The following is a 72089-nucleotide window of genomic DNA, read 5'->3' on the forward strand; positions in this document are numbered from 1 at the left end:
AAAGGCCACATCAACTTAAGTATTAATAATTATATCTTGAATATTTATTTCTGAAAATTGAAGAAAATTTAGAAGTTTTTCAGTAGTGAGTTAGGGAAGAGAAAAATAAATGATTGGTCCATGTTCCAGGAAAGAGAAAAAGTAATATGGTCTTCAAACAAATTGAATGGTGCCTAGGTACAGAAATCATTTTACTTATGGTATACCTGAGGTTATTTGTTATATCATTTTGCATGCAGCTGGCATGAATATTTTTGAATGGTACTTTGTATCAAGAAAGCCCTGAGTATACAGTACTGATTTACATTTCAGGAATACATTCCCTTTCTTCTTGATGTACTTGGTGAAAGCTTGTTTTTCCTACTTCATGTGAAATGATTTCAAAACTACATTTTTCCACATGCAGATATTCTTAATTTGGCGAAAGAATGTATCTTCATGAATTCCAGAGTTAACAAATAAAACATAGGACAGAATGAATAAGTGCAATACAATAAAATGTGTAAATGAATATTTGAATAAATCTCAGCACTTCAAAAAATATAATTTCATGTCTCTTCTAGCCCTGTGGGATTTTTTAAAATTCCTATTTACCTTACTGTTTTTTAAAAATGAGCTGCTTTTTGCAAGAATTCATATAATGCATATTTGTTACTTCAAGAAGCTTATTTTCCCCATTATTGACTGAATTTACTGTTACTTGCCACTCTTTGATCTGTCTTACAATAAATGGCTTACTTGTGTAGTCTTAAGCTTTTATTTTAGCCTAAGTTTGAACAAAGAGATTTTACTGCTGATTGTAAAAGTATATACTTACTTTTCCCAATTGATATAATTTCAGTTTAACTGAGAGTCTTATCTAAGCTTTTTTTTTCAAAAACAATCATATTGGAATTATCCAGGATTCTTCATTAGCTTTCTTATTTCCTAGTGATCTTGTTATACTGTGAAGCCAGTAGAAGAATTGTGTTGTCCTAATAATAAAACAATCGAATCTAAACTCAGGAATTTTTGATATAAACGTACTTATTGAGTAAAGAATTTCCAAGGACATTAATATTAGCAAATATTTTAACATTCACTAATTATACACCAACAAATAGCTTCTAGATCATAGCATGGCCTTGTGATGTCTAGCTGTCTTACCCAGGGAGGAGAAAAAATGATAATGTGCCTGGAGTTTTTTCATGTAACTTTGCTTGAGCCATGCTGATAGATCTGGAAGTATCTACATGGGCTAGCAAAGGCAGTACTGTCTGCAGTACTGTCTTTTTTTTTAGTTCCACATAATTTTGTGATACCTCCATAGCCATATTCCTGCAGGCAAAATATATAAAGGTCTTATCTGAACAAGAAGGGCAATTCTTCTAAAACTGAAATGCAAAAAAATGAATGCTTCTTAATCCTTCACTAACAGAACAAATGCACAATAACAAGGACACTTCACTTCTGAATGCAATGTTACTATGCTACTACTATAACAACCAATAATAACAAAGGGAAATGGAAAAATTGGCAGAAGGAAATCTTCAGGATTACACCACTACACCACACACAGGCATATGTTACAAGGCAGATATCTTAATAAAATTATTTGCACCAAATTACAGTTGAAATGAATCTCCTCTGTAGCTTTTAGAGAATTTATACAATTGGCACTCCCATTTTTTCCTCATCAGAAGAGGCTCAGAACTGTTCAAACTAAGAGATTTGGGAACCAGTGAATCATCAGTGCAAAGTATTTTGAAATTTATGCCTTCTATGGGCTACTGAAGACTTTAAAAAAAGAATTCCACATCGAGGCAAGTATAGAAAGTGCATTACAAATAATACGGCACGGCTGTTCTTTTTTATTTTTATGTTTCAGACACATAGCCATTGTGAAATTGAGACTAACGCTTTTTCCCGTTGTACTACATAAAAGGATGTGAACACTACTTTTAAATTTTGCTTAAAGTGAAGAACTCTGGCGAAGCTTAATATTTGATATGCAAAACTATCCTGAGTCTATGACAGGAGGGAAACCTCTTGTACTCTGTAAGACAAAAAATTAACTTTCAGAATAAGCAAAATATCTGTAGAAAAATACCTAATAGGGTATTGTCAATGTGTAATGGTTTGAGAAAATGTATGAGAGCATAAAAAACCCTGCTGGTTAAGGCCAGACTCATCACACAGTGGTCAGAATGCAGTACTTCAGGCTACTTCTACTGGCTGCCAGCTACCTGAAATTTGGCAGTTCGAGTCTCTTCAGGCTCGAGGTTGACTCAGCCATTCATCCTTCCGAGGTGGGTAAAATGAGGACCCAGATTGTTGGGGGCAATATGCTGACTCTGTTAGAGAGGGCTGTAAAGCATTGTGAAACGGTATAATAATAAGTATTATTACTATTGCTAGTTTGTTTTTTATCAGTGGCCAACCAGATTCCTCTGAGGTGCTTGCAAGAAGGAGAGGGAGGTGTATCTTTCTCTGGTTGCTCCACTGCAGCTAAAATTTTCAAATGTGGTCTCCAATCTGGAAGTGCAGGTAGTCCTCAATTTGGGACCACATTGAGCCCAAGATTTCTGTTGTTATGTGAAACATTTGTTAAGTGAATTTTGCCCCATTTTATTATCTTTCTTGCCTCAGTTGTTAAGTTAATCACTTCAGATGATAAGTAAGTAATCTGATTGTGAAGTGAATCTGGCTTCCCCACTGACTTTGCTTGTCAGAAGAACATAAAAGAGGATCTTATGACCCTGAGACACAGCAAGAGTCATATATACGAACTAGTCACCAAGCATCTAAATTTTGATCACACGATCATGAGGATGCTGAAAAGCTTGTAACTCTGAAAAACAGTCATAAGTCCCTTTTTTCAGTGCCGTAATTTGGAACAGTCACCAAAAGAACGGTTGTAAGTCAAGAACTACCTGTGTTTTAGGTCTTCAAGATTATTAGCCTCTTGATATAACTTTCTTCCAAAAATTTATCCAATCTCCTCTGAAAGTAAATAAGAGTTAATGGTTCTTACCATGCTTTTCTTATAAGAAGGTCCTTCAAGCTTGTGATTCATTTTGGCGGTTTTCCTCTCCTTTCTCCAGTTCTATTATATTTTTCTCAAATGTAACTAGTGATCTATAATAAGAAATTTGCTGTTTCCACAGTTGCTGCACACTCTGTTGACATCTTTATTGAGCTGCTATGATCCCATTATATTTTTCCTGGTTAGCTGGACAGCTCAGATTCCATAAATGTACAGTATATGCAAAGTTAAATCATTTTTGCCTTAAGTCGTTTTATTTAAGCTTACTTAAACTGCATTTATTATTTTGTTAACTTTTCACTCTCTTTAAACAGGCCTTGTGATTATTTTGACTACTGTTGGTGTTCATAAACTTGAATTGAATAGTCCATTTATATAGTCCAGTTCTTACTAGTATATAACCCTTAAGATTAGATAAGATAGATAAGTTAAAAAATATCAGACTCAGTATATATTCCTCAGTAGATTCTAGAAGGCCTTCACTTGTTACTTCCATTGAGAATACTGTTGATTTATTCCTACAATTTTTGTTGTTTTGTTTAATAGCTATAAAAAAAACACGTGCTCTATCATATTGGTTAATCAAGAACATTTGATGAGGAACTTTGAAAAAAAGGCTTTTTCAAAAAAAAAAATCTAAGCTGTACCATTTCAAGAGAGTTATCTCCATCCTTATACCTGTCAGGTCACAAAAGAGGCAGGATTAACCTTTGCTGAATCTATGCTGATTTTCTTTTAGTAAAACTTGTACCTCTACATGCTTAGAAGGAGTTTTATATATATTTTTAAGAATTCATAGTTGGTTGCTATCAGGGCCTTCTAACTTGCTTTTGTATAAATCTCTCAAGATGTCCTAGAATGTCTCTATTGTATTTATTTTTCCCAATTCTTAATTCTTTCCCTTTTCTCTCAGTATAGAAAATATATGTATATAAAAAATTTTCTACCAGAGGGTTTTTTTTCTTCTTCTCTTTGATAGGACATACAAGCCATTCCTATGTTGTGGAACAATTTTCAGGTGAGCTTCAGTTATTGCTGTTTTTAAATGCATTATGAAAAAAATTGGTCTCAGTAATCTTTACTACTTCTCCATCAGCAGGATTCAAATATGTTTGAATCTTCCTGATAATTTCCCATTTGCATATATTCTAAAAGAAATAGCATTATAGTTACTGCTTAGTAATTGGTTCACAATATTTACATCTCTCATTCAATAACAGCCAAAATTTAGGATTAAATTTAATGTTCCCTTTGCTGTGATTGCTTCTAAAACTGACTAATAGATATATTTTATAATGGTTTCGGGAGACTAGTGCTTATCTTTTGAAAGAAAAAAAAGAAAATTTCATTTACATTGATTATGTAAGAGCTAGCTGTATTTTCAGGTAGACTATGTAATATTATTGCCCAGAAGATCTTGTCTGCCTATCTCTGTGGCAATCTAAATACCTCCAACTCAGACATCTTGGTTTCAAGGCAATAGGCTTGCTAACTAAAAGCCTAGAATTCACTGCCCTGAGCAGAAATCCTGAAATATTGTACAACAGGCAGATACTTATTCCTTTCACACACCTAATACACTAGGTACCTGCAGGAATTGTTGGTAACTTGTCTTTCTTCTTTACACAAACATTGAATAGTAATTAAGAATTAATAGATGTCCTCAGTGAAACAGCTTAACAAGTTCTGTACTTGGCCTCATGCTGTTTTAAGACCTAATTTTTGGCTTGAAATAAAAACAAGAAAAAATGAAGACATTCTGAAGAAATGTTTTAAGAAGAATCTTTGAATACTAACCAGATGCTATTCATAGTAACCAAACAAAATCAAATATATATAGCCCCAAAGGAAGGTTAGAAAGAGAAGGTAAGTGTTTTACTCAGGGCTATATTTGATTTACTTTTACTCTTGGTTTGAGCACAGACTAGATTGATGCAGATAAATTAATAAACTGGAGGAGAGAGAAATGCAGTGAAATACAACATTTTGCAAAGCACAACATGTGTGTGTGTCCAAATATGTTCTCATTTAAATATAGGGGCCATCTTTCTGAATACTAACCACCTCATCAATCACATCTCTGGCAAGAAAGCAGGCCCAGAATGCGCACATGGCCCTCTGGGCCTCTATCTCATTGGCAAAGCGCTTGAGGATTGCAGCCCCTTTCAAAAACCCTTTGCCGGTAGGTAGGAACAGAACTTCAGAGAGAGGTGTCTGCCCCTCCCAAGCTCCACTGGTGCCAACAAAGGCTTTTTGCAAAGGGCTGCCAAAGCCTACAGGAACACAATCTCCCTGCAGGCTTTGGCAAAGAAATGGCAAATGGAGGGAAGGCTTGAAGGACCAAAGCCTTCCCTCCATTTCCAGATGTCCAGGCCTCAAATTGCAGAGAATAGAGGCCTAAAGTATGAGATCACACAAGATCAGTAGCACAAGATCTTGTGGTACATTAGGCCTGTGTTCTCTGAATGCACCGATAGCCTGAAGCAATGAAGCAGACAAAGAAACCGCAACAGAGAGGAGATCTTCGCTAGTGGGTCTTCACAGGTGAAGTGCTGTGGAGTACTGTGACCTGCTAGGGTGGGGGGAATAGGTGAGGCAAATGTTGCAGAGCCTTTATGGTCATTGATAAGAGCAAACAACTGCCATGGTGCTGCAATATTCATAATTTCAGGACTTGTTCATAAACATTGGGGGTGCTTATCATGTAACTTTGAACATTCGCTAAGGGAATGTTCTTAACCCAGGGATAACCTGTAATACTTCCAAACCAGACAGTAATGCAATATGACAGGATGCTCTTGATTGTCCCTCAATAGGATAGGATAGAATAGAATAGAATAGAATTCTTTATTGGCCAAGTGTGATTGGACACACAAGGAATTTGTCTTGGTGCAAATGCTTTCAGTGTACATAAAAGAAAATACACATTCGTAAAGAGTCAAGAATCAACACTTAATGATAGTCATAGGGTACAATAAGCAATCAAATCATACTAGGAAACAGTCAATATAAATCATAAGAATACAAGCGACAAAGTTACAGAGTCACAAGTGGGAGGGGATGGGCGATAAGGAGTGATGAGAAGATTAAAGTAATAGTAGTGCAGTAATAGTTGAACAGTGTTGAGGGAATTATTTGTTTAGCAGAGTGATGGCTTTCGGGGGAAAACTTGTGTCTAGTTGTTTTGGTGTGCAGTGCTCTATAGCGTCGTTTTGTGGATAGGAGTTGAAACAGTTTATGTCCTAGATGTGAGAGGTCTGTAAATATTTTCACAGCCCTCTTTTTGACTCGTGCAGTATACAGGTCCTTGATGGAAGGCAGGTTGGTAGTAATTGTTTTCTCTGCAGTCCTAATTACTCTCTGGAGTCTCTGTCTGTTTTGTTGGGTTGCAGAACCAAACCAGACAGTTATAGATGTGCAGATGACAGACTTAATAATTCCTCTGTAGAACTGAATCAGCAGCTCCTTGGGCAGTTTGAGCTTTCTGAGTTGGCGCAGAAAGAACATTCTTTGTTGTGCTTTTTTGATGACGTTTTTAATGTTAGGTTCCATTTTAGGTCTTGTGATATGATAGAACCTAGAAATTTGAAGGTCTCTACTGTTGATACTATGTTGTCTAGTATTGTAAGAGGTGGATAACATAGGACAGGTGATGGAAGAAGCTATCTCAGTTGTGAGTTGAGGATGAAACAAAGGTACTTTCATAGGGACTAAGAAAGAGTTGCCAGGGAGGGTTCATACTGTGGTTACAGGGTTCTGAGAAAATATCCTAATTACTAATAACTAATATACAGCTTTCGGGCCCAGAAAGACACAAAGGTTGAAATGGAGTTAGACATCGATATCCCTACTCATTTTTTATTTCAGAAAGGACAATCGGGAAATGGTTTTGCTATCCTACCCAATCTCATCCTAATAAAGGATTAATTATTGGAAGAAAAATGGCAGCAATTGATGTTGGTCGCTGATCAGGTGGAAGAGTGTGTTTCTTTTGGCAACCATAGGTCACCTGATCTTAAAAAAAAAGTCTGTCAAGCACCATAGATTGTACATCTTGTTGTTGTGGTAGAACTGTAGTAATTTTAATCCAGAAGGTAGAGGTAGAAGGTTGATTAAATTCTGTATTGGGAATTAGTTGCACCCAGCACTATACAGTGTTATACAGCAGCAGGCATATTAAAACTAAAGTAAGCCACAAAGTAGAGAAGGGGCTGTACAGACTGTGAATTTTTCAGTTACTTATCAAAACATCAAAAACAGTTATGCATGTAGTCACCCTGAAGAATGCATATGAAGTACCCAGAATATTTGTTAATCTGAAGCCACACATTGGCTTAGTATCATGAACAAATTTAGCTACATAACTGACACCAAGACAACTCCACAGTTGAAATTCAGGCAGAATCATTGTTAGGAACAGCCAAGTATTATTGGGAATCATAAGGAAAAGGATGGGCTACAATCTGCACAATCCAATCTATATATATAAAAGTGAAATACCACTCAAGCATCATCACAAAATCTCCAGAACCGTAAAGCTTACAAACTTGAAGTTTGGCTCATATGTTCCTCTTGGTTTCTAGGTGCTCATTAAGAAAGGATTTTTTGAAATGACCATCAGAGCATTAGTATTTCGGATATTATTAACACACTCTGATGCTAAGGAGTTCTACTCCCCGACTCCACCTGAAAAGAAATCTGTTCCAAATGCAAAACAAACAGAGGAGTTTCAGTTTTAGTTTCACAGCAGCAACCTACTTTAGTACAGAATAGTCACACAGCAAATACTGTTTCAGTTTCCAAACAGCCCTCAATTCTCACACTGACAGAACGCCAGCCAGATGAATACTGATTGGTGCTGGTAGGCAGAAGCAGATTTCCCGCCCCCCTTATTTTCCTTCCCCAAAACTAAGCCCATAGCAAAGCACAGGTATCCAGCTAGTATTATACTGTATATAGTTTAAATGTAAAGTAGTAGAGCTGCATTTATTAAAGATGCTTCCTTTATGTGCTTACTTCATTTACTTCTATTTACAACTAGACACAAGAAGTTTTTTTTTCCTGAGTGCCATCACTCTGCTAAACAAATAATTCCCTCAACACTGTCCAACTAATTACAAAGTCTGCACTACTATTACTATTAATCTTCTCATCATTCCTTATCACCCATCCCCTCCCACTTGTGACTGTATGACTGTTACCTTGCTTCTTGTATCCTAACGATTTATATTGACTGTTTCCTAGTATGATTTGATTGCTTATTGTACCCTATGACTATTATTAAATGTTGTACGTTATGATTCTCGTCTCTCGACGAATGTACCTTTTCTTTTATGTATGTATACTGAGAGCATTTACAATCAAGACAAATTCCTTGCGTGTCCAATCACACTTGGGCAATAAAAGAATTCTATTCTATTCTATTCTATTCCATTCTATTCTTGATTCTGCGAGAGATATGCGATAAACAACATAGGGCATCTTTTATGTAGTTGGAAAGGAAACCGACATTCAGCTACACCAAGATCTTGTTCGACTTGGGTTTACTAGAGAATTCTTGAAGTTTCTGACGCGAGGCGTTCTGTCAAACTAGATCGCCTCACGTGACGTATATCGCAACGGATTTTTTTTGCCTTTGCGAAGCCGGGATGGGCGTAGCCTGCGCGTGATTCGTCCGGCCCGCGGCCCGCCAATTTGACACCGCTGGTCGTAGGGCGAAAAAGAATCTTCGCGTGCTACAAGTGGGAGCCCAGCCTCCGCCTGTCACGGAAACCCAGAGGTCCTTTCCTGAAGAGGAGGATTAAAGAGCTCGGCCGGCAAAGATCCCGCCCCCGCCGAGAACGGTAAAAGATGCTTGGCTTCGGCTCCGCCCCGCCCTGATCCTGAGGAGCCTATAGAGGGCTGCGCCCTGGGCTGGCGCTGCAGTTGGTTGCGATGGTGGCGGTGGCGCGTCAGCAGCAGGAGCTTAACGTCCGCCCGAGGCAATGGGCGCCCAAGCAGCATCTTGGATGCGCCGCTCGGACGGGGATCCCGGAGCCCAGCCTGGCGCGGCGGCAAGAGAAGTGCAGCAGGGAGCGGGATGGAGGAGAATCCAAGGGAAGTTCTGAAGACGCTTTATGTAGGCGGGAGGATGGTAGTGGTCACGGATCGACCGTGAGTGACCAGCTGATTATTCCTTCGCTTTTTACTCGGGATGGGGTCGGAGGAGTCCCTCCGTGCTCGGTTCCCAGGATCTTTGGGTCCTTGTAGTTTGGAAAAGTTACTCATTGCTCCCTGTCGGATCCCGGTTGTCCTCGTTCCCAAGTAAAAGTTTCAGTGCCGGCGCTGTTGTCCCGCTTGAGGCGAGAAACTCGCCGCTTGCGGCTGAGGCGGAGACCGCGGGTTAGATTAAAGTTTCTCTGTTCGGGATCAAAATAAGCGAGTGTTCCTGGACTCCGCTCAGTCCAGCAGAGGTTAAAAACTCCAGGTGTCTTTTAAAGTCAAAGGAGGGCTTGAAAGCAACGACCACCCCACCCCCGTCCCGTTCTCCATAGCGTTGCTCGTTGCTGAGCCGTTGGAAGTGCTCGAGTGGAGTTTGATTGTGAAGGTTCCATTTCGTTAATGCGGCAAATAGCCGTTAACAATTCGTTACAGGCCGCCCCCCCCCCCGCCTCCCCCTTTCGCCCTTTTGGTTGTGAATCCAATACAATAGGCTTTGGACTGAGGCGATGTAACAAGTTGACTTGCGCTGTCTTTTGCTCCGAGTTTCTTTTGCCCTGGTCCCCAGCTGTTTTCACAATAGGAACATGTAGTACTCGTTTATAACTAGTACTTTAGTACTCTTCCTCTCTAGTTCCTGGCTTGTATGATTGGTTTTAACCTTGAGCGCTGTATCTGTTCAATCCTATTTAGAGATACTCTTACATGTTTGTATGCATTAAAGAGATTAAAATCTAAATGCCATCCATCTATACAGATTGAAGTCTCTGTTCCTTGCTTTTGTGTTAGACATTTGCAGGAACAGTCTTATGTAGAAACATGCTGCAGTAGATTTTGTTCACTTAGATTAACAGTGGGTTGTTAGCAATTACTTAAAGCTTTAAATTGTATATTAATAACTTAAGTATGCATTAAGCCTCTTTTGTTAAAGTATAAAATAGTTTAACTGGAAGGCAAATATCATATTCATTGGAGTTTAGATACGGTAATAAAAGTTATTGCTTAAATATTCTTTAAACATTTTTACTTGATTATTCCTATGAAAAATGCATTAGCTTCTTCAAAAGTTATTTTAAGGTTTATTATTGAGGTTCTTAATATCGAAATCAAGCAAACAAGAAACTTGAACCCTTTCCTATCCTTCTTTTAAAGTTTATCATGGTCTAATTTCTACTACAAGTCTACAAACAAGGTAATGTAAGCCAAGAGATACTGTATTGGGTTGCAATGTATTTAATATCTTTTAATTCCATGGGGCTTCCATTTATAAAGGAATTATCTGCAATTTGTTGATAAGAAAGGGAAGGGATTAGATTTTAATATTTCTTATGTTTGGCAATGATTTTTGCAGTTAGTATTTTTCATTATGCCTCTTTGGAACAGTTTAGTTACTATTGAAAATTACGGTAGTCTGAGGAACAGTAAATAAATCTGAACATAATATTTAGTTTCTAGTAGATGTTATAAAACATCCTGGAAGCACATTGCACAACTTTTAAATAATGCTTTTTTTTTTTTCAAAAAAAAAATGGATGCTTCGTTTTATATCCTATTTAATAAGAGACTCAAATTATCAGATTGCCTTTTAGGACACTCAGAAATAGATGTAGATCATGTAGCCCTTTAATTGTGCAATTCATGCGGAAAATTATCAACATTTCTCAACAAGGACAGTTATGGCTGAATTCATAGTAGAATTCTAATAAGTAATGTGGTTGAACTGATACTAGAATTTATAGAAAAGAATAGAATTCTTTATTGGCCAAGTGTGATGGGACACACAAGGAATTGGTCTTGGTGCAAATGCACTCAGTATGCATAAAAGAAAATATTTTATGAATGAATGTTTATATAAGCAGGCTTTTAAACATGCGTATGTAATTTTATGTTATGTATTATGAAACTTATGTAATAGCTGGTAAACGATACTTATATAATTAATTCACAACTATTGGTTATTTTATTTAAATTACAATGAGATTCAAGTGTGAAGTGATTATTATACTATTTCAGAGCAGCAAATTCTCCTTTTCTAGTATTATGAAATTTTCAGTTAGTTTTCATTATTACATATTTTCATTATTCCCTTTACATTTATTGAATATAGTTTATGGTAGATAATGTTTGGTTTTCTCAAGATTGCTGCTCAGCATCACTCACTATTAGAAATTCTGGTTGAGGTTGTTTGAAGATTAAATTTCCCAATGTATAGAAGAATACAGTTTGCCTATTCCTGGATAAGTGTTTCCAGTTTAGTTTGATAAGATAATGTGATGATATTGAAGAATAGTATTAGGATAGAATAATGCAATGGATTCTTCATCTATATTAACTGACTTAGAGAAAATCCAGAAGCTAGATAGGTTTTTCAAATGATGGTTTAAAATACTTTTCAAGGATTTTAATAGAAAATTCATAATATTTGGTTTACATTAGATATATAAGTTATTTGTTCTAGTCTAATATTCAGAAGATGAGTGGGAAGCTTGAATTTATTAAACAGCAACTAGTTTATTGACTGTGATGAAGAGTACCCCTTGCTCATCTATATGGCATCTTAATAATGAGCATAATAGAAGCCTTTGTGTGTCTAGTGAAAAGTTAGTTACATTGTATGCAGGATCTAAGTCTTTAATAAGTGGCTTAACTTTTAAAATGGTAAACAGTTTGAAATGTGAAAACCCTAAGACAGGGATGCATTGTACTTGTTCTAATGTAGGAGGAAATTATAGGAAGAAAGCTGTATTACTCAACTGTGTATCTGATGAAGTAAACTACAGCTCACAACTTAATGCTTTTTAATAAGATTTGTAGGAAGAGATGTTCTCACACTCTTCCTGCTTTGGGAAGTGGGAATGAAAATGTTAATGGATGGGACAATAACACAGAATGAGAAAAGCAAACTGAATGGGGTAGTGTCGTAGATATGGAGATTTCTTTCCTGGGATGGGCAAATTTATAAGTTCAACAATGTGAATTTGTAAATGTCAGTGATGTAGTTGGAGAAAGTTCTTTTAGCAATGAAAAAAGGCCATAGGAGTGTTAAATATTACCTGTATCTTGATCGTATGTACCTGAGCATTTGGATCATCCTAGTTCACATCTCCTTATTTTCAGTGATAACATTTGGCTTTGGAAATATCCTTCACAAAACGCCATAGTAGAAGAGGTACTAAGGTGTCTGGCAGCTAAACTTCCCCTTTTGCTCTCTCTGTGGCTTGGACTAGAATTGTGGTGATGCCATTGCCAATATTGTTTAGAGTGGTAGAGTTTGAAGACTTAAAATAGACTGAAAAGCCTATCATAAACCAGGGTGTTTGAATATTTGAAACTTTGACTTTAAAAAAGTTGCTCTCTGCTATATGTTATATCTTTCTGTCAGTTTTTTTCAACCAGAAGAATTCATTTTTTTCTTTAAAAGCAAATATGCATGACTGGATGCCTACCTTTGAAAGTTGGTTAACCCAAAAAACAAGGTAGCAATTTTTGTGTATTCTGGATATAAATTTAAACTGTGGATATCTTTTAAACTGTGTTTAAAAACACCCTCTTCAAAAGCAAAGGAAATTAATCTTTTCAACCCTCCATTATAGAGAATAAATATGGTAGAGAAATTATAGTAGGGAAACCTGTATGTTCTTATGTTAAAACAAAAAAAACCCTTGAGTGTATTATAGAGGGATGGATCCGTTTCTGAGCTGACTACTCATCAGTGCTGTAAAGTTATGAAAAATTAAGATTTGCTGTATAGCACATAATGAGGAGGGGGCAGAATGGCTCAGCGGTTTAAAATGCTGAGCTTATCAGCTGGAAAGCTGACGTCCTGGGTTTGATACATGACACCATGCAACAGGGTGAGCTCCCATTGCTTGCTCCAGTTTCTGCCCACCTAGCAATTTGAAAGCATGCAAATTTGAGTAGATAAATGGTGGAAAGGAACAAAGTTCCACGCACCTCATTGTATAGTCATGCTGGCCACATAACTGTGGAAATGTCTTCAGACAATGCTTGGCTCCCTTGGCTAAGAAACAGAGAGCACTTACCCCCTAGAGTCAGACACAACTGGACCTTTACTTTTACATTTACCTATATGGGGATGAAGGAAGTGTTTTATTTGTTCACTTCTGAAACTGTTCCCACTCCCGTGCACACTCTTTAGAAGGCACGCAAGTCTCATTTGAGACAATTTCTGTCTTCTCATTTCTTTTTCTGGTAGTATAGTGTTTTGGGTAAGGAAGAGCTGTTGTAGTCTATCTCTGATTTACTCAGAGGATCAGTTTATACATACAGTGTTAAAACTTGACAGGAATAACTTTGTAGGAACTGATTACACAAGATGGTTTTGGCTTAGGGATACAAATGTCATAATTGTTAACACATTGCTAGTTGATTTTCTCACAGAGGTCAACAAGCTCTCTCTTTTATATATCCTGATCTTGTTGATTTCCTTGCCCTTCCATCTTTTAAGTTCTCTGAGGTTTGTTGGTTATTTTCTTTTTTTTTGCTCTGCATTCCTTACATTTTCAGTCCTGCCATAATGATAAGAAAATGCTTGGTTATTTCTTTACGCCTGCTAATATAGCAGTATCCTTTCTTCACAATCTCAAAGAACTAGTATCCTATTTAAGAAGAGTAGCTTTTATCCTCAAGTAATTACCTGAAGAGTGGGTGGATTATATTCACAGACTAGAGGTAAATAGTTTTGAAAGGATGGTGTCTATGGGGAGGGGCCGCTTTTCTCTTACTGCAGATAAGGACTCTAGAAAAACCATACCAAGTGTATGGTTGGAGAATCTCCTCTGATCCTGGATGTCATTTTTCTGGAGTTCTAACTCAGTGAAACAGAAATGATGGCCATAATTTTGTTTTAAGAATGTGTTGCCATTTGGATTACAAGCTTCGAAGTAGCTTTCAAGTAGCATGTTTGTTCCAGAGCAGTTCCCAACCTTTCTGGCACCAGGGACCTGTTTTGTGGAAGACAATTTTTCCATGGACCTAGGGAAGGGGAATGGTTGTGCACACAACCTAGATCCTGCGCGTACCAGATGAAGCTTTGCTCACTTGCCCAGTGCTTATGTGGCTCAGTTCCTAGCAGGCCATGGACCAGTACTGGGGTTGGGGACCCCTGTTCTAGAACACTCTGCTGTCACCTTTTTAACCCAAATATATTCCTGGATTGCATAGCTATTCTGGCAAGCTCAAAGTGCAGCACATCTTTGGTTTGTCCTCTTTCCCATCACACCACAGTTTTCCTTTACACATGAAGAGCAATTTTCTCCTTTCTTGTTCCACTAACCCTTTCACATTCCTCCCAATTTTATTTTCCCCCTACTATTTTTCTTTCAGTTTCATTTCAACCATCCATTTCCCTGCTCCAATGCAATAAAAGTATCCATCATAATTTTTATTGCACTTATTAATAAAGTTGTGCAGTGCTTTAATTAAAAAATAAAGGCTTCAGAACAACTATCTGCAACTGGCACGGTAGCCCTGAAGTTTCATCTTTTCCAGAGATTCTGAAGATAGAAGAGACAATTTTAAAAGAGTTGCAAATGGATGCCACATCACATGGTCCAATGAATGCAGCTGGCAGGCTTCTCTCCTCCTCCTCCTCCAGTCACCTGTTACAATGACCTTGGTTCCCACAGCAAAACTTTATTTTGACTATAAGCTGGGCTATCTACTTCCCCCCCTCCCCTTCCTTCTCAGGCTTCATGGCAACTTGAAGGCAGCACTAGATGGGTTCAGCCAGGTTTGCTTCAAAGTTGACAAATTATTCCTTACACTTCATCCTTAAAGCCTTAAAAAAAAGTTTTATAGTATAATAATAAATAAGTTTTCTCTGCAAATGTATAGCCTAAAAAGCTGTGATACTGGAGAAAAAACAGGATAGAAAGAATGCAAAGTATTATGTTCTGATTGATAAGCATGTACTTTATCTCCCTCTAGTGTCTGGTTAATATAGGTGCCTTCACAAATCCTTTAGCTCAGTAGTTATTAAATAAATAAAATGTATTGCTGAAATCTTATTCTTAACTTAAACTACAATTATACTGAAGCATTTAATTTGATTTTGAATTTGAAAAAGATTTAAGTGATGTCCACTGTAATTATAGCTACCTGGTTTTGGTATTTCAAAAAAGCAAAACTAAGTGTTTTTGTTTTCTTATTTTTGTTTCTGAAGTTATGGGAATTAGTTTGGATTAAAACTGGAAAAAAGAAAGATGGAACACAATTCAAAAGCAAAGCAACTAAACATAATATTTAAAAAGAAATCAATTAAGCATGTAATTTGATACAATATCTGCTTTTTGTCCTTAATTTAGATTGAAAACAAAATAGAAATGGAACCAAAGATGGAAGTAATAAGGAAAAATATAAAGGGTTTATTTTTGGTGGATCAAAATTGTCTGAAAAAATTTACAATTCCTAAAAAACCTCCTGATAAAGGTACGGTAAACATAGCAACAACAGTTCCATTAATAAACTATATTATGGCATGATGTATCATGATCTGAGTTGGCTAATGTTAAGAAAATTAATTTTTACAGCAGAAATTGTGCCATGTGCAGCCACTACTAGTCCTCATTTAGTGACTGCCTCAGACAGTAACCATTTGCAATTACAATGGTGATGAAAAAGTAACTTCGTCACCAATGCCTTAATTTACAACCTTATTGGCATGTATTTCTAAGTCACATGTTCACCATGACAATCATTTAGTTTTTTTTTCCTCCCCCACACCCATAGAGATGACATAAAGAATCACTCTTTCTTGAGTAGCTTTTTTCTGCAGTACAGGTAGTTCCTTGACTTACATCTATTAGTTTAGTGACTATTTGAAGTTACAATGGTACTGAAAAAAGTGACATGACCATTTTTCACACAACTGTTGCAACATTCCTATGGTCATATGATCAAAATTTGGATGCTGGTTCATTTTTATGATAGTTGCAGTGTCCCAGAGTCATATCCATTTTCGCGACCTTCTGACAAGCTAAGTCAATGGGAAGCTAGATTCACTTAACTCTGCTGCAATGATTCCCTTTACAACTGTGGAAAGAAATGTAGTAAAATGGGGAAAACTCACTTAACAAATGTCTTGCTGAGCAATAGAAATTTTGGGCTCAATTGTAGTTGTAAATTGAGGATTACTTGTATACCATTGTTTCTCTAAAAATTGCTAATCATAAGTTAACAAGCTCAACTCTGTGACCTTACTTCAGGAATGTCAAACTCAAGGCCCGGGGTCTGGATCTGGCCCATGATATGGTTGGATCCGCCCCGTGGGACCATCCTGGTCTACCCAATGCGAAGAGGAAAGATCAGGACAGCATGGCTTCGGCCTGGTCTACCCAATGCGAAGAGGAAACATGCCAGCAGTTTGGGGAGTGGTGTCAAGTTGGCCATGCCCCCCCAGTCACCCCCCCGGCCAACCACAGCCCTGATGTGGCCCTCAATGAAATTGAGTTTGACACCCCTGCCTTACTTAGTCAATTGGCAGCTGCTGCCTATAACTGATAAGACTTTAATCACTTCCACACTAAAGGCTTTGCTTCCTAAGTGATTTATGACTCACAAGCTGATGAGAAGGCAAATCCTACAAACCCTTTTCCCCCACTCCTTCCAAGCACACTTTGCAACAGGTACCTCAGTGCTGAGATAATTAGCAAGAATGTAATTGATGTTTCTGTTTACATTCATTGGAGAGGAAAGGATTATAAAATAGTGAGCAGGCACACAATGGGGAATATACATCAAAATGAATGCAGTGGCACCAGTTAGCGCCAGTTTATTTGGCTAGCCTGATATTGTGCACAAAAGATATGTACCAACCGACACACCGTACAATGGAAAGATGGTTTTGTTTTTTGTTTGTTTGTTTTATGTTTGTTGTTAAAAAAAAAAACCTCAGAAGGATTGAAGGCTGAGTTAACCTTGAACCAGTCAGTATCAAACTCCTGGCAGAGGGCAAAGTTAGCCTGCAATACAAACCGCTGTGCCACCATGGCTCTTATTGATTTTGAAACATTTAAAATTATCTTTGTAGAATTACAGTACTCTCTACCATGGTGAGAATACTTATTTTTTATATATTTTTGTCTCCTTTTCTTTATGTTTAGATTTTTTAACAGAGTGCCTTGCTAATCAGAGGGACTATAATGAGATTAAACAACGTCTGAATGAAAATTGCCTTGATATACAGTGCCATTTGGAATCTTTATGGAAGTTTCATAAAATAGAGATGGTTCATAATAAAGATTTGGAAGAAGAATTCATTGCAAAAAGGTGAATTATTGTAATATTTTTATAGATTTTACAGATCATTAACAATTTTACTGAATGGACTTTTTGTCCATGATTGAGCTTTTCCTCATGCATCTTCACAACAAATTGAGATAGTATCAGCCTGCTTGAATGAGGATTTGAACTGGTATCTCCTCTGGTCTAAATCTGGTGTATTTGTCAGTGTTACATGTTTCTCCTATGAGCTGTTCAGAGCATCCAGTAGTGGGAGGTGCTTCAGTCTCTGCATTTGTAGGCTGGGCTTAATTTGTGGAACGCTCCTCCTCCTCCACAGGACTCCTCTTCAGCATTCCCCAGTTTTTGCTCAACCTCGTGAGAGATAGGCAGTGCTTGTGATTCTTCCTTGACCGAAACAGGAAAAATTCTTTCGTGGCCAGCAGGTTTGATAGTTAATCAGTTTGTCTCTAGCTTTCTATCCCAAATTGATCTCTCAGCCTGACAGGTCTGATTAGGGGAAGCGCCGATTCGTGCTTAGGCCCTGCTCCGTGCCGCCTCTATACAGCCAAAATTCTTTACCCCTGCCAGTTTGATTGCCACAGCGTTTTATCTCGCTTATTCTGTCAGCGGTGTGAGCCTTTCGCTCCAAAATCGAGTCGTATCGCTCTTCCCCCTCTCTGAATGCTGTCTTGAAGTAGAGAACTTGAACTTGTGATAACTTCCACTTTTCTCGCCATTAGCTTAACAGAACAATCTCCGGCGGCCATTCGTTTACTGGGCGGGAAGTTGCCGCTTTGAGGAGCGCGCCAAAACTCTTAATGGCCAGAGGCCATTTTGAGCTGTCAAAACCTCGTGGCTGCGTGCCTGCTTTTTTATTCTCGAGCTGTGTGATGTAGTTCTGCTCGGAGCAGCAGGTTCCCTTCAAGATTCTGGGAACTATTATACCCTCATCTTAGCTTGTGTGCATTCGAGGCTATTTATTACGTTTTAAATCGTTGGCTCAACCCTCACAGCCTAATTACCTCAGCGGCACAACAGTGAGCACCCAGGCCTGTGTCCGCTTGTGCAGGGAAGCTGTTGAAGGCCCCTACAATTATCAACCCGGGCCTGAGGCGTTCGCAATTTGGCTGTTTTGGCTTTACATTATACTGTGCTGCTCAATTTACATTCCTATACTTATTACCATATATATATAAAACTGCTTATAAGAAAAATAATACAAAATAATCATAATCATATTAATAATAATATTAATTAAAAAAAAGAAAAAGGAAAAACTTTTCTTCAGTATAATATTTTAATCTCAATAAAGTATTATTACTGAGATACGACTCATTTTACATAGGTACTATAAAAAGGGGGGGGGTGCAATAAGAATATTATCAGGGCAACCAGTCTTGACTCCGATCAGGTCCCTGGGCGTGCTAACCGCCTTCTCAGTATTTTATATCAAACATACTGTAATTCCAAGTTGAATCGAAATGGCAGATGGTAGAATCTATCAGACCTCATCCTTGAAGGCAAAAGCCAAATCTCAACACAGACCTAAGCAGGCTAAAGAGACTTCTAAAGCCTCAGTAAGGGACGCTATAAGGCTCACAAAGCCTTACAAAAGCAGATAGACAGGCGCACTAGAGGCGCGCACAATGTACCACAGGACTTCTCCTCTTCCAGTCCATCTGTTTATTCACACCCTCCTCCTCTCCTAGATCTCTCCCTCTCATCCAGGCGCAGCTTGGCTCCCCAAGGCCAACAGGCTCAAGTGCCCGGGACACCGGCCACGCGAAGAGCTCCTGAAACCACATTCACTCCGCCAGGGAATCGCAGCGGGCCTTCAACACGCTGTCATGACCAGGGAATATCCTGTGATCACCGATCATGATTCCCAATCGCTGAGGTCATTGACCAGGTCAGAGAAGAACCATACTCAGGTACACTTACAGGGGGGACCCCCCTCCAAGGGCCGATAGAGGAGGAGGAGCAGGAAGTAGAAGTGGATCACATTGATCAAATGGAGGAGACTGAATTGGGATCAATACATGATAGAGAGCCCCTGTCAGAAGCAGACCCCTTAGAAAGGGGAATGTCTGCGGATGAGGGTCTTATTCCTGACCAACTGTTTTTACAGGTTTGTTCCGCCCACAGCCTTTCGGATCTCTCTTGTTTAAGGCAAAAAATATTGCATGCCTAAACAAGTCGACCCCTTCCACCACGTCAGCTCCTGCGGAAGAGGGACCAGAGGATCTGATCTTCAACCAACCAGTAGTTGAAGCAGAGGTGATCCCAGTCCCTCCCATGTTTTTTTTAAAACAAGTTTTATTGTTCTTACCAACAAACAAACAAAACAAAACATCATTAAACATTAAAAACATAAAACCTCTTTCCATTGTAGATCCTTACAAGGCAGGTAACATATTGCTTTATATCACGTACTTATAGTTTATCCCATTTCCATATAAACACGTAAATTCCCTTTACCAAATTCCACATTGTTTCTCTTTAATCATTATTCAATCATATTTCCTTTCTGATTTATCTGCTATCCAGTCATCAACTTTATATTTTCCTCTGGCTTGTTTATAATTATTCTCATCTAGTCTTCTTCCGAGATTTTATTATTTAATTCTTAATTAAACACACACACATAAAACATAGACATAAAAACATAAAACTTTCTTCTAGAAAGTAACTTGGCCCCAGATTACCTCTTTTTGTATGGACTCAATTGTATTCACGCTCTTCTTATATACCATTACCCATCTTATTTACCATTCTATATCTATTATATAACTCCTCTCCCCTTTTGCCTCATCTTAATTCTGTTTTATATATTTAATCTTGCTTTTTTAAAAAAATATTTTTATATCTTTTGTCCATTTCTCCATTTACATCTGTCTCATTTCCAATTTAAGAAAGAATAGTTTCCCCTGGAATCACTAATCGGAGTATGATGCCTTTCTATCATTCCCCTAAGTTAAAATTTAAAATAACACCTAAATCCCAATCAGATTCTGCTTAGTACATTCTACTATTTCAAAAACCAATACTACAATAATAAATCCATAACAATCAACACATTAATCCATTAAGCTCTATATTCAAACTAATATTTTAAACATTCCCTTTAGTATTTTATTAAAACTTATTATCATTCATTATTAAACCTTTTAAAGTTATACCTTGATATTTTAGTCTTTTATTAGATCTTAAAAAGTTCTAATTATCTACTTATAATACAAATACCACTATTACAATACTCATGTGTACTTTGCAGAATCCCTCCCTTTTTTTAAAAAAAACCCATATGTTACCCATTATCCCTGAAAAAAGTTTCCTTATCTCCATCTTGTCTTATATCTTTGTAACTTTTTTCCCCCTTTTCCCTTTCCTTCTTAGCCCGCCTAAACTTTTTACCCCCTTCTCTCCAAACCTCTGCCTTCTTGATTTCCCCTTTCTGTTGCATTCCTCTTTCCTTTTGCTTCCTAGCATTCTGTTGTTTTTGCATCTTCTTTTTCTCTTTCATAAACTTTTTTTTATTTCTTAAGTCCTTCCTTTTCGCTCCTCTTTCTCCTTTCTTTCTTAGTCACACTGTTTAGTTCATTAAAAATGGCTTCTTCTTCCTCGGCTTATTGCAGCTGTTGTTTAATTTGCTGACACATGACAAGCGCCATATCTAGGAAACAAAGGGCTTCTCCCATAACGTCTTTGCCTTCTTTCTTTATTTTTAAATATTGTTTTTTTAGTTCATCAAGAGATAGAGCCATTTTAAACTGTTTCTTCTTCTCTTTCTGTATCCTCTTCTTAAACCAATCAGTTATTTCCAAACTTAAAACAGTTCCCAAAAGTCCCAAAGTCCCACAGTCATCAAACAGTCCAGGCAGAGTACAAGCTTCTTCTTTTTACAATTTGCAGCCCTCTTCTAGGGGTGAAGTCAAATTAGGGAAAGAAAAAACGTCCAATCTGTGCTTTAAGTCTTTCTTAGAATTAATTTCTATTCTCTTTATCTTCAAGGCATCTCCTCCAGCAAAGTCTTAGAGTAAAAATTTGTTTTCCCAAGCCTCTCCCTTCCCACTTATAACAAAGGAGTTTAGGTTTTACCTTCTATCAAAAGGCTAGTTTCCCTTGTCCATTTGTTAATTCCATAAGGGAGGGAAAGTAACTTCCCCTTTTCGTCACTTTTCTTCGTAGCTGAAAACATCAATCGGGAACATTATAGCTTCCAAGTCATTACTTTCCCAGGTGTTAAATATATCCTTAAGGTCCCAGTTCGACCAAGAAAAAACTTTCTTTAAAAAAAAAGAAAACTCCTTCTCCCTCCTGCGCATTCTTTATTATCCAATTGCCGGCTTCTTTATGGTGGCCATAAAAGACCACCACTGCACCGTCTTGAGAGAAGGGGGTTATTGCCGGCTGGGGGGGGTTTGCGACGCTCCTCACCCCCGTCCGGATCCCCCCTATCTTCAGCTGCCCCAACAGGGCAGCCTTAGCCTCCAAATCCGTCAGGATCGGAGGCACCAAGGCGGCTAGCACAGCAGGGATCGCAGAGAAGGCGAATCCCTGCTGTCACCGAAGCCGACAACCAGAAGTGTCCCCCAGTCCCTCCCATGTTTTCGGACCTGGTACGGAAGCAGTGGGCCTCTGCAGCCATGTACACAACCCCCACTGGATATGACAGGAAACATTTCAACTGGGCCCCTGATTTCTAAAAATCATTGAATACTCCCGGGGTAGATCAACCTATAGTGGGATTAGCGTCCTCCCCCATCCCCAGTGATGCACTGGAGGCATTAAAGCCAGGGGGAAAAACGGGCCGAGCTAGCCCTACGCAGAGCCCATCAGTCTGACACGTGGGCCATCAGAGCAGCCACGGCTGCCTCCTTCTTCACGCATTCGTCTATCAGATGGCTCCGCCTCTTACAGGAACATGTCCCTAATTCTAATCCTAGAGCGCACCAAGATATTGCTAAACATATTGCTGCTGCTGAATTCTCCGCTGATGCAACTTATCATGCAGTCAAGTTTTCAGCCAGGGCCATTACTTCACATGTCACAGCGCGTCGCTTGCTATGGTTAAAACATTGGCAAGCCGACTTTAAGCACAAAGGCAAGCTGGTTTCCTCCCCAATTGTGGGAGACAGACTGTTTGGCCCTTCCCTCGATCCGCTACTAATCAAAACCCGTTTTAAAAAGGGGGGGGATTCTTCCTTCCCTTCAGATCCTAGAAACCCCCAGTCCTTTCGGAGGGGATCCTTTTTGACCCCTTTACCAGGGATCCTTTTCACACAGATACCAGAGACCCCCATCATTCAGACCAGGACAGCAGCCAGATAGGTTCGACTTCAGGGATAGGAGCAGAAGGGGTGGTCAATTCAAAAGATCCTTTCGTGGAGCAGGAAACATGTCCTTTCAGTGTCCAAAATAACTCCCGGGACCTAACCCCCGTTGGCGGACGCCTTAAATTATTCGCCGACCAATGGGACTTTTCAACCTCTGATTCTTGGGTCAGAGATACGATCAGATTTAGCCTTGCGCAGAGTTTCAGTTCACTCCCCCAGAATTTTCACATCATGCCCTCTCTCCAGAGAACCGATTAAACGTAATCTCATGGATTCAGCTATCCAACATTTACTGGATATATGAGCCATCCCACCAGTAGCTACCACTCAACGAGGACAAGGTTTCTATTCACATCTTTCCATGGTGCCCAAAAGTTTGGGGGATGGAGAGCGATATTAGACCTGAAACGTCTCAACCGTTTCTTGGTACATCGCAGGTTTTAAATGCATACCCAGCAACCTATCTTACTTGGTATCAGAAAGGGGGACATCATCACGTCCATAGACTTGAAGGAGATGTACCTGCATGTTACTATTAGGCCTTCCCACTATAAATTTCTGAGATTCTGTTATACTAACCACCATTTTGAATATGTGGCCCTTCCTTTTGGACTACCTTCTGCCACTAGGACCTTTACTAAGGTCATCGCAGCGCTAGTTGTTCATCTCAGAGACATCCCTGTACAGATCTAGTGTTATCTCGATGACATCTTGATTTTGTCACCTTCCGTCCATCAAGCAAAGACACTCACTACACATTACAATCCCTACAAAAGCATGGCTCCTTAAGAAATTGGAAGAAATTGGAAGAAGAGTCAACTAACATCATCGACTTGGATAACCCATTTGGGGGCTGTCATAGATACAGTGGAAGGCAAGGTTTACCTATCACCAGATAGACTAAATAGCATTCAGCAATTACTTAAGGTCAGGGGCCTTAAGAGGGTGTCCCTAGCTGAACTATCAAAATTGTTAGACAAGATGATCTCATGTATTTCTATCACCCCTTGGGCCCACCTCCCCGCTACATCCCTCCAGTGGTTCCTGCTCCTGTACCAGTGCTCTGGACAAAGCAACTCCAAACACACTGTCAGGGTACCACCAAAGGTCCTCATATCTCTGTTCGGGTGGACCAGACCAACCATCAACAGGGGCTGCCTTTTCAAGGAGCCACACAGACTTATCGTCACTTTCCATCAGAGCAGAGCACATTTCTGGTCTGTCAAATACACAGGCAGACAGGGTGAGCAGGGCCACCATTGTTCACTCAGAGGGGCATCTCCACCCCTCCCTCTTCTCAAAATGTGGTCAGGACATTTGGCCAGCGGGTGGTGGACCTGTTCGCCCCGCCCTCAACACTCAGCTCCTGAGATTTTTTTTCCAGGTGCCCCAAACAAGGAGCGGAGAACTTCAACACGCTCCGCTGTCGTTGGACCCGGGATTCCTGTATGCATTTACGCCCCTTCCCCTGATTCCCAAGGTCATCCAGGAATTGCTAGACACAAGGGCAGAACTACTTCCAGTAGCTCCTTATTGGCCCAGACAGCCGTGGTTTGCAGACTTCCACAGTCTCCCCGTATCAGCTCCATGGAGAATCCCACCAGCCATGGTTTCGTATCTCAGGGGGCCCCTTCAACACCCGGACCCTCAATAGTTGCAACTGACTGTCTGGAGGTTCAGTGGAGTTGCCTTAAGAGTGAAAAGGTTTTCCAACAGAGTTATTGCCACTGTCCTAGCCACTAGACGCCCCTCAACAACTCGCATTTACAATGCCACATAGTCCAGTTTCTGCAAATGGGGTACCCAGTCTCAGGCTGATCCCACCTCTCTTTCTGTGGCTCAAATTCGAGAGCTCTTGCAAAAGGGACTTGACTAGGGATTATCACCTGATACTTTGAAAAGATAGGTGGTGGCCTTGCCATAAGCTCTCACTTGTGAAGGCTTTTTTTTCCCTTTCCCATCTTCCACGCATGCGGACCTTACGCCCTCCAGCGGTACACCATTATTCCACCTGGGACCTTAACTAGTTCCTTGTCGCACTCACTAAGAGCCCCTTCAAACCATTGAAAGTTGTCAAGTTTACAATTTCTGACGTATAAAGTACTCTTCCTCGTAGTGGTCGCTCCTGCTAGTCATATTTCGGAGATAGAAGCCTTGTCTATCAGACAAGATCTTTGTGTTTACCACGCTGACCGGGTCGTCCTTTGCCTGATCCTACACTTATACCCAAAATTAACTCTGGTTTTCATGCAACACAGGTCCTGATACTCCCTAACTTTTGCCCCAGACCATCCCAAGGGATGGAGCTACAATGGCATAGGCTTGATGTGAGGTGAGCATTGAAATTATATATCAAACACACAGCGCCTCTTAGAAAAATCGGAGGCCTTATTCTTGTCCTGTCAGCCCTACACTGAGGGATGCAATGCAAGGTCTCACCTTCTACAATAGGCTGTTGGATACGGGCCACAATAGCGAAAACGTATCAGACTCAATCCCTGCAGGTGCCTACGGCCTTAACAGCTCATTCAACAAGCAGCGCTGCAATTAGCGGCAGCATGGGCCATACAGGCACCAATAACTGAAATTTGTCGAGCCGCAACTTGGGCTTCCCCATCGCCATTCGTTAGATATTATAAAATTGATGTATTTGCATCTGCTGAGGCTTCCTTTGGCAGAAGAGTTCTGCAACGGGTCCACAGGGACCAGGGGGAGATTCCAGACCAGACGGAGTCCCTCCCGTAGGACAGGCCAAGCTTTGGTATGTCCCACTACTGGATGCTCTGAACAGCTCATAGGAGAAAGGGCATTAGTACTCACCTGACACGCCTGTTCTCTTTGAGCTGTGAAGAGCATCCAGCCCCACCCTTTTTTACCCTCTGGTGGGGTCCTGTTTCGGCCAACAACTTGTTAGGGCAAAGAGAACGAGGGCATTTATTTCTCTTGTCTTTGCCAAAACTGGGGAACGCTGAGGAGTCCCGTGGAGGAGGAGGAGCGTTCCACAAATTAAGCCCAGCCTAGACATGCAGAAACTGAAGCACCTCCCACTACTGGATGCTCTTCACAGCTCAAAGAGAACAGGCGTGTCAGGTAAGTACCAACACCCTTTCTGTGAGGAAAAATGCACATACAACATGTAATCAAGTCCAGCAGAGATCCCAATTAACTAATCCTTCTTCCAGTCACAAACCATACTCTAGACTTCGATCAGTTGCTATTCATCAAGACTCTCATTACTTCAGATAATTTCTCTATTATCTTGGACACTTGGACACGAGTTTGACCAGTTTCAGAGTAAAACCAGACATTAAATTATGTTTGGTAGGCAGTCTAATTTCTACTTGGATCTCTAACCTAGTGTTAAAATCAGTCCTAGTCTCTAAACTCTTTGTACAAATTTATGGGATTCTGTGTTTGTAACACAAATAACTATCACAATAAAATCAAAATTTTATTAGTGGGACGTGCCTTGAAAACATATTTTTTATTGTTAGGACTGAGTTGCGTGAAGAAGGAAAGCAAGATAAAGAACTCTCTAGCTTTTTAGTTGTCTCTAGAGATGAAGTGACACAAATTTGTCAGAATGGCCTATGTACCGGTGATTCCAAAAGAGAAATAAACATTATGAAAGAACTAGGAAATCCTCAACTTGGAGTTTACTTGTTCCGATATGTTGATATTGCTTTGAATTATGCATCCAAATATTCATTTCCAGTAGAAAATATAATTATATTCAGGGTAAGTCTTTATATATCTCTATATTTTAAAACTGTAAAGTAATTACTCTGTAATGTGGGGAATAATTGCTCTGGATCCTGAAGTAGCCTTTCTTCTGTGGAAATCCAAACAGATTTAAAACTTTGAATATAAATTTAAAATGGGCATATATGTGAAAACTGAAAAAGTATAATTACACATTTTTTAAAAAGTGGAAATTGTGGGGAGAGCAAAGGAAGACAAATGATGAAGGATTCACAATGACCTCATGCAAACGCTTTCTTTTACATGTATTTGAATTTTATATAACATAGTGGTAATATCAGTTTGTGTCTGTATGTGAGAGTGTGTTATTTTAATGCCTCTGTAGTTTAGTGCAGACATCGCTGATTGAAACAAAGTCCATGATTGTTCCAAGGATTATTTCTAAAATTGTTTACCAGAATCTGTAATTATTATTCACCATATTATTCATGTGGTGAGAATATTTCAGTTAAAAAAACCTCATTAGGCAAAAGGATTAGTGTAAGAATCCAAGGGAAAAAGGCAGAATGTATCTAAAATTCAGAGTTTATTTAGGGCAGCCATTAGTGCAAGCCAGCAGCTTCCTTTACACATGTTAATTTATAAGATTCTGTCCAGCAATCTAAGAATTTAATCTGTTATAAAAATTACTCCAACATCTTTTCCCCTTCTTTTCCCTTCCCCCGGAAAGACATTCTGTAGCTTATTTGTAATACTGATAATGGTGGCAAACCTATTACAATATTTTGCTGAACCTCAGACTTAAGCTTTGCATGATATTTGCCATCATGATGGCAGAGTAGCGGTGCCACTTGAACCATGATGTTGTACTTATTCCTTTCTCAGCCCCAAGGACAGGCCAATCCTTGAAATTTTTGGCAGAATATAGGAAAAAAGCAAAATGGGAAAGACAGGTGGGAAAACACAAGCAGAGTAAAAAAAAATCAGTATAATTAAGGAGATCTACACATTTTTCTATCTAAAGTACCCAGATAGAGTCTTCCTAATAATGAGCTTAGTATAAGTTGTAATATTTTGAGCCCAAGAATCACCATCTTCATGGGTGCTACTGCTTTTTAATGTGATGGAAATGTCTTATAAATGGAAGAAGGTATGTAGTTTATTAGTTCTAAATGTCATTACTAGGAATAATTTAAAACTATAACATTCTGGTATACAATAAAGCACTTTATTTTTCAAGATTCATAGCACCAAAAAAGCTCAGTTGAACTGTGTTGCTATTAGGCTAAATACACTGCTCAAAAAAATAAAGGGAACACAAAAATATGACATCCTAGATCTGAATGAATGAAATATTCTTATTAAATACATTGTTCATTACACAGTGGAATGTGCTGACAACAAAATCACACAAAAATTATCAATGGAAATCAAATTTAGCAGCCCATGGAGGTCTGGATTTGGAGTCACACTTAAAATTTAAGAAACAAACACTACAGGCTGATCCAACTTTGATGTAATGTCCTTAAAAGAAGTCAGAATGAGGCTCAGTAGTGTGTGTGGCCTCCACGTGCCTGTATGACCTCCCTACAACGTCTGGGCATGCTGGGCATGTCTGGGCACGTGCCTGTATGACCTCCCTACAACGTTTGGGCATGCTGATGAGGTGGAGGATGGTCTCCTGAGGGGTCTCCTCCCACACCTGGACTAAAGCATCCCCCAACTCCTGGACAGTCTGTGGTGCAACGTGGCATTGGTGGATGGAGTGAGACATGATGTCCCAGATGTGCTCAGTTGGATTCAGGTCTGGGGAACGGGTGGGCCAGTCCATAGCATCAATGCCTTCATCTTGCAGGAACTGCTGACACGCTCCAGCCACATGAGGTCTAGCATTGTCTTGCATTAGGAGGAACCCAGGGCCAACCGCACCAGCATATGGTCTCACAAGGGGTCTGAGGATCTCATCTTGGTACCTAATGGCAGTCAGGCTACCTCTGGCGAGCACATGGAGGGCTGTGCGGCCCCCTAAAGAAATGCCACCCCACACCATTAGTGACCCACTGCCACACCAGTCATGCTGGAGGATGTTGCAGGCAACAGAACGTTCTCCATGGCGTCTCCAGACCCTGTCACGTCTGTCACATGTGCTCAGTGTGAACCTGCTTTATCTGTGAAGAGCACAGGGAGCCAGTGGCAAATTTCCCAATCTTGGTGTTCTCTGGCAAATGCCAAACGTCCTGCACGGTGTTGGGCGGTAAGCACAACTCCCACCTGTGGACTTCGGGCCCTCATACCACCCTCATGGAGTCTGTTTCTGACTGTTTGAGCAGCCACATGCACATTTGTGGCCCGCTGGAGGTCATTTTGCAGGGCTCTGGCAGTGCTCCTCCTGTCCCTCCTTGTACAAAGGCGGAGGTAGCGGTCCTGATGCTGGGTTGTTGCCCTCCTGCGGCCTCCACATCTCCTGATGTACTGGCCTGTCTCCTGGTAGCGCCTCCATGCTCTGGACACTACGCTGACAGACACAGCAAACCTTGCCACAGCTCGCATTGATGTGCCATCCTGGATGAGCTGCACTACCTGAGCCACTTGTGTGGGTTGTAGACTCCGTCTCATGCTACCACTAGAGTGACAGTGCCACCAGCATTCAAAAGTGACCAAACCATCAGCCAGAAAGCATAGGAACTGAGAAATAGTCTGTGGTCACCACCTGCAGAACCACTCCTTTATTGGGGATGTCTTGCTAACTGCCTATGCTTTCCACCTGTTGTCTATTCCATTTGCACAACAGCATGTGAAATTGATTGTCAATCAGTGTTGCTACCTAAGTGGACAGTTTGACTTCACAGAAGTGTGATTGACTTGAGTTACATTGTGTCGTTTAAGTGTTCCCTTTATTTTTTTGAGCAGTGTGTATATATATATATATATATAACACTGAAAAGGTTTTGCTTGCTTTGTATTTCTAGGTTCTTTTAGGAAAAGTTAAAAAGGTTCAACCACCTAAAAGCCAAAAGAAAATTGTACTGGATCCAACTCCAAATTTTGATTGTCATATGTCTAGAGTTCATCCTTCACTTAAGGATTCTTTGGAGGATCAGGCTACTGGGTCTTTGGTAAGTAATACTTTAGTGGTTTTATTATTGACAAGATACAGCATGATGTCCTGCATTTCTATTTTTTGAAGTTATTTTATTTTTAAAGTTTATAATAACTGGATTTTAAGCAGGGGTGTACAATTTAGAAACAATATATTCAGAAACTAAGTCATAAGTAAAACCAAGAAGCAGGGCCCTAACACATTCCAAACCACAGATCCGGATACATAGCCAAGTTTTTAAAGCCTTACAAAAGGTCACAAAGGTTGGACCATTTTAATCTCCAAAGGGAGAATATTCCACAAAGCAGGGGTTACAGCAGAGAAGACTCCTGCTCCTGCCAGTCAACACTTTTTGGCTGACAGGATCTGCAGCATACCCATATTAAGCTGCTGGATCAGATTGGATGGGTATAGACTCTTGGAAAAAGACCAGGTAACCTGGTCCCAAACCATGTAGAAATTAGTTGGATGTTGATGTGCTGTATAAAGTAGATACAATCATTCTTTGAATTCAGATGTCTGCTTCTGCAAAAAAGCAAGAAACTATATATAAAGTATATTGTATGAGGCAGTACATGTAAGAGAGGATGAATATTGTCACAGATTTATAGATGAAGGGGATTTTAAATTCTGCTTCACTTTTGAGATATTATTAAATATTTTCCACAGACATTTTATCCTGAATTTCTAAAATCTTCAGCAAATAATTTTATATTAAAATTACAAACGTGATAAAAATTGTCATTAAATAAGGCCTGTCAAACTGGCAGCCCACGGGCTGGATACAGCTCATGCAGGCCGTTCCTTCCCTGGCTTCGCAAAGACAAAAAAAACACCATCATGATCCAGCCCATGACACGATCATTTTGGTACTTTAATCTTTTAAGAAAAACAGTACATTTTGCACCTAGTTTGTATGGTACTTTTTATAAGAGAGATGTACTGCAACATATTTAAAAGTTTTACCATTCATTTTGTTGACATTTCATCACAATGTGGTTATTATTTTTGGTCTTTGTCTAAGTTTAAAGTTATCCAGATACTTACTTTTATATTCTTACAATACCTCCATTCACAGGTATATTTTTATGAATATAACGAACATTCAAAACCTGTGGATAAGCCTAGGCAATGTCTTCCATATGCTGTAATACATGTAAAATCTGTTAATCAGAAGGGAGGGGCTGACTCCTTCCTATCATCTTTGAAGTGTAAACTTAAAAGATTACCCAAGCACACTGGTAAGCTTTCTTGCACTTTTATGTTAATTTTATTATATTCCCTCTTGAATTCTGCTCAGTTTTTCATGTTATAGACATTGTTTCATGTCTTCTTCTTAGCTTCTGCATTTAACTTCATAGCTAGAACTCCCAAAACTGGAATGGAAAAACACTAGATCAGTATTTAATAAAACTTGATAACTTTGTGTAGACTTCTTGCTAGCTGGGGAATTCTGGAAATTGAAGTCCACACATCTTAAAGTTGCCAAGGTTGACAAAACACTGCAGTAGATTTAAAGCAAAGAGACATGTATTTGGAACACTTTGTTGCCATCTACTGGTCATATAGATTTTTACAGCACATTTTTGATTGTCTTTTGATGTGTGTCTTCATTATTTATAGATTGGATTCACATATCCACTCAGCTGTGGTTTTTTTAGTCATGGCTTAAAAATAAACTTGGTAATAGTAGTTGAGTCTTAAGCTACAACTCCAAAACTAAACAAATCAACATATGGTTTAACCTAATATGTATAAATAAGGTCACCAGCAAAGTTTCCAAAATCTTCTGTCCATCACATTGTCTAGTTATTCTCACTTGCTGCAGCCCAGTCTGCTTTTTCACAACTTTCCTGTTTCTCTACCCTTGTCTCATCTTTCTTCCTGCCAGCAAGGTAACAGTTCTTTCTGTAATTTGGAGGGGGGGATCATTCTGTTATTTTTGCCTCCTTGATTTCTTTGAATTGTGTTTCTTTGTATATTTACATGTAAGCAAGGCCTACTGCACTCAGGTGATTTGAATTCTGAATATAGACATACATGGCCTTTAAAAACTGCTGTTTTCTCTCACATTCCTATTCCTCTCTTCCTTTTTCCTTTCTGCTCATTTGTTTCTGATTTTTCCAGAGGTTAGTCATCTTCAGTGATAATCAACCAAAAATACAACTGGATACAATTTAATAAGATATTTTTATTTCTTATAGTTTTATATCTGCATAACAATGCAAAAAGAGGTGTAGGTTTACACAAATGAAATGTGCAAAGATTGCTTTAAATTTCATTTAAGTCTTTCTGAGTTGTAATTTCTGGCTACCAAATTTCTCTTTTCAGATTGAAATATTCCTTCCTCACTACAGTGCTGTTGAAATTGTTCATTCATAGGTTTCTGAAAAACCTGCGCTCTTTTTCTCCCATCTTAATATTAAAAAGCAGCAGTTGGATTCACATAGTTGTGATTTGTTTGAATTTTAGTTTATTTTCTTCATATGAGCTCAGCCAGTTATAGTTTTTTAAACTACGGTTTTAGGCATAGGCATTCAGTACAAGCCATGATAAAATAACATTAAATTTATTATTAAATTTATTTGCCACCCATCTCACAGTCTGACACGAGATGAGTAACTTACATATATCGAGGCAACATTAAGTCATTTGCATCGTGTGCAAAGTGATGTGACAAGGCAAATGATATCTTTTGTTCCCATATCTTCTTCCCCCACAGATAATTATGGGTTAGTCGGATGTGTAAATCCAGTCAAAGTATTAAAAATGTAGTTTTTGCAATTGTACTTGAAACTAAGATTGGTGCTAGTTTGGTACTGGACAACCAGGTGTTGCATTTATGTTGATGGATGGCACAACCTGGCCAGCAAGAAAAGGGGAGTATAATGTAGAGGCAATTTAAGTGGAAGGAAATAGATCCTCAAGGGACAGGTTTAGCTAAGGTATTGCATTGAGATCCCAAACCCCCATCTGGCTTCTCAATGCTGCCTTCAGAACTACTCTTCCTTTTTTTTAAAAAAAAAATCCTTAATCAGACCATTCTGAGCCCTCAGCACAGGATCAGGCTTTTTAAAAATACTTTCTAAAATAAATTTTCAATGGCCATTTGAAAAGGTGCAGTGCTGCTATGTTTTTCTCAACCGGATAGATTTTTGACGGAAGGAAAAAGATGTGAGAAATGTTGAGAGAGCATAAAAAGGCTTCAGATAGAAGCTTCCACTCTAATAAGATTTTGAGAGTCATTCTGTAATAAACTCCTGGCTGGAAGTGGCCAGAGTTTTTAAAGTTATGTTCAGAAAATATTGATAGATTTGCCTCCTTATGTCACTGCCCTTTGGAAAAACAGAAAAATAGCAAGAAATAATTAATAGGCAAATACAAAATTATTATTACTCAAGCATGTCAACATAGCAATTCTACAGTAAATGCTGCTACAGAAATTTGCTATGCCTCTTTAAGTTTTTAAAACCCTACTGGTCAGTCTTCATGTTTTGATAATACAACTTGTTCTATCCTTGGATTTGTATAAAATTGTTTGCAAGCCAAACTGAGTTTGTGGAAAATTTCCCCCTTAGAATAACTGTTTACTGAAACTTAAGAATCAGAAATACGTTTGCTTCCTAAAGTTACATTGGCTTTTAGCAGTTAGAATATTCCTGGGCATTTTAACCATTGTGAAAACTTGGTGAATGGTTACAAAGACTGCATTAGCGCATCACCAATCAAGGAGTCAGAGATAACTATCTATGTGGTTAAAATATGTTTTTACTCCCTTAGATAAAATACTATAATCCTCAAAAATCATATCTCTCGTTCATTAACAGGCGGAGTAATCCCTTTGGAAAATTGTACACGGGTGACAAGGATAGGTAAAAGCCAACTCATCTACGAACATTTCAGAAAACCATTAGAAATGTGTGTATCTGGAGAAGTTTCTTCTTTTTCTAAAAGCATACAGAACTGGAATGATTCTGAAGACAAAATTCATTGTGAAAAAAAGAAACACAAGCCAGCTACAAGATGGGATTTAACACAAACAAAAGCAAATATTCCATGTAAATCTGGTACGGAAGCCAGCATAGGTATCAGAGGTGAACATGTGGGGGATGATAAGAACACTAGTTTAAAAATAAATCTGGAAGATTTTTCTAACTGGGAAGTTGGTTCAAGTACTGTAACTACTTCAAGGTTAATTAAAGATCCAAGATTAACAAGAAGAGAACAGAATGTGGTAAAGCAAAATGAAGAACTTATTATGAAACCACCTTTTTATAATGACACAAGTATAAGCACATGCAAACCAAGCCCTGACAATATAACATCTAGCAAAGTCAAGAAGCACAGTCAAGGAGAAATGGGTAGCCAGTTTCAAGGGGGTGCTATTTTTTCTTCTGAAATAGAGCGTTCTATTCAATTTGACACCAAATGCGCTACAAATAATTGTACTTCATCAAAAGCAGAGCATTGTGGTAATAATTTTCGGTCTTCCTGCTGTAAAAAAATGTATGCTTCTGAATGGCCTTCAGATGAAATCACATCGGAGAATTTTGAACAAAATAAGCTTCAAACTCTGAAAATTTTAAATCTAAAATCTAAAAACTCCAAAATAGCTGAAAGCAATCAAAAAGATAAGCAAATATATTCAGCATCTGAAAAAGCAAAAAAATCCCTAGATAATGATTATACAATAAACAATATCAAAGAAAAATCTTCCAAAAGAATTATCAATGTAGACAGCCTTGGGTACCATCCTTCTGATACCTGTCTAACTGATGCTATTATAAGAGGTCTCAGTGAAAAAAGTCTATGTCTTTCCAAGCCAGAATTGTTAAACAGAAATAATTTTGAGGATAGGATATGTATTTCCTTATTTACTGAAGGACAAAAAAACCGTGAAACAAGCAACACAGGGGAAACATGCTTTAATGAAATACATGTAAACCAATTAGAGGAGAAGGTTCCATGTGGACTAGAAGGCAGAAAGTATAAATCTGCAACAGAAACTGCATTTAAAAATGCAACAGAAAGCTCATCAAGCAAAAAGCAAGAGCTTGATAAGAAGGTTTTGAAGAAACCGGGAGATAATATGAACAATTATACAGAAACATTAAAAAATTCAGATACTTTAGATTTAGAAAGCACAGATTTAGTTTTTAATTTGAATCTTCAAAGAAGCACGTTAATAGAAACAGAGCTAACAAACATAGAACATTGCAAAGGGAAGTTTAAAGAATTGAAAACATTGCCTACTAAAAATGACTTGACAGATCACAAGAAAATAAGTCATACAGTGTTACTCACATCAGTTCCTAAATGTTTGGGGAGTATAGGAAATACAGAAATCAAGCAGCCTGAAAATACATCTTCAAATGTCAGTTCTGATAGCTTTTGTAGTCAAGTTCCTGAAATGTTTGGGCAAGATTTAGAGATGAAAAGTGATAACATCCACAGCTTAGACATGTGTGGTGAGATTGAAAATGTACAAGAGTGTAAGAAAGGTCTCCCAGGGTGGCACAAGCCACATAATCATGGAAATATTAGTGAAGAGGATGTCTATTATTATTTACAAGCACGTTTAGATTGGGATAATATGTTTGGAAAATCTGGCTCGAACGTAAATCTTTCAAAAAATCCAACTTTGAAGGAGAATAAAGATAATTCTTTATATAGGGAAAAATGTGGGAAGGAAAGAGGAACTCAGTTATTGAATACATTTCCATTCCCTGATTTACAAATTACAATAACCAATATAGTCCAGTCAAAATTAGAAACTAAAATGGAAAAATGTACAACTAAATCTTCAGCACCCCAAAAATGTATTAAGTGGTCAAGAGGGGGGGAAAAGAAAAAATACAAAAAGGAACAGCAAAATTCCAAACAGTATCGCAAAAAGAAAGAACTCAACATACAGTCTTCACCCCAGATTTCTTCACTATCCAAGGGACAATTAAAAAATACCAAGCAGCCTGAAAAACATATTAAGAATATTTTAAGTGCCCTTGACAACACTGAAGCCTTGTTATACAAAACCCAATGCCCATCTCAAAAAATAATTGGTGCAATGTTTCACCTAAGAAAAGCTCGGAAGAGTGTTCAGAGTTTAAAAACAGTGACAAAAGCTGGAAGAAAATCTCCAGACAGTGGATTCTCGAAAGCAAAAGGCATCTTACCGAATGGTGTCTTAGTGTTAGATGCTTTGGAAACATTAGATTGCAGTACAGATATATCTTTGAGCAGCGATTGTACGAAAAATAAAGCAATAAAAACAGTCCCTGAAAAAATTATCTTAGATACTACAGAAATTAAAAGCATAGAGCCACTTAGCGCTAAGCCTATCATAGGCAACAAAAAAAGATTTGCTGGGAAAGGACTTTTGGGAAATACGCAAAAAAAGAATCAAGAGAAGGTAGTTACAGCCATGGAAAACAAGCACACTTTGTATTCTGGCACGAACAGCTGTAGAAGCAAAACAGATGGAAATCAATTTAACTCTTCTTCCTGCCTTAATACATTTAGTAAAACAACTGAACAGGAAATGTATACTGCAGAGAATAGGCATTGTAAATCATTGAGCAAGTCAGTTGAACCCCAAAGAAATAGTAACAGAATACCATCTTGTGGTGATCTGCTATCTCCTACATCTCTTGAAGATAATAATTTGTGCCAATCATCTCACCGTTGTGTATTACAGAAACCTGAAGAGGAAAATATAAAGGAAAGAGAACTACCAGAAACCATGACTGACTCTGCAACTGAAAAACTAGATATAATCTATGGCACTCCTCTGAAGTCATTAAATAACCTAGATTTAAGGCAAAAAAACTTGAAACAAATAAATCATATCATACTTAGGGAATCCACATGCACACAGACTTCCCCAGGTAATACTGATAACTGTGACCAGCTTCATTTTAATTCTCCACTAACTGCAGTTTATCATACCATGCCTGATAAAACAAACAAACCCTTCACTAGCACTGAGGCCAAGCAAAATGAACACTATTTTTCAAGCACCTCTTCTAATTATTGCAGAGATTTCAGCAATCACATCAAACTTTCCAAAATAGGAATTGGTCCAAAATCCTGTGATTTCAGCTCTAAAATATCAGAGATCTTACAAAAGGCAGATAAAACTTCATCTCTGAATATACTGCACGAACAGGTTTCATATTGTAAAAGTGCTCTTCCTTGGTTCATTACAGCTTTTGAAAAAAAGCAAGGTTGTTCTTTTGAGCATGCTCTGATTTCTAGGGAAATACTTGGAAGCTCTAATGGAAATACGCAGGTGAGTCAGAAATTAAAACCTTGTGCTATAGAAGCATTAGTTGAGCTGCAAATTATAATGGAAACAATGGAGTTTATCGAGAATAAGAAAAGATTTTTAAAAGGTGAACCAACTTTTCGAAGTTTGCTTTGGTATGATGATTCACTGCATAGTGAATTGTTTGGTGGGCATTCAGGTTATCAACAGCAATCAAATTTATATCCTGCTTTTCAGATGAGATTAAAATACAATGCCCTTAATGAGTTACAAATCTACCACAAGCAGTTAATGGAAGCTTTTGAAAACACTATCTCTGAGAATAATTCTTATTATTGCTTGTTGAAATTAAGGCGAGAAATAGAGGAATGTGAATCAATAATGAAACAGAATTCCAATTTATCTGATTTTTTTTTATCTGTGCCTTTTACTTGTGGAGCTAACTTTGGAGATTCTATTGAAGACCTAGAAAATTCAAGAAAAAATACAATGGATTTAATAAATATATCTAAAAGCCTTCCAGGCATGAATTTGAGTGCTGAAAAAGATAATCATCTCTGGATTATTATTGAGATTATTGGTAAAAAAAGAGAATTTGTGAAGACTTGTACCAATGAAGAGTTTAATCTTAAAACTTCATTATTTGGTCTGGAACATATATTTTTTGACGCTGCTAAAAAACTTGCATGGCCAGAAAGAAATATATCTTTAAATAACAATTCAAAGGATGAGAAAGAAGTCCTCCAAATATATGAAATTGCTGTGGTTAAGCTCTTTGATATTTATGAGCGTATGATGGAAGATTCTGGATGTGGAAACGATAATAGAACTTTTGGAGGAAATACTGAAGAATGTAAAGAAGACTCTTGTAACAGTAAAGCTGTTTGCTCTCAACAAAATGCAAATTGCTTCATTGAAAAGGCTGTAACTTTACAAGACACTTGCAATATAAGTGAAATCTTGGATGAAGCACAGTCTGCCGATATTGAAAGACTGCAAGAGCTCATGGGCAAATGTACAGTGCACATGGAAATTCTGAAAAAGTGTTTTCAGATTTTACAAGAAGAGGATGTAACCATACTGATAACCCAAGAAAATATATTGAACTTCATGAAGGATGGAGGAATTAATCCTGTCATTCTGAAGCCAGAAGCTATCGAAATATATACTGAATTGACAATGATGTATGAAACTATTTTTTTTCTGAAAAACTCAATAGCAAAACAAGGAGATAATCCACGATTTCGTAGTTTACTATGGTTTGATTTATCACTTCTACCCGAACTTTTCCAGTGCCAAGAAAAAATGGCATTCCTGTCTTATCGGAAAGATAAGCTTTTAGAAACTGTGGAGGCTTCCATATTTGAACTTCAGGAGGAGATGAGCTTTATTTATGACTATACAGAAACCTTAAATTGCTCATATGCGCTTCATCTTCTCACAAGAGAACTTGCAGAACTTTCAGAAACAAGGAAAATGTTAGAAACATCTAAGTCGCCTGTCTCCATGTGTGTAGACTTGGAGCCACATGCTATGGGTTTAAATTATGGAAGTACAGTTTCTGAATTAGACCTTAACTATAACCAGTTTTCTTTACTTCTCGAAAGATTGATGTTGTCCAAAAAGAAAGATGTAGGAAAAATGGCTCACATTATGAAGGTGATGAAAACCATTGCGCATATGAAGTTTATCTGTTCTGAACAGGGGAAATCACCTCTTCCTGTTGTTATACATCAAATGCTTAAAAACGGGAGAAAAACTTGTCGGTTGAAACGGCAGCTTGTGGGACCACAGTTGGATCACGGTGGCCAAAATCTTCAGGCTTCCCAAATCCTACACAAAAGATCATTTAATGTAACTTTAGAAGATGAGCCCTGCCCATCGGAAGGAAAAAATGATGTCTCACATAACAAAAAGAAAAAGGTAAGGTCATTTAAATAGTGCTTTGTATATTTATTTATTTATTAAATTTACATGCCACCCATTTCCCACATAGGGCAACTCTGGGCGGCTTACGGAACATGATACATGAACTTAAATCATGTATTATGTAAATGATAAATGATACATTTTCAAGAGCAATGAGATTGTACTTTGCTATCCTACATATTATTGTATTTGACAACTTTCGGATATAATTTAGATCAGGGTGGATTAAAATCTGATTTTTTAAAAAATAAAAAGGTTTTTTAAAATTTATCTTTTTTTGCTTTTGGAATAGAAATCTATCTAAAGATAGTTTTCTATTTAAGATACATTAATAATGTAGTTTATTCAGCATGAAATGGAACTTAGTTATATAGCATGAGGCTGTATATTCTGCAATATTTACATTTTTGGTAAACCCATTCAATGAATCTGCAAGCTAAATAGGAAATCATTTTGTTTGCAAGTAATAATATTAAAGATGCTAGATACCAACAAGAATGAGTCCTTACATTTAAAAAACACCAGTCATTTCAGATCCATCATGGCAGCGCCTGTTAATAGGCATCCACTCCGCCTGCTGCCCACCACGTCCCACACTTAGTTGTGTTTCTGCCGCATCATCAGCCGTCCCATTAAAGTGAATGGGACTGTTGATGAGTCAACAGCAGGTCAGAGGAGAAGCCGTTGTGGAACAGAGATGACAGTTGCTCTTAAAATTATGATTTAAATGGAGTTGATTTAAATCAAGCCTTTATACTAGTGATTTAAATCATGATTTTAAATTGTGATTTAAATTGACTTGATTTAAATCAAATCCACCCTGATTTGGCTGTACAATATTTTCCCTTATTTAAATCCTAAATGGGTGGATTAAGATCATAGGAAATAATGGAAACTCTGTTTTGTCCTTCATACCAAACACCAGTTTCTGTATGTGTGTGTGCGTGTACACACACATTCAAAACTATTTTATATACAAAGCGAAAAAATGCCCTTTTTTGGAAGGACAAAAAATATAATTTTTATTGTAATTGTATCACTTTAGTTTTAGTTTGATCTGTTATTTGGGAGTAAGGAGGCCTATAAATATAATAAATAATGAAAAATACGCACATAGAAACATTTGAGTGATTCTGATTTACTTTCCTTGCCAATTCTTGCTGTGTACATAATTCCATTCTTGAACTTAAAAGTAAATTACCAAGCACAGCACATTATTTGCATTAAGATAAAAAGACTAAACAAGGAAAACTGCGCTTTACAATATCAAAGTTTCATAAATGGAATAGTACAGTTAGTCCTCAACTTATAACAGTTCATTTAGTGATCATTTAAAGTTACAACAGCACTAAAAAAAAGTGACTTATGGCATTGTAGCATTCCCATGGTCACATGATCAAAAATTGGCAACTCATTCATATTTGTCAGTTGCACTGTTCTAGGACCAGGTGATCACCTTGTGCAACCTTCCAACAAGCCAAGTCAATGGGAAGCCAAATTCTCTTAACAACTGACTTAATAACTGCAGTGATTCACTTAACAGCTGTGGCAAGAAAGGTTGTAAAATGGGACAAAAGTCACTTAACAACTGTCTCCTTAAACAATAGAAATTTGGGGCTCAGTTGTGGTTGTAGGTTGAGGACTACCTGTATATATGGATTTGATCTTAAAACGCCAGATGATTTTTCATGCCATTTTGCAAAAGTAAAATGTTTTAAGTCTCAAAAGTTTGCTTTAATAATTACCAGCATACTTTTAGACTAGAGTTAATCCATTGTATGATTAATGATATACAGATTGAAATTAACAATTCCCAGAATGTTTGGGGATGCACATCACAGCACTTCCTTCCAACTTTCTTCTCCAGGGCCCTAGATCTTGTTTTACGGCGGAGAAAGAAATGGAAAGAAAGTCCCGCAGGTATTGACAGAGCAACTGCTTATCATTAGAAATGGAGACATAACTACATCACTCTAGCAGTTGCATCTGACGTGGAAAAAGATTGAATCAGCCCCATCCTTTCAATACTCATGACTTTTCAAGATAGCGAGCTATTAAAGAAAATTGTGGAAAACCTGTTGTCCTTGTTCCTTGTAAACTGCTTTATTGGAATGCTTGAGCACTTATAATTAGATTGCATAAACTCAGTGTTCCCTTATCTGCAACTGCTGCTTTTTCAGGAATGCTATTCTTTGTATTTAAAAAAAAAAAAAAATGTAAGAGTTACTATAAGTATATTCAAGACACTTTCTAATCCATGTATATTTTGCCAGTAAACTGCTTTGTTAATAAGAAGTTCCAGGAAGATTGTTACAAAGAGTAAATACAAGTCTGGTTTTTTTTTTATCATTTCAGTTAATGTGGATTTTGTTGCAAAGGAAATAAAAATATGTAACTAATGATGGAATATTACGGTATTAGTTTCTGTTGTTATATCTTGCCTTTCAATCCTTTGGCCTCATCTGTCCCATACTGAGATTTCCATGTAACTCATGATGTAATTAAAATAATTTGCATTCTCTAAAAACAGATAAAATAAGCAAATCTGAACCAAGAATCAGCATAGTGGTTAAGGCACTAGTCTAGAAAATGGGAGACCATGAGTTCAAGTCTCGCTTTCGGCATGAAAGCCAGCTGGGTAACTTTGGGCCAGTCATTCTCAGCCCAAGCTACCTCATAGAGTTATTGTTATTGGGAAAATAGGAAGAGAAAATAGGAAGACGAAGGTGTGTGCTTACTGCCTTAAATTATTTGTGAAAATAATGGCAGGATATAAATAAATAAAATATCCAGGTAAAACAAGAAGTTAGACAATGAAACTTAAAATATTAGTTCTGTATAAAAGTTCTAACCATGCCAAAGCAAACTGTAGTTAAGATCCCCAGAGTATCATATCATGGCTAATAAGTATCTGATTTTTGCGGTAGGCATGCAAAGATTGTCCTATTATCCATACAATATTCCAAATCACCGTTGACTTCAGTGATAATGCCTATTTTTTTTGAATTGGAGCAGTGAAGTCAGTGAAGTGAAAAAAATGATTCTCTAAAACAGATGGACAAGTTTCAGATATTTAAGCTTATACTAGATAGACTGGATGGAAAAATAGGATTGTTTTTGTTATTCATTATTTCTGCTTAACAGAAATTTTAAATATTTTAAAGTATACACTGTACAAGTAAACCTTATTTCTCTACACACCTTGCCTAAATCCTTGCCATAACTTGAGAATACTGTCTTTCTTGAGATTCTAAGAAATCCTTTCTTAGATCTGTCTTTGAGAATATTTCTTCCAGAGGCATCAAGCTATACCCATAATTTTCAGAATGGCAATTTTGGAATTCAGCTACATTGAAAAAGGTTGATTGTTCCTTTTTTTCTCAACAATTCTACACATTCCTTGAAATAAGTTATTTAGATTTCTTTACTTTGACGTAATTAGACCTATAATTACCATACTAAGAATGGCTCCCAGCATTCTCTGTGAAGTGAAAAGCATTGTAGCTTTATTTTCAGTTGCAGGGGTTTCTTGTCATAATTCATTTCCACTATCTTTTACTGGCTCTATTTGCATCCATATGCAGCATATGCACAATTTTCTTAATTGTCCTGCCAATATTCTATATAGACATTTGTTAACATCCATTTCTAACCCTGAATATGTTTCCCAAAGTTGAGACCCTAGAACAGGGGTCTTCAAACTTGACAGCTTTAAGACTTGTGGATTTCAATTTCCAGAATTCCTCCTCCAGTCATGTTAACTCAGGAATTCTGGGAGTTGAAGTCCACAAGTCTTAAATTTGTCAAGTTTGAAGACCCTTGCCCTAGAATATTTTTTTTATTTTACTATTAATTTTGTATCAACACTTCCTTTTGCTCATGATGCAATTTAGAATTTCCTTAATCACACAATATCTCCAATTATTACAGCTTTTATGTTAAAAAAAAACTTGTTAATTGCTGTTAAAATGCATTATTGCAACCAGGAAAAATGAAAGCTACAAACTTTGTTTGCAACATAAATAAGCGTATGCAGAGCATGGGTAAAGAAAACAAAAACACATAACATATTTAATTCCGTTTATATTACTATTTTTAACCTCTTAGGTAGCTGCTTCATTGAAGACAACTACCAAGATAGATGAAAAAGAAGTCAACAGAAACGTGAGGTATACATAAGTATAAATATTGATTTAATACAAAAAAAACCCTGCATTTGTCTTTTACTATTTCACTTTTAAACTTCTGTTCAAAAATGCGCTTGGACAATACTGAAGTTTTTCTTCCTGCTGCAGCCTTTTTATTTCCTTCTCTCTCCCACATTTGCATGGGAATAAAAATTGCCAGTTTGATTGATGCCAGATGGCTGGAGGAGAAAATAAAGAGAGGTTACTAACCTTCTATGTTAAGACATTGCACCATTTAAAACATAAGCAAGTAGATCTTTATTTTAAAACTCCAATTTAGGTTTTTTTCCCCCCAATTATTATGTAACCTTAAATAACCTTTATTTTGGGGTTACATGTTTAAGCATGTGGCTAACAGCAAACTTTGCTGTATTTATGATTCCCTTTCAATCTAGTTTCAAAACCAGTTCTAGAGTTAAAATTATCTTCAGTACTCTTGATCATGGCTTACACTGGAGAAAATCAACCTGTAATTTGTTTAACTTTGTGGTGTTCACTGACATCAACTATAGTGCTGATATTCCTGAGCAATATCCATTAAAATTTGTGTTTTACCATAAGAAACAACACCCTAAGTCTAGATTGACCATGCTTATGGTTGGGCTTTTTGAAATCCTCCATGGTTCTATTTTGTCTCCTTTATCAAACCTAGATGAAGCCTCTGGAATGTAGCTACAAATTTGGATTATGGTATCAGCAATCTGCATCCTTCATTTCCCTTTCTCAGGAGCTTCTGGAGAAGTAATGTGCAAATTAAATCATTACCTGGAAGCAGTGATGTATTAGAAAAATAGTTATAAAATAAATTGAACCTAATCCTAAAAATGTGTAGGCAATGCTTGGTTGCTGTCAAGGCATTAATGTCTAGGGACATTCTCAGACATCCTAGTCATGGTTGTCCCAAACGTGTTTTCAAAACGGCAACTGGACTTTCTTGATTTTTCTTGAAGACTTAACACTCTAGAGCAGGGGTGTTAAACTCAATTTCATTGAGGGCCGCATCAGTGTTGTGTTTGATCTTGGTGGGCTAGGGTGGGCGTGACCAGTTTGTTGTCACTTGTGTCGGGGCCACCTGTGGTGGCCAAGTGCTAAGGCAAGACTTCCCTCATACCCTCCCCCACTCTCATTATAATCTTCCTTCTTTCCTTCTCTTCTTTTTCCTTCCCTCTTCATTCTTCCTTCTTCCTTCCCCTCTTTTCTTATTTTTCCTTATTTGCTCTCTTCCCACCTTTCCTTCTTTTTCTTTTTCTTTCCTCTTTCCCTTTCTCCTTTCCTGTCCCTTCTTGCATGTTCAAATGCAAAAGGGGAAACATTTCTCCTTTTGTTTTGTTTTTAGTTAGTTCTGCAAGCAAAAATGGAGCTTGGGGAGGTATGTGGCCCCCTGGGCCCCAGTTTTGGCCGCAACAGCCTCCTGCAGCACTCTGCCAGTGAAAACAGGCCCCGTTTATGATATAGTTAAATACTAGTGGACTAGTATTTAAAATTAAATTTCTACAACATTAAAACATTATATAGCTTATTTTGCTTTGACTTGTACAATTTCAGCCAATTGCAATTTATTCAGCAAACCATAAAACGAAGTGAGTAGTCAGTTTAAGATCATGAAAGAAAATATGCTTTAGATTTTGTAACTCATTAAGTTTAATTTCTTAAAATCCTTTGTTCAAGATGCCTTGTCTATACACCACAGCTATTTTGTGTTCTCCAATCTGAACTAGAAGAAAAACTGGTATATTGCACTTTAAACAAAATCTTCACATTATTTTTGCTCCCATATTATTTACTTTGTGTACATGAAAAAGCAATGGTCTTTGAGAAGGATTACAGAACAGCTAGTCGAAATATTTTTAAAGTTGATAAAGTATTGTCCTTAACTGTTAGACAATATTTTAGATTGTTTTTACTATTTTAACTTTATTTTTTTTTCTTTAAAAATCATGTTTCTATTTTCATATGATATGAAGGGGTCTTCAGAATATGAGTTATGAATGTAATAATTGAAAGACCTCTTAGAATGGAATTTCATGTACGCTATGTACACATGCTTACAGCAAAGAATATGTCTGCGCTGATTATGCTTAACATGTATGAGTCTTAGACCTTGATATTTATAATCAAAATTTAAAAAGCTATTTTTATAGGCCTGATCTTCACTACATCAATACCTCATCCTGGGTTCATAAATATAAGGACAGCAGTTTTGATGAATTCCAGAAAATCCTATTGTTTTAATGCGTTGTGTTGAATTCTTTTCTTCATAGCACTTCTGGGACATTTGGAGAATTGAGAAGCTGATTTTACAGTGAAGGATATTATAACATTCCACCCTTTTGATATTGTAAAAATTACTTCAAAAACTGTAGGAAATTTATCTGATGTTTGTTTTGCAGAAACAATGGAAAGTGTAAACCCTCAGGAGGTGGACAACAGTTAAAAACTCCACTGGAAACCCAATATAGAAACAATAGGAATTTGAGAGAGAGAACACCAATCATATATTCACAATTAAAAGCTGCTTATCCTTGTGAACTTATTCATGCTTCACCAAATACCTCAGAACTGAAATTGAATAATGCAGATGTATCTCCAGTGAAAGTTCAGAGATCTCCTGAAGAAGCTATTAGCTCAGTGGAAAAATTAGGTGAAGGTGATTTTGTACTGGCCACAAAAAATGCACAGCAAAATTTAAAATTGGGTGGTTTTCAAAATTATTCAAATGTAGAGTCTGAATGCAGCATGGACATCAGTTTATCCCCAGACAATAGTGCAAATAGTGAAAAATCTGAAATTTCCAAATGCCCACCCATATATAACTCAGAATCCTCAATGGTGACAGAATTAAATAAATTCATGGAACAGCAAAATTCCCAATCTGAACCTTTCAGTGACAATATCCAAAATTCTGATGAATGGTCTGCTATTAGTCAAAATGAATATTTTGAGGGAACATCAATGCACATTTATGGGACTGTCTATCCTTACTATTCATGGTATCAAACTAGTAATTCCCACTTAGTAACTCATACTTACCAAGAATTAAATTCCCATGAAATATATCCACTTAATACCTCAGTGTCTGCAACTGCATGTACAGTGAACACTGCATATTCCAGTAGGTTTCACACAGAGACTATTAGTCACTTTAGTGTTAGAGAATCACAAAATTTTAATATTGCACAGGCCTATCCACTGTACCAGTACTTCAGTTCCATAGCAGGCTATCCATATAGTTATCAGCAGCAGCAAACTTGGTATGAAGAAAATTGGCCTTTGTCACATACTGTTTTTCCATATCCTCCTGCTATTGATTTTTGAAACAATGCCATTTCAGAGGTGGTATTCAGCAGTTTCTGACTAGTTCTAGAGAACTGGTAGAGGAAATTTTGGCAAATACCACCTCTGACTGGAGATTTTATAGGATCCTTCCCTGCCATGCCCACCAAGTCATGCCCGCAGAACTGGCAGTAAAAAAAATTCAATCCTGCGATTGTGCCATTTCAATAAATATTAAATCACCAATATTTCTGGAGGTAATATTTTTTGAATGACAATGATTGTTAGTATCTTTTTTGTCTGACAAAATACAGTTTCAGTTAAGACACAGGGATGGTGAATTGCTTTTGAGCTTCTTAGGTTTCCTCTTGCATATTAACACAGCCATGACTGTATGGAAGAAATAGTATGACCCGATATATTAAATTTATTTGCTGCCTATCTCACCATGGGGCTATTCTGGGTGGCTTAACAACAACAAAAAAGAAGAAATGTGTCAGGTCCCATAGATCTTTATTTGGATGCTGCCATTCTGGTGGGGAGGGGGCCTGGAGGCGTTCCTCAGTTTATACCTTTCTTCCTGGTGCCTATCCTGTGCTTTAATTTACCTTCCTGGAAACAGGGGGGGCATCTGTTTTGTCTCAGCTCCAGAGCCTCCAGCAAGCAGTGCCTGAGAACAGCTTCTTATCAACTTCTCAGCCTGCAGTTATCAAAACATCTTTGTACCTGCAGACTGGCTTATTTGACACCAAGCTGAGGGGAGGGGTCTCTAACTATTTTAATCTAGCGGAATTGCGCAGAAATCCTCAGATCCTGCTTTCTTTGTCTTGCTATCACTTTTCTTCAATAAATGTTTCCTTTTGAAATGTCAATTGTTTTAAGAGTCCTACTTTCTTGAGCGGAGAGAAGAGGCAAGTTCTTACAAAATGAAAAGAGAAATAAAAGAATAGAACAATAAAATAATGAAAAAGAACAATATGAACAATATGTATACCACAATATGAAAACCCTAATATATGAATGGTTACAAGGACCATTTCTCAGCAATTTTTTCAAAACTACACAAATCTCATTTACTAATCTTCAACTAGGAAGCACATTTGATACCTCCAGTTTACTATTCTGAATTCATCTTACAATGTTAATAAAGCATCTGCAGGGGGGGAAAAACTAATGATTTCTTAATGCTCCTCCAGTATTTTGTTCTACATACTTACGGTACTTGTATTTAACTTTCCAAAAACCAGAAAAAAATCCTGATCAGAGAGAGTGGCCTGATAAATAGAAAAATACCTACACCCATCCTTTTTATTCTGTCTCAGCAATACAGGCTTGGAAATGCAACATATTTACTAATGTAGCACATAATTATCTAATCTATCCCTGTGTCTTTAATGTCTCATTTGTTGTGAGACAAACTGAAAATGTTCTTTCATTTGTTTAACTAAAATATTAGCCATAGGATGAGATAAAAATAGAAATGAAGGCCGAGTCCAAGAGTTGGTTTTGCACTAAAATGCTTATAGAGGCTTTCAAAAAAAAATGTGTAATACAGATGACAGCATGGAAATTACCACTGTACTTGAAAAGACAAAACCAAAAGGAATTGATTTAGAAATAGATGAACTTCAGAAGAGATAAAAGGTAAAGGTGTTCTGGCAGAATTTACTCCACTAGTTGTAGACGTCTTTAGGGGTGATTTCCTCTCTGTTTCGTTGACACAGGGATGTCAAACTCAAGGCCTGTGGGCCAGATGCAGCCTGCTGGGTGCTTAAATCCAGCCCGCAGGGCCAGCCTGGAAATAGCAAGGGACTGTCCCGTGGTGCCTCTGGTGGCTGAAATGGGCCACGTGCAGCCTCCTGTACCTCATTTTCACCCTCCATGGCCTCCTGCAGCATCTGCCAGCCCCAAATGGGCCCAAAACAGTCTTACCATCAAAGAACTAAGTAAGTATTTAATAGACTATTCCAAACATTGGAGAGAGGGGTTGTCATGAAAAAAGGATTTGATTTGGGACAAAAAAATGACCACTATTAAACCTTTGAAAATAAAGCAAAAATATGAACGTTAAGTGATGTTATTTATTCTCACTAACAGCACAATTTTTTTTTCTGCAGTACAGTAGTACAATAGATATGGCCCATGTTTGTAATTCATGCTATATGTAATTTTACTTCGACCTCTTTTGAAGGGAGGCATGGTGGCTTAAAAGGTGCTGGAAAAGATCTATACTCTAGTGGTTTGAGTCCTATCATTGTGTGATGGAGTGAGCTGTTATTTGCCTCTCTCCTGCCAACCTAGCAGTTTGAAAGCATGTACCACTGCTTTGGTGGGAAGATAACAGTGTTCCATGTTTCACACTGTGGCATGATGTCATGCTGGCCACAAGATCGTGGAAACGTCTTTGGACAGTGCCAGTTCAATTGCTTAAAGCAGCTCCTGAAAAGCTAAGCTGAGCCTGACTTCTGGTGATATCAATAATACATTAATGTAGGTTTGGGTGGGTAATAATATTTATTGCTCTCTGCCAATGTGTTTTTGAACCTGTCTCAGCCTAATCTTTGCAGATGAACTTCTCTCCAAGTACTGATTAGGCCACATCCAGTTAAATAATTAACACATAGTTTGCAATATGGAAGAGATGCTTTAAAAAAGAAAGATACTATAATGAATCTTCAGGAGAGATGGGAACTCTATTTCTATTCACTAGAACTATATATTTATCTAAACCTTGAAGAAAACTAATTCAGATGCCCAAGGTCAAGGCAAAGATAGGTTGCCCTCAACTTACAACTACAACTGAGCCCCCAAATTATGTTATTAAGTGAGAAATTTGTTAAGTGAGTTTTGCCCCATTTTACAACTTTTCTTGCCACATTTGTTAAAGGAATCACTGCAGTTCATTAAATGAGTAACACGGTTGTTAAATGAATTTGGCTTCCCCATTGACTTTGCCTGTCAGGAGGCCGTAAAAGGTGATCACGTGACCGTAGGACACTGCTAGTCATAAATGTGAATCGGTTGGTCAAGCATCCAAATTTTGATCCCGTGACCATGGTGATGCTGTAACGGTCGTAAGTGTGAAAACCGGTCATAAGTAACCTCAGGGCATTAAAACTTTGAGCGGTCACTAAGCAAACTGTTGTAAGTCGAGGACTGCCTGTACTTTCTCTTTCTTTTTCTTTCCCTTTGCTCCTACTGCTATATCACAGGGCTGTTTATGCTTCAGAAAGTGGATAGAAAACTTCCCCGGCGTTTCCTTTTCCCGACCAAGGGCAGCGAATGTTCTACCTACAAGGGTTGAGTCCTCCGGCTGGAAGGGGGCGCTCTCCCCCTTTTGACGTGGACGTAGAGCGGAAGTGCGCAATGCCGTGACCGTCGGCGTCCGCCATTACACAGTGCCGGAGAAAGAAAGAGGGAGGCCTAGGCTCTCGCGCGCCCTGTTGAGACGGGCGGTTGGGCGTCTGCCCGTTGGTCCCTCCCCTTTTCCTTCCTTCCGCGCCGCGGCGGCGGCCTTCCCTTCCCCTCCGTCTCCCTCTTGCTGCTTTTGGGCCTCCCCGAAGCACGCCACCCTGGCCGCGCCGCCGAGCGCTCTCTCTCCTCGAAACTGAGCTGGCGGCAGGCGGCGGGCCGGCATGGAGGACAAGAGCTTCACCAAGGAGTTGGACCAATGGATCGAGCAGCTCAACGAGTGCAAGCAGCTGAGCGAGAGCCAAGTGCGGACCCTGTGCGAGAAGGTGGGTTGAGGCGCGGAAGGGAGAAACCGGGCTCGTGGTTGGGGGGTGGAGGACTCCCGTTCTGGACCCCTCGCTCGGTCCCTATCCGAAAAACCTCTATGGGAGGGAAGGGGGGGGAGGGAAAGGAAAAGAGGCTGAGAATTGCTTCACAAAAGGCGTTGGTTTGTTTCTTGCTGCTAGTAGCCTCCGGGTACCGTAGAACAGGCTCTGAGAGCCAAGACGACTAAAAAATGGACACAATTTTCAGAATAAGGGGATTTTGTCAAGAAAGGTTTTTTGATAAACACACACACACCGCTCAAAAGAGAGCCTGAGAATCGTTCTCAGTCGGTATTTTTCTCCTCTGCTTTATTATTATTTTTATTTTTAAATGCACACATTGTAGCCGCGAGAATGTCTTTGTAGCCTTAATTGTCCTTAGAAGCTTGTTTCTGAGATTTTGTCTTGTGATCGGCAAAGATGGACATGGGGAGGCTTGCATTTCTTGTTTTGCCAGGGGAGAATCAAGGTCAGGCGGGATGGAAAAACCGTGGAGTGAGTGATCTCTTTGTGATCCGTGGCATAGAAGACAAAATACATAAAAAATGAGTGGGATACATTTCCCCCAAAGGTAGCCCTTCAAAATGTCATTTGCCTACTCTTGCTTGTTCGCTTTTTATTTCTGATTTATAAACAGCACTGACATTGGTTGAAGGAAGAGGACTCTCGCAGGACTTCCTGCACCATAATAAAATAATGAGTATCTAGGAAGAGTTTAACATTTTAAATACGGAGTTGGAAAACAGGTTGTGGAAAGTTAATGAAAATGCCTCTAGAGTGCTTCTCTTCCCTTTATTTTTTTCCCTGCATATATTTAAAACACTGAAGATTCACAGATTTTAATTTGTTTAAACACACCATTCTTATTTACACAAACTACAAACACCATAGTACATGCTATATTTATAGCTAGAGCTAGTAAAAGATTAACAGGGTACAGTGGTCCGTGTACTCGGTGGCCTTTGATGATTCATTTGTCTTCATTTCTGTAACATTCCCATCTTCTATAAAGATAAAGCACACATAGGACCCAGTATATTTGAAGATTTTTTATTCAAAATTATACTCTTTTTAATTGCCAGTGGTAAATAAAATTACTTTTACTGAGATATCAATTAATGTGGCTTTCTCTGTTCTAGTTAGGTTATTTCGCTTAAAGAACAGAGTTTTTTCAACAAAAAGTGCTGAAGTACAATAGAGTGTTTAATGCATATATGTACCTTTCCCATATGTGGCACAACCATGAGATTAAAACACACACATTTTTAAATTAATAGGATTTCCCCAAGTTTGAACATAATAAAGCAGTGGTTAATAAATAAAGCTTTGGATTTCTTAATATTTTATTAAAGGTAGGAGAGATGTGATACTCCAGTTACATTGGGGGTTTTTTTTCTTGATGTTACTCTCAACTTCTATATACACATAGTTGCTTAAATTTGATTAAAAGTGTTTGAAGAGATTCCTTTTTGGTTAAGGTACCAATCCTTCAAAAAGGAGTCTTTATTCTGTTTTACAACAATCTCAGTGTGTTATTTTCAGCTTTTGGCTCTCAAAAGCCCCTTATATCCAGAAGCTGGCATTGAAAATATTGTTTGGTCCTAATAAATAATTGATTCTCTCTGGGACCTGATGGACCAGCTATTTTTGCATGAGCTTCTGCTCTAAGATACAGCCTTGAGCTGTGAAATGAAGCATAATTTACATGGGCCTCTTTATAACAGAGCAAGCAATATGAATTAATGGCATTCTCACTATTAAATGTAGAAATATTTGGAAGTTGGCAATTAAGAGTATTAGGTAGTCCTTGTTTTACGACCAGTTGCTTAACTGCTCTTCAGAGTTACAACAGACTTGAAAAAAATCAACCTATTGAAGGTATGACTGCCAAACTACCACCACACACAGATCGCATTTCAGGTGCTTGGCAACTGGCTGGAATTGACAGCTGGTTGCAGTGTCACATGTTTTATAATGTTTTATTGCAGTTTTCCCAGCAAAAAAATGCCATTGGATCAGCCGCCTTTGGACTTACAACCACATGATTTGCTTAACAACCCTCATAAAAACAGTTGTAAAGTTGAATCAGCCTCAAATGGTGACTCTGCTTAACAACTGCAACAACTTACAAATCCCAGGCTCAATTGTGGGCATAAATCAAGAACAACCTGCATTAATGCAGCAGTTGTTACTTTGCTCCCAAAAAAGGAATGAACATGAACTAGTAATAGTTGAAATAAAAAGATGTACTTTCAAGTTATGCAGATAGATTTCTGTGTAATTTAAAATGTATATATTTCCATCTAATTTGGTTGGACCAATATTTGAAATTCCTTTATTTTTTTTCTACCTGTTTTGTCTTTGCAGTATTGGAATAGTAATTTTTTAGCCATTTCTAGCAAAAGAACAGTAACCAAGACTGTTACTGATACAAGCTAACAATGTTAGCATGATGTTAGGTAGTCCTCAACTTACGAACATTCATTTAGTGACCCTTCAAAGTTAAAAGTGGCTCTGAAAAAGTAACTTATGATCATTTTTCACACTTCCATCCATTGTAGCATCCCCATAGTCATGTGATTAAAATTTGGATATTTGGCAACTGGCATGTATTTATGACAATTGCAGTGTCCCATGGTCATGTGACTTTTGTGATCTGACAAGTAAGAGTCAATTGGGAAGCCAGATTGACTTGACTGTAGCTTAACTATAAACTTAACAATTATGGTATTTCACTTAACAGTTATGGCAAGAAAGGTCGTAAAATGGGGCAAAACATACTTAACAATAGTCTTGCTTAGCAATGGAAATTTTGGACTCAGTTGTGATTGTAAGTCAATGACTAACTTCATTGGATTGAGAATTGAATGAAGCCCCTTCTGGTATACTCCAATACATGCAAAACTTTCAGCGTACCCCTGGGAGTTTACAAAGTAAACAAAAATTCTTACTTAAAATTCTCTTTCAATTAATTTTTTAAAAAATATAAGGTTTTTTTAAATATAAGTTGTCTTTTATCTTTAAAATTATTAATATTGTGACATATTTCTCATTCTAAATATAGATGTATTAAGACATAGATATTTCATGTTTACATAGGGTTCTTTTGCCAGTCACACAGGTATTCATTTGAGATTTCAGTCATAAATTTGAAAGATGTAGGAGAACCACCTTTACAATACATAATTACTTGTTTGTTGAAAAATGTTTCTATTAAATTTGTAGAAATATGAGGTAAGCACTTAATTAAAACAATTCCCTTAATTGTGAAACAATTTTTACAATTTTGTCTAATGATATAAATATTAAATCACCATTTAATATTGATTAAAAATAAATAATCTAAGGTAAGACCGAATAGTAAAAATGTAGGATATAATAATGCAATTATTTTCCAATAAGAATTGATACATTACCACATACACAAATGCATGTAATATTTAAGATTTATTCAACAGAACTATATCGTACTTCTGTAATTTTATACTATTTCTGAAATATGTAATAATGTGTACTTTATTCTAAACTAAGAAAAATGAAAATTACATGCAGTAAAATGCTAACTTTAGATATTACATTCATTTAAGTAATACTGTATGTCGGGTGTCAAACTCCCGGCATCATGGCAGCATCATGTGACGTATCATAACTCCCCCCCCCCTTTGCTAAACCGGGCATGGGCATGGCTAGTGCATGATGCGTCCAGCCTGCAGGCTGTGATTTTGACAGCCTTGCTATATGTGAAGACCTATCAGTGATTTATTAGATTTATAATGCATACATTTTCAAATCTAGTAATCCAATCCACTCTGGATCTTATTGTTGGCAAACGATGTGCTTGGGGAAAAATAAGTTATAATTTCTAAAAACTGATATTTTTTAAAAGTTACTATTGGTAAAAGATTGCAGGTGGAAGAAAACAATGTTCCAGTTAGTGTTTAATGTTTTGGTACCTTCAGTTTTTTAGCCTGTTGCTGATGAAATTCAGGTTTGTATATATACTGTGCATTTATAATTGAAAGCCGTCCTGAGTTTTTTAAATATATGTTGACTTTCATTCCCCTAATTTTATTAGACTACCTTAATTGCCAGTTATAAGTAAGAAAATGAGATTGGAAGGAAACAACCGAGTGAGCAAAATTATGAGTATAGTTGATGCTGAAGAGGATTTTGAATCTCTGTAATGAATTCAAAGAAATATCCTAGCATTTCTGTTAGGAATTTTTCTTGAAATTTGTTTAATTTAGTTGTAAATCTAATTTAGGCAGATTTCCCAGCTGATCAGCTGTTTGTATGTTTTTTTTTCTCTCCCTTATTAGGCTAAAGAGATACTAACAAAAGAATCAAATGTTCAGGAGGTTCGGTGCCCTGTCACAGTGTGTGGGGATGTCCATGGGCAATTCCACGATCTTATGGAGCTTTTTAGAATTGGTGGGAAATCGCCAGATACAAACTATCTATTCATGGGAGATTATGTTGACAGAGGCTATTATTCAGTGGAAACTGTGACACTTCTTGTGGCATTAAAGGTGAGTTTGTAAAACTGAGGTTGTTAGAAGCCTATTTGTAATGCATTTTTAGACTGAGTTTTTTAGTATACATTATGTACAAAGGCTTAAGTGTGAAACTTGGAGTAAAATGAAGTGACCAATTATGTGGATGGATTATTACAATGCCTGTTTATTCTCTGTGATTAGGTGCGCTACCCAGAACGCATTACAATTTTAAGAGGCAATCATGAAAGCAGACAAATTACACAAGTATATGGCTTTTATGATGAATGTCTGCGGAAATATGGAAATGCCAATGTTTGGAAATATTTCACAGATTTATTTGATTATCTTCCTCTTACAGCTCTAGTAGATGGGCAGGTAAGTAATGTTATGCAACCATATGATCTCATTAGGTTTCATTAAATGAAGTTCGAACATTTGATAAAATAATGTAATTACATCATTATCTTTGAATAATAAATGAGTACCTGGTATTGTCTTTTTTGTTACTCTTGGAAATCTTTCTCAAGGATGCAGGTGTGTGAAAGTTATTATAACAGTTGCCTAATAGTAGTATAATTGCCTGATGCTTTGCCTCAGATTTAACATCCTCAATTCATGCTATTAAATGAAAATGTCCATATACACATTCACAATACATTTATACATAATAAAGGATAAATATCCAGAAGACCATATAGTTCTAGATAGGCATAACTTTTAAAATACTAATCTAGATAAAATGTGCTATTATCTTAAAATTTGGAAGACTGATAAAGATCAGAAGCTGTATAATTTTAACTATACCTTATTGCGTGTGTAACTTAAACTGAATAGTTGTTAAATGTAACAGTGGTTAGAGGTAAAAAGTCAATGTTATGAATTTCAAAGACAGTGTCTACTAAGCTAAACTACAATTATCCAGTGTCAGTGACTTGACATTAGATTCAGATAATCCAAATCAAAGTAAAAATTGCCAACATCTTCCATAAGTAAACCAGGAAGAAGGAAGTCTGCTCAGAGTCACAGTCTTAATTCAGTGGCCTTAAAAATTTAATCAAGAAATAAAGGTTTACGGTAGACTGCCTGCATATGTATAATTTGATCTTTTCTCTTATTAGATCTTCTGTCTCCATGGAGGTCTTTCTCCTTCTATAGATACACTGGATCATATTAGAGCACTTGATCGTTTGCAGGAAGTTCCACATGAGGTAATATTATTGGAAGTCCTTTTATGGAGACTATGGTATTTTTCCTATTGCTGAAGAACTTAAATTTTAGAATGTTAAAGCAAATTATCAAATTTTTAGAATTTAGAAGAAACTAAAATTAACATATAAGCAGCTGCTACTGTTTCCATATATTGGAGTTACATAAATGTGTACAAACTATTTTTCCCATTTTTAAATAGGGTCCAATGTGTGATCTGTTATGGTCAGATCCAGATGATCGTGGTGGCTGGGGGATCTCTCCACGTGGTGCAGGCTACACATTTGGTCAGGATATTTCTGAAACATTTAACCATGCCAATGGACTTACATTGGTGTCTCGGGCTCATCAACTTGTAATGGAGGTAAAATTACATTGTACCATTCATTTGAGGATTCAAAGTGCCTTATCTTTGGGCAAAAAAAGTTTATATGAAGGAAATAAGTAAATCTGAAATGTCAAAGGTGTTTCAGATATGGCACAGTTCCACTAGCTGAACCTCTCAGCAACCATGCTTTTTCTTAGACCTGTAATCTTGCATTCTCAGATAAATACTAGTCATAGCAGAGACATGTTACTGTCTCTTTAGCCAAAATGCATTTTTTGTGGTACCATGTATGGCTGTGCAAGATCATGGAAAGATTCGATTTCTTTAAAGTTCTGCTGACTGGTATAGTGAGCATACAAATCTCAGTGGAAGTACTCATCTGTCTTTGGATCTGAATATCACAGCTTAGTATATATAGTCTCACTATAATTGCTTTTTTCCAGTAGGTTAAAGGTCAATACAATATATATATTGTAGTGACCTTTATATATATGGAGCAAATTTCAACTAATACATTAATCCAGTCTCCTCTTCAGACTTTGTAAATTCCTTCATCAGTCACTCGTGTGATACCTCTGCAATTCTAAGTAGCTTTATATTTTATCAATCTTAATGAAGTCTCAGTTTGACATAAATTTTAAATGAGTGAATTGGAACACTTTTTAAAAGACATGTGTTTAGTGCTTCATTATACAAACATAAGTCAAAGGTTTATGATATTAATAATCTACAGGTAATATTTTAAAGAATTTTGTGGAAGACATGAACAGTTAAGATTTTTCATCTCAGAGTGCATTAAACTCACTGTTAATGTCTTATTACATTTCAGTAAAACACATTTGCAAAAGATAAAGCAACGTGTTTGTTGGATGTCTCTTACTGAAGTCATGTATCTTGTGTTATTGAAACTATTTTTCTCCCATTACAGGGCTACAACTGGTGCCATGATCGAAATGTAGTCACTATTTTCAGCGCACCTAATTACTGTTACCGTTGTGGAAATCAGGCTGCTATCATGGAACTAGATGACACTTTAAAATATTCCTTGTAAGAACCTACAGTTTTAACAAAATATATTTTAGCAGAAAAATAAGATTGTAATTTTTCTAACGTGAGCCATAAACTAACCCAATAGGTTGTAATTTTGCCACAGAAAAATCAAACCAAATGAACTAAGGTAAATACATATTTAGCATGGGGTGTGCACAAATAGTTATTAGGTTTTTAACTAAACTGGTTGAATATGTTATGTGAACAGTTTGTGAAAGACATGATAGAATTGAGAACACATGAATTGAAATTTGCTGTTTTTTTCCTAGTTCTGATTAGACAAGACAACCTTTTTAAAATAGGACTCAGTAGAACTTAAAATAACAGAATTGGAACAGACCTTGGAGTTCTTCTAGCTAGCCCAACCCCAGATACCCCACACCATTCTTGACAAGTGGTTGTCCCGTCTCTTCTTAAAAGCCTCCAGTAATGGAGCACCCATCATTTCTGAAGGCAAGCCCTTTCACTGATTAATTGTTCTCACTGTCAGGAAATATCTCCTTAGTTCTAGGTTGGAGATCTCTTTGATAATCTAATTTTAGAGTAATATAAAAAGGGTCATTTAAATTGTACCTTTCGTTTCAGTTAGTGCAAAATATTTTCTTTTGGCTTTATTACAAATTCATAGTGCATAGTGTTTAGTCCTGTTGTAAGTATCTCAAAACATAGTACAGAACCTGAAAACAAGTTGTACGTGCCCCTTTTCCACAACAACCTAAGCTCAGATAAAATAGCTGGATTTCAGCCTTTTTCCAAGGATTAGGTGATTTTTAAGCTTGGAATGGGAAGTGCTTGTCCAAGATGCCAGTTGTTGCCCGCCTACCCTTAAACACCCTGTCTGCTCAAAACCTGATAGAAATATTTCAGATGTCAGTATTATTTGTTGGAGTCCTGCACTCCTCCAGAAAACTACTCTTTCTCAAACATTGCTTGTTTGTGGTATAGCATCTTTTTACCAAAAAAAAAAAAAAAACCCTCTTAACACTTAAAACCTATTTTGACTTGATTATATGCATATGGATTACATAAATACTAGCATCAATATTAATATCCTTTACAAGTTGAGAATCGCATAAAAATAAGTCTATACGTTCATAATCAGTTAACAGAAGTGCTTTTGTTTTCTTTCTACAGCCTTCAGTTTGACCCAGCACCTCGCCGTGGAGAGCCTCATGTAACTCGGCGTACTCCAGATTACTTCCTATAAACATCTCAGCCTGGCCTTCAGCAGTACTAGTATACTTGGCTTTTTTTTAAAGCAACAATTTATTTGATAAGTTGAGGTCTGTCTCAGCCTAAAGCCTCTTTATGGACCAAACTGTGCCAGAATGAGGATGAGCAGTTTTGAGCACAACATAAGACTGACTTCACACACTAAACCTTTTATCAGTCAATCCAATAGCCAGTTTGCCTGCTATAACTGTAGTAACTGGACTGTTCAGAGAGAAGAGGTAACTAATTTCTCCCTTTTTTGCTTATATGTACATTTTAGTTGTAGTGTTCAACTGGCATGTATTAACATTTTGAAGTTTAATGAAAATCTACAAACTAATGTCCCTCTTAAGCCTATTGCCCTCTATTTTATTGACATGAGTAACTTAACTGGAGAAAAGAAATCTCTTGGGAGTATATTGTCATAAGCTTTCTTTCCATTTAAACTAGGTTACTGTTCTGTGTTGATCCCTTTTTTCTGTATATTTGTCATGAAAGTGCTTGCATCTTATTGATGTATTTGAACAAATAAATCTGCAGATCATTATTCCAAACAGATGGATATGCTGAAATGGAATAATTTATCTGTTTGTGTTTCTCTTCAGCGTGCACACAAATAATTACCTGCTTCATTGTATAAGACAAATCAGGTGACAGATCATGAAATTGGAAATTGAAAGAACTTGGCTAGATATTGCCACTCGGAGTATGTGTTTGGATGACAAATTTCACTGGAGACCTTGGCATATAGAATTTTTTAGTTAAATTTTCAAGCCTACTATTAAGATGAAATTCAAAATGACCGCCATCTTGTGTTCTTTTAACCCCCAATATATTTAAGTTTGGTAAATGTAATCCAAAAGCTTAAAGACTTCAGATCTAAACTAGTGAATTTAAAATAGTACACTTGAAATCTCAAGTTTAAATCTGTTTTAAATGAAGGGCAAAATGGTGCTATAAACTTACTAAAGTAACATAAACTGAACATAAAATACAAATAGCCCAATTCTCTTAACAGGACACAAACGTTGCAAGATTTTCTGCATCCCATTTAATTTCGTATTTGTGAAAATGAAATGGGACAAATTCCTAGAATGATGTTCATTAGTCCCATTATATTATACAGAACTTATGTGCAAGTATATTTTAGAATTAATATTTTGAATTGCAAATATTTTGTGAAAGTGAATAAATATCATCTTACTAGCTGCTGATTCAGTAATGCAGTAGCAAGGTATAGCTGTATATTATTTAATGTATGATAACATGGCAAAAAAATAAACATATACACACTATGTAATTATATACAAATCTTATGTAGGGAGAACGGCAGTGGAACAAAAGTCACCCATGTCCATAGCATCCCTTAAAAGCTATATGTGCTCCCTATGCTGTGCTAAATAGGTGATAGCAATCAGCCCTATGGTCTCATGGCAATAACAAACAGAAGAATATAGTGATATATATCACCTAGGATGCAGCAATCTCCCCAATCCACATTTTTCAGTTCTCATAACTGAGAAATTAATATTGCTTAATGTTATAATTGAATGGGAACTCTTACCGCTATGCTTTACACAATGTGATATTGCTTGGTAGAATTTACTTCTTGTGATGAAAAGCTTGTTCCCTAATTTATAGTTATAAATACCTGTACATTGGTAATTTCTGTGGGAAATAAATCAAAGGGGGATAACATAAACTAAATGTTTAGAGTTTTACAGAATTAGTAAAGTACTGCTCTTACTAAACTCTTATGAGGTAAGTTCTACATGGTTATACTTCCCAATAGGCAGGAAATGGTATCTTTCACAATCCAAGGCTCAGTAAACCAAAATACTAATTATTATAGAGTTTATAATTGCAGTACTTCCTCCATTTGTTCCTCTATAGTCCAAAATGGGTTTTTTTCTGCTTTACTCTTAGATTTTACTTCCTCTTTGGGCTTAAAGTATGAAGTTATATGATAATTTGCTTGTCATTTTAGCACATTTTATTGCAGTCTCAACAGGTGGTAGCATCTTACTACTTTTGTCTCTGCTCAAAGGCTAACTAGGTAGGGTTGAGTCTGGCCAGTACTTGGATAGGACACCACTGGAAAACACTAAAGCAGGCTACACTGGGAACCTGAAAACACCATGCCAGAAAGCAATGACAGATCACTTCTGTATTGATGCCAAAGTCACTATGAATATGTCTAAATGATCACAAGGAAACTAGGTCAAAAAAGGAGGCTTTTTAAATTACATCCATGTAATTTAATTTGTAACAGCAGAATGAAGACTTCTCTTGAACTGTAGAGTTTTATTTTTAAAAAAGTATTTAATTCACCATGGGGAAAGCCAAGTTATGTAAGCTTAACGAAGCGTAACAAGTTCTTCTGCAGAAGTTGGATGAATAGCCACTGTCTGATCAAAGTCAGCCTTTGTTGCTCCCATCTTGACAGCTACTGCAAAACCTTGGAGCATTTCATCACACCCCAAACCTTGCATATGAAGTCCTACCACCTTAAAACAAAACAGGCAGGTTAAGGACATGGCTTCAAAGGGACATTTTTTTTCAGACTTCACAGTTGCTCCTATCTTTTTACACGAGGAGCAATATTTTGTACACCTACAATCTTTTTTTTGTATTGCTGTGTCATTTACTAATTTTATACAAAATCTTAATACATCATGCCTGGAAGAGTATTAAATGGTACAACTCATAATTGCTACAGACGTGGACTAAATATTGGTTTGATGTGAGTTAGGTTTAATAAGATGTGTGAGACTAGCTTATTAGAGTTTATTCGAGAAGCAAAGATTGGGTGTGATGTTTTGATTCCGCTTACATGTTAAGTAACGTTGGTATCTTCTCCCATCTCATTTCCTTATCTTGAATAGAATATACAGTACATGAAAAGCAATTTTAACATGCAACATCTTCACTCTTCCCTGCTTTATACTTACTTTTTCTTGTTTAGTGGCACAGACCAATTTCATCAGGCATTTTGTTTTCCTTTCTGTTATGGCGTGGTACAAAGGGACAAAAGAAGTTACATAAATTTTCACATTCTCTTTTCCATGTGCATTTATGGCTTCCGCTGGAACAAAATCAAATGACATTAGTTATATTTGAATACAGGGGAGAAAAAAAGCAAAGAATCTCATGCAGTTGGCATTCTGACAATACTACCAAATCCTATATAATATGTACATCTCAAAAGGATTAAATATTGACAAGTTTGGTGATAGGTGAACTGATCTCCTTCACATTTGGCTCAATTACACACCTCAGTGGTTCTAATTATGAAAAGACTTGTCCAAAAGAACTTGAAGATCATAAGTTTACCAACTGAGACTCTATTACATGTGTCACATCTTAGAATTTGATGTGCAGTTTATTTTTTAAAAAAACCAAGCTTGATATCAGTTTGTAATTTCAGCTTCAAAAATCCTATGAATAGAGGTGCTTTATTCATACTTCTCATTAAATTTTTTAAAATGTTTAAACAATAAAATAACATGATGGGTAACAGTATTCGGAACTTGGGAATGTCTAATATAAAGTGAAACAACAGGAATGTGTGATAATACCCAGTTCAGCTTTTTTTTTCTTTTGCTCAGTTGTACCCAATTCTCAGAAGCTGCCTGTAAAAGTCCCTGCAGTTTTCTTTGCAAGGTTTCTCAGAAGTGGCTTGTCATTTTTCTTGCCTCATTCCTAGGGCTGAGAGAAAGTGACTTGTTCAAGATCACCCAACTGATTTTGTGCCTGAGGCAGGATTAGAACTCACAATCTCCCAGTTTCTAGCCTAATGCTTTAACTGTTACACCAAACTGGCTCTATCCATAGTCCATAATTTATATTACTTTATCAGAGGTAGGAGTGTCCTGTGCATCAATAATATAAACAAACCTAAGTAGAATTTCCATCAACATCCTGTTAATATACAAATTCAGAGCATACACATCCTTACCAAGCCACTCTTGTAAAGAATGTCCCAAAGGAAATTAGGAAACCTACTACTCTCCATACATTATTCAACACAATTCCAATCAGTCACAAAATTCGTAGATAGTAAGGGTATCTCATTTTAGTAAGAGTTCTATCTCATATCTTTCTTATTTATTGGAAATAAAGAGCAGAGAAACAAGAGCTTACCTTCTGTTAGCCCCACTGTTCCAATTGGTGGATGACTGAAAACCACAGTCGGAATGTTGGTATAGTCCAGTTTATAATCCTTTTTATTTTCAAAAAGCCTATGTGCCAGTTTTCTTCCAGCCGCAATTGCAACTGAAAAATGCAATATTCATTGTGTAGTAATAATTTGTTCATACATTTTATTACATAGCATTAATAGGTGGTCACGCTACTCTTCCCATGTCTTCACAGCCCTTCCTCACCCATTTTGCTTTGTTCCATTTTAGAATCCCAAATGAATTTATTTGATAAAGTCCTTAAAACATTATTACCTGGTGTGAGGAGTGCTTTCCCACATACGTCTCCAACAGCATAGATCCCCTTTCTGCTGGTATTTTGGAACTCATCAACAATAATATGGCCTCTCTTGTCTACCTTAATATTCTGATAGTAGGAAGAAAAATTAAAGTCAAAGCTGGAATCCTAAGAAATGCTACCCAAGACAGAGTGAGCAGTATGGTATCAACTTTTTTAGTGCTCATATAAAGGAAAAGAAGGAAATTATTTCAAAAAGTAAACACGCACTCAGCCTATCCATAAGATCAAGAGCTTTGAAAAAAAATAACATTTCTATAACCATTTTTCAAGCTAACTAATCTATGCAATATGAACAAACATTTAGGTTAGGATACAATTATTGTGGGACACAGGGTGGGAAGCTGAGCCATGGAATATCAACTGTCTCTGCCCCCCCCCCCCCATGTTTTAGTGTACCACCCAGAATTACCATATTTGTTACATTTATTCTCTAGTAGGAAAAAATACAGAACAGCAAGTAGCAGCAAAGTAAGAAAAAATAACATTCCACTGTCGATCATGGCTATTCTCTACAGTTAACCCTAACCACCACATGCCAATTGCAATATAATCTGGATTGTGCATGTCATGCATTTAATATTCCGTACAGCATCAAGAAACAAAATTCCCACTTACCAATTGGTCAAGGTTTAGCTTCTCAGTATTGGGCTCTCTACCAATGGCCCACAAGAGACAGTCAACATTCTCAATAGTGTTCACAGTAGGTTTTTGATTAGGAAAAGAGGATGTAACTGTTACTGCCAAGAGCCCTGAAGCTGATTTTGTAACTGACTGGACCTGTTGAGAAACAAGATTATTGAAGAATGCTAGAGCAAGATCAAACAACAAATGGTTTGTTTTAAGGCTCAAATCTTAGTTTTCTTCTTCAAAAACACCCTCCTCACTAAATGTCTCTGTGTTGTGACGTTACATACACTTTATGGCTAGCATTAGGTAGTACTGGTAGTCCTTGACGTACAACCACAATTGGAACCAAAATTTCTGTTGCTAAGCAAGGTGAAAAGCAAAGTGTGCCATACCTAATTTTATGAGCTTTTTGCCATATAAGTGTAAAGCAAATCACTGCAACTCTTAAGTGAAGCACACAATCATTTAGCAAATCCATCTTTCCCCGTTGATTTTGCTTATTGGAAGCTGGCTGGGAAGATCACAAATAGTGATCACACGACCTTGGGATGCTGCAACTGTCATAAATACGTTTCCAAGAACTTTAATTTTGGTCATGTGACTAAGAATGCTGCAATAGCCATAAGTATGAAAACTGGTTTTAAGTCACTTCTTTCATGTCATTATAACTTAAAAACAGTCACCAAATGATGGTTTTAAGTCAAGGGTTATCTGTACTGTATACAGTTTTGTTGAGAGTCCCTACTTGCATGTGAAGAAAAAAAGCAAAGGTGAGTACAATGGCTCTGGAGTTTCCAAATGCTAGAAGAGACACAGATATGTTTACTGAGGTCAGAGGATAAGGCTCAAATATCCTGCATTGGTCTCATGAAAAATTATAATTACAAAGTGAAGAACTATCACTATGGGTGATGTGCAAAAACTTGCTCAGTTGCCAGTTTTGTCATCTAATTTCTCTTTTAAAATACTCCTTTTTTAAAGTATGCTCAAATCCGCGTAAACTAAATCTATTTTGGCAGGATTGTTTTTTTATGCTTCTGTAATGTCCAGGGTTTTTTAAATCTGACTCTCAAATAAAGTTGATTGGTTTGTATGTTAAATTAGAAGACTGTTTTTGATTCAAAGTTTATGGCCTCAAAATGGAATTTTACTAAAATGTTATTGTTATATATCAATTAAATCTTGTTTATAGTTTTTAACCAGTCTAAAATAAGTAAACAAAACTCTGACATAAAATACTACTGGTAACATCCAGATAAAGCTCAGGGCCTAAATAGTCCTGGCCTCAATTCTTACAAAGCAATTTGACAGAGTGAGCAATGCAGGTTATTAATATGTAATCCTGGTTACAAGGAAAATTCCTTAAACATAATGATAAAAGTATAATGCTGCAAAACTCCTTTCAATCTCTTCAGGAATGCTGCAAAAACTATTAATACAATAGCTGTTGTTGAGAAAGAAAAGCCATATGCGGGATGATTTGTTTTTGCTTTCTCTCAAACGGCAACATTTGGATCATTTATACACACGCTCAAAAGAATAAAGCGAAGCTCAGTTTCTCAAACTCATACTGTTCTGCAGTTGTTAAAGCAATAGAACATAATGAAATGGGTGCTTCCAACTGACGCCAGAATGACCTAGCTGCAACTAAAGAAAAATTATGCATGGATAGTTCTCGAATTGTAACCATTCATTCAGCAATCGCTCAAAATTACGCTAAAGGTGGTGCTGAAAAAAAAAGGTAGTTCCACACAGTCCTTGTAGTTACAGCTGTTGCATTTCTCCCATGGTCAAGAAATCAAAATTTGGGCACTTATGACTGACTGCAGGGGCAGTTCAACTGACCCCATCTGCCCATCTCTTCCTTTTCTGCCCTTTTAACTGCCCTATGCTCTGCTGGCCCTGCCTATCACTCCTGTTCCCTACACTTGCAGGCCCTGCTGCCCAGTCTTGATGACTCACCCATCTCCCTGCCACCGTTTATGAGGTGCACCTGGCTTGGTCCTCCATGAGCAGCAGTAGGCTGCGCCCACCTCTTGTCCAAATCGCATGAGACCTGGTCAACTTTTGGAAGACAGGTGCATGAAAGAAGGTCCAGATGTGCTGGAATGAAATAATTCAAGCCCATACACAATTTGGCCAAAAGCGTGTGTGGCCTTGAAAACAAGGCTGGGATAGCCAGCAGTTGTCTTGTGAAAGGCCAAGCTGTGTGCATCTCATCAGCGGTCACAGGAAGAGGAGGGCAAATATCAGTTGGGAGTGGCAGGTCTGGGAAGACCAGCAAGCACAGGCTGGCAGAAGTGACAAGAGTGCAAGATGGCGCAGAGGGGATGGGGGGAGATATGTGGGTGGGAGGTGTTGAAAAGGAGTCAGTCCCTTAGCTGGCCCAGACACAAGGCTGGGAGGGACTAAGCCAGGAGTGGTTTGGATCAGGGTGAGTTCTTGTTTAAGAACTGATGGGATTTGTTTAACAAGAACAATTTGGATTACCTGGATTGCTGTTGATAAACCAATGCACTCACATGACATGCTTTACAACTGCATTGCTTCGCAATGACAATGACAATCTCAGTTTTCATAACTCGAAGCCTACTTATACATGAACATTCAAAATTAATCATTACAATCCAGCACTAAAGAGAGTTTACCTTGCAATGTTTCCAAACTTCTACTCCATTATGTTCCAATTCCTGGGTGCAGTTTGAACTGATCATTGAATCAAAATTTCTCAGCACCTATACAAAAAAAAAATACTTCATCAGACTGCAAGCAAAGGTCTTTACTTACATTTAATTATAGTAACTTCCTTTGTTTGATCAATATCACAGAACATCTAAGTCACACCCTCACAAGCCTGAACTCCGAAATGCAAATTTCTCTCAAATTTATTCAACTTCACAATTAAATTGGCATTTACCATAGAGCTATTGCCAAAGTTATTAAGAATAAATCTACTGTATGTACTACATGTGTCATTCAAATTTCATAATCTCACTGTAAGAGTGAATAATATAGCCTAAGAGCACACCGCAACTTTCATGGTTAAATTTAGGTTGGAAATTAAATTCTCCTTACATCTATATTCTGTTCTAGCTACTACATCATACTAGATCTTACAATCAGAAACATACCATAGACTTCAATCAAAAGGAATGACAATGTGTAGAGGAAGAGATGGAGAAATTGAAAATGTCTGTTGAAATAAATAGTAAACATACAAATACACATAATTGGACAAGAATATTATTAGCAAGTGGTTCTGAATTTCCAAGAGAAAATAGTGCATCTTGATTTTAAAAGGAGATTTAATTCAAATTATAATCAAGAAGTGAAAAAATAATGAGTAGGTTTTTTAAAAAATGTCAGCTTATCAATACTTAAAAAATAAAAGCAAGCTTTTTATGGGTCTGCATATGGTTAAAAAACAAATATTGTATAATGCAGTCTATAAATGATCCACTCCTGGTGTAAATATGGACGCAGATAAACTGATTCTGCCTTTTTGCAAGTTTATATTCTCCCTGTGAGTTCCAACAAGAACTCGTAGTACTTTAAACTGTCACATAGAAAGGTGAATAAGTGAGAGCCCCTTACTTCATTATAACGTATCAATAAGGACGTCTTGGAGCCTAATGCAGAAAGAATACCAGCTAATTCAACAGCTATATATCCAGCACCAACAATAACACTTCGCCTAAGAGAAAGAAAATGGATTATATGTCATATCTTTCAGGTGGATGTCCTCTTCCACTAATCTGCTCATTTAAATATATATTGGCCACACCAGAAAGTCCAAACTTCTTCACATTTATTAGATTCAAATCCCATCATTTTTTACCACTTACCATGCTGCTTAATGAAAACAGTTAATTCAATAATAATATTAATGAGTTTATTGCTTTCAATACTTCTTTTAATGATTCAATTCTCATGTTTTGGATGGTGTTCCCCCAAAAGACTTTTGATTGCAGTGGTATAAAACAACAAACAAATGCCTAAAGGGCTTTAGCTGTTTCTATCCAATTTATAACCTAAGCAGTTAGATTTCGTATCTAAGTTGGCTTTCATTAAATCAGAAAGGACAAATGGTAATCAATGCTGGGATAATTAGTAAGAAGGGAAGGTTTGTATTTACATTTGTTGGAATGGAAGGAATTACAAGAGAATAAGCAGGCACACAGTAAGGAACACACATAGAAAGCAACGCAGTGCTGCCAGCACCCAGCCTAGGGTATTCCCCATTATCTGCCTCCTTATTCTCTTGTAATCCCTTTCCAAACTTTCCTCTTTGTGAGGAGGGTTGAGAAAAAGAAAAAGAGTCAGGCAGAGGAGAAATTGTCTAAAGAGATTGCTTATTTAGACAATCTGCTGGGTGGGTGGGGGAGAGAATGAATCAGGCATAGGACAACAATTATTGACTAATACTGAATGCATGATTGAGAGAGAGAAATGCTGTGATGGTTGTAAATGCATGCCTTGGTTATAAATTATTTTCTTTCACCACCATCTTAACTGCACTCACTGCACAAAGCACTTGGTAAAGAAGGTCTATCTATTCACACACATCTTACATTTAAAAACAGACGAAAGGATCTTGGCTGGGAAAGCAGCATTCAGTCCCCTCTTCTACTTGGAGGGATGACTGGGGAGCCCCACCACCACTGCCATGCCTTCTCACTTACAAATCCAGGCTTTTAGCAAACATTGCCTGCTTTTTCTCAGCCCTAAAGAACCAGCCTTGGCTAATGGCATATACAGGATGAAGTTCTCAAATATCAGCAACAAAAAATGAAAGGAATGGAAGGACAGATGAATTCACCTTCAGTTAATTGTGACCAAGGAAGAGTGATAGAAAAGCCACAGCGCTTTACTTCATTTCCTGCTTTCTACTCTAAACAGCCTTCTGATCATCAAATGAGCAAAAATGAGAGAAAAATAGGATTTTTTAAAAAGGTACTGCATCCCCCTACTATTTCTTTACTGGAAGCCAGTACCTTCAATAGAAGCTTATTCTGTTTGTTGATAGGAACATTGACCATGAAGTTGACATTCACACAAGTGAACAACAAAAGCAAACTAGCTGCATTGATGTCTACAGCACAACCGCTCACAGAGGCCCAGAGTCCTGCAGCCAGATGCTTAGCAATGGGATAATCCTTCAATGGGAGGATTTGTTTTTCCTGCTGTTGGTTTTATATCCTGGGTTTCCTTCCAGAGTTCAAGTTGGTGTGCACAGTGCTCCCTCCCTCTGTATTTCCCCACATGTTTTCCTCTAATTTCCCCATAGCAAACAGCACTTTGTTTTTGCCTTCATCTTATTTCAGTAGTGGGCTAGAACTGAAATAGAGAAGATGTTTCCGCTGCAAAAGGTAACGCCTAGAAGGGTATAAGATGAGTCTCAGATCTGGGCTGATAAGAGGTTCATCAAATCTGAAATGTAGAACGGACAATTACTGTAGCCTTGTAGCAATGCTAGCCTGCTGTCTACATCTTTTAGTAGGGAATGAAAGACTGGAGTATAATAATCCCTACCTGTTTTAAAAGAAAATCTTCACTGCAATGTGGCAAATTGAGAATATTAAAAATGCTCAAAATTAATTGCAACTTACTTGGGCAACTCTTCAAGTTCAAAGAAACCATCACTAGAGATTCCCAAACTGGCTCCTGCAAAGCAACAAGACATTATCTTCAATATTCATCATCTTCAGCTTTAGATATAAGTAGATGTAACTTGCAGAAACATTCAGTTAGTTAACTATTTGTTAGAGTATACTATTAAAAAGGTGTTAATGAAATATTACATGGCACCTATGCACTGTGCTACTGAATCTTTGGCAATGCTAAGGAAAATATTTTAATGTCAACTCAGCTGCATGCTCTTTCTTAAAAATAGGGCAAACAGCATACCAGAACCCATACCTGGTATTTCACTTTCACTGGGAAATGCAGGACGTCCACCAGTCGCAATCAGTATGTGAGGTGCAGTGTATTTTTTGCCATCAACTTCAATTGTAGGTTCAGGGTCAGCTGTGAATGATGCATGACCACGAATGGTTTCCACGTGGTCCTAGCAAAACCAGTTGATTTAAAAATTAAATCAATTTATATACTTAAGATCATCATAACATAGTGTAATTTGACCCAGCATATGGTGCATTTAAATAATTGAACTTTACAATAAATTTGTAGATAAATTTCCAAAACAGAAGAATGGAATAAGATGCATTATTTTACTTTAAATTCCCATATTTTTTTGACCAGAACTAATCTCTCTATTGCATAATCCTTACACCTTTCAGAAACAAACTACATCATTCACAGGATGGCCTATCAAGACCATGAAAATTATAGTTTTGAAATGTAGACTAACTGCAATGAATTAAGATATGCCCTGTAAGTGATCTGGAGTTGAATCTTTTTCTCAAGAGAGAGGGGTAAGAGTTGACTTTTTTCTTTAACTGTACTAATATTTGTTTTACATTTACAATACAGTTTTCATGTCTTTCCCATCTTTAAACAATAGGAAATTAAAATCTGTGCAGAGGAAGAGTTTCATTTAAGCAAAAAAAGCAAGTTTTACCCAAGTGATTTGCTCTGAATCTTTTTTTTTTTTAAAAAAACTATACACCTTGATGCGAATTAAAAATTAACACAGATTTCTATTTTCAGCTTGTGAATTCACAGGGTTTATAGCAGAAAGAAGGAATTTAAAATTTGTTGAAGTGAAAAAAGGCCATTTACAAACCTTATTCAAATTATTTTGATAGATCTCATTCAGTTTCTTCACATAAGCATCCCGCTTTTCTTTAATTATTCTACAGTAAGAAGACTTTTATTAGTATTATATCCTACTTTTCCCTAAGAAACACATAAAGCCCCTCTTCCAATGTATCCTCACAAAAACAAACCTTTTGGGTAGTTTGGACAGAGAGATAGCCCAACCCAATAGATTTCCACAGCTAAGCATTAAATTGGATTTCCTAAGCCTCACTCAAATTGTTATTCCTCATGGGCTTTCTAAATTTACATCTCAAATATTTATCTCTCTACAAACTGGATTAAAATATAACACTATTTGCTCCAAATCTGCATAGGTATCTTTTTCCTAAATAATAAACTTAGATATTATGCAGAAAAATTATAGTCCTGTTTCACAATTTAAAATGTTTTCCTTGCAGAAAAGAGGTTTATTCTATCCTATAGCACATTATACATCATACAAAATAACATTTATTTGCTATACCTAAAACAGCATTTTAGACAATGCAAATGGTGTATCTCAATGCTTGTTACTTCAGGGAACACTACTGTCAAAGCAAACCCTAATATATGAACTATTTATAGCAGGCTCAGAATTAAATTCTGAGCATGTACTGTTTTGATTTTTCACAAGTCCCACTTCAATCATGATTTCTTATAAGAATTTAAGAATAAAGCTCATAGATAACTCAAAAATCAAAGTGAGTTTATTTAGAATAAAAACAATATCACTATATTAAACTCTGTAAGCTTTAAATTATGAATTTTAGGTGGTACATACCTACCGGTTTTAGTCCATAATGAAGATTCTTCAGAATTGATAGAGCATTGGAATCTTATAAGATAAAAAATCTGGATATGTGTGTCTAAAAAGCCTACTGGAGGTCATTTTAACTGACATTATAGTTTTCACTGTAAGTTTCTAATTAGAAACAATTCTATCCATTTATTTTACTTAAGAAGTATTCCAGAATTTAGCTCAACTTACTTCCAATTAAACTTCACATCAGCTATTTGAAAACCATAATCCATATGATCATGGATGAATTCAGAATGGACAGCAGTATTCCACATCACCTGTTATGAAAGAGGACATACTTCAATATAATTAATATAAAAATGAATGAGCAAAGTCAATTAATTATTCTTCTGAACAGCATATATCAATATTTTATTTATTTGTTTATTCATTCTACATTGCCCATCTCATGAAAGTGACTGCAGCAAGAGAGAAGTACAAAACTTTGAGTTCCTACTCAAAGACATTGGATGGGACAGATCAGGACTCATAACTCATCATTGTCATGATACATGTAATCCAGTAGTTACACTACATATTGTGGTCTATGAAGAAGCAGCAAGCTCCTTGTTTTGTAATCATTGGTAGATGGCAAAACAGTCATATTTTTCAAGACCATGTGTGGTTAATGCACTATGTTCAGTTGTGACTAATGGAACACATATGGGCCTGGGCAACAAATTTATCAATTCCCCTGCATTTTGGAGGAAGAAGAGGAGGAAATATCTTTTAAGTTCAGCCTGATAAAAGGAACTTGAAAGTGATTAACTTCTTTCAAGAAATATCATCAGTATCAGAATACCATCTATTTTGACCAATGTAAATCTTAACTATACAACAGTGGTTGCCAACTAGTGGGCCGGGGACCATTGGTAGTCCGCAAGAAAATTTTGGTGGTCTGCAGAGAAATGTCCCTTCCAAAGCAAGTAATCCAGGATGCACGGGAATACAAGGCTGCACCGCCCACATGGCCCTCTGGAACACAAGGCTTGCATCGCTTGCATTGTGAGCAACACAAGGTAGTGAGGGAAGTGGGGAAGGGCAGAGGGGGGAGCTTGTCCCACTAGTCCCACGTGCC

The 72089-nt window shown here is 37.3% G+C and overlaps 3 protein-coding genes across 11 annotated transcripts in view; 2 read left to right on the forward strand and 1 right to left on the reverse strand.

Moving 5' to 3' along the window:
* The first annotated feature begins 8761 nt into the window (after positions 1-8761).
* TEX15 (testis expressed 15, meiosis and synapsis associated) lies at positions 8762-47130 on the forward strand. 8 transcript variants are annotated; one of them, XR_015742111.1, is made up of 10 exons: positions 8763-9178; positions 15550-15673; positions 17347-17512; positions 26298-26541; positions 29475-29621; positions 30684-30846; positions 33433-38797; positions 42910-42967; positions 43638-44565; positions 45376-45461. XR_015742111.1 is itself a non-coding variant. In XM_087926308.1 (9 exons), exons 1-9 carry the CDS (start codon positions 8960-8962, stop codon positions 45278-45280), a joined length of 6519 nt encoding a protein of 2172 aa, XP_087782434.1. In that variant the 5' UTR covers positions 8762-8959; the 3' UTR covers positions 45281-45476. The 8 variants fall into 8 exon arrangements, 6 of the variants coding, with proteins under 6 accessions (XP_087782434.1, XP_087782438.1, XP_026568543.2 ...); XR_015742110.1 differs by having other exon boundaries at positions 33433-38792; positions 42906-42967; XM_087926308.1 differs by lacking the exon at positions 43638-44565 and having other exon boundaries at positions 8762-9178; positions 33433-38792; positions 42906-42967; positions 45247-45476.
* Positions 47131-49651: 2521 nt separating this feature from the next.
* PPP2CB (protein phosphatase 2 catalytic subunit beta) lies at positions 49652-58884 on the forward strand. The gene is made up of 7 exons (XM_026712798.2): positions 49652-49995; positions 54354-54563; positions 54732-54905; positions 55649-55738; positions 55939-56100; positions 56993-57111; positions 58249-58884. The coding sequence occupies exons 1-7, from the start codon at positions 49894-49896 to the stop codon at positions 58319-58321; spliced, it is 930 nt and encodes a 309-aa protein (XP_026568583.1). The 5' UTR covers positions 49652-49893; the 3' UTR covers positions 58322-58884.
* Positions 58885-60610: 1726 nt separating this feature from the next.
* The window catches only part of GSR (glutathione-disulfide reductase), a 16227-nt gene continuing 4748 nt past the window's right edge, over positions 60611-72089 (reverse strand). For both annotated transcript variants that reach the window (XM_026712797.2, XM_087926313.1), the window contains exons 3-13: positions 71201-71289; positions 70199-70268; positions 69373-69520; positions 69063-69117; positions 67048-67147; positions 66102-66188; positions 63442-63603; positions 62781-62892; positions 62470-62601; positions 61278-61411; positions 60611-60833 (exon numbers count right to left, since the gene is read on the reverse strand). In XM_026712797.2, the coding sequence (XP_026568582.1) occupies positions 60684-60833; positions 61278-61411; positions 62470-62601; positions 62781-62892; positions 63442-63603; positions 66102-66188; positions 67048-67147; positions 69063-69117; positions 69373-69520; positions 70199-70268; positions 71201-71289 (1239 nt within the window). In that variant the 3' untranslated portion in view covers positions 60611-60683. The remainder of the gene's footprint in view (positions 60834-61277; positions 61412-62469; positions 62602-62780; positions 62893-63441; positions 63604-66101; positions 66189-67047; positions 67148-69062; positions 69118-69372; positions 69521-70198; positions 70269-71200; positions 71290-72089) is intronic.

This window comes from Pseudonaja textilis, chromosome 2 (genome assembly GCF_049901715.1).
Source record: "Pseudonaja textilis isolate UNSWEBS1 chromosome 2, rPseTex1.2, whole genome shotgun sequence".
Taxonomy (NCBI): domain Eukaryota; kingdom Metazoa; phylum Chordata; class Lepidosauria; order Squamata; family Elapidae; genus Pseudonaja; species Pseudonaja textilis.

Bases quoted from the DNA above. Each gene is read 5' to 3' on its own strand.
- PPP2CB (XM_026712798.2), top strand. From the start codon at position 49,894: ATGGAGGACAAGAGCTTCACCAAGGAGTTGGACCAATGGATCGAGCAG. The intron at 54,564-54,731 runs GTGAGTTTGTAA...CTCTGTGATTAG, and splicing joins CACTTCTTGTGGCATTAAAG to GTGCGCTACCCAGAACGCAT. The intron at 56,101-56,992 runs GTAAAATTACAT...CTCCCATTACAG, and splicing joins CTCATCAACTTGTAATGGAG to GGCTACAACTGGTGCCATGA.
- TEX15 (XM_026712758.2), top strand. From the start codon at position 8,960: ATGGTGGCGGTGGCGCGTCAGCAGCAGGAGCTTAACGTCCGCCCGAGG. The intron at 38,793-42,905 runs GTAAGGTCATTT...TTAACCTCTTAG, and splicing joins CACATAACAAAAAGAAAAAG to GTAGCTGCTTCATTGAAGAC. The intron at 42,968-45,375 runs GTATACATAAGT...TTTGTTTTGCAG, and splicing joins GAAGTCAACAGAAACGTGAG to AAACAATGGAAAGTGTAAAC.